Genomic DNA, 72,089 nt, shown 5'->3' on the forward strand with positions numbered 1-72,089 from the left:
GAGTGTTACTAGACTGAGAGAGTATTACTAAACTGAGAGAGTGTTACTAAACTGAGAGAGTATTACTAAACTGAGAGAGCTGAGAGAGTATTACAAGACTGAGAGAGTATTACTAAACTGAGAGAGTATTACTAAACTGAGAGAGTTTTACTAAACTGAGAGAGTATTACTAAACTGAGAGAATATTACTAAACTGAGAGAATATTACTAAACTGAGAGAATTTTACTAAACTGAGAGAATATTACTAAACTGAGAGAGTATTACTAAACTGAGAGAGTATTACTAAACTGAGAGAATATTACTAAACTGGGAGAGTATTACTAAACTGAGAGAGTGTTACTAGACTGAGAGAGTATTACTAAACTGAGAGAGTGTTACTAAACTGAGAGAGTATTACTAAACTGAGAGAGCTGAGAGAGTATTACAAGACTGAGAGAGTATTACTTTACTGAGAGAGTATTACTAAACTGAGAGAGTATTACTAAACTGAGAGAGTATTACTAAACTGAGAGAATATTACTAAACTGAGAGAGTATTACTAAACTGAGAAAGTTTTACTAAACTGAGAGAGTATTACTATCCCGAGAGAGTATTACTATACTGAGAGAATATTACTAAACTGAGAGAATATTACTAAACTGGGAGAATATTACTAAACTGAGAGAGCTGAGAGAATATTACTACACTGAGTGAATATTACTAAACTGAGAGAATATTACTAAACTGAGAGAATATTACTAAACTGAGAGAGTATTACTAAACTGAGAGAGCTGAGAGATTATTACTGAACTTAGAGAATATTACTAAACTGAGAGAGTATTACTAAACAGAGAGAGTATTTACTTAACTGAGACAGTTTTACTAAACTGAGACAATTTTACTAAACTGAGAGAGTGTTACTAGACTCCGAATGTATTACTAAACTGAGAGAATATTACTAAACTGAGAGAATACTACTAAACTGAGAGAGTATTACTAAACTGAGAGAGTTTTACTAAACTAAGGGAGTATTACTAAACCGAGAGAGTATTACTAAACTGAGAGAATATTACTAAACTGTGAGAGCATTACTAAACTGAGAGAGTATTACTAACCCGAGAGAGTATTACTAAACTGAGAGAATATTACTAAACTGAGAGAGCTGAGATAGTATTACTAGACTGAGAGAGTATTACTCAACTGAGAGAATATTACTCACCAGAGAGATTATTACTCAACTGAGAGAGTATTACTAAACTGAGAGAATATTACTAAACTGGGAGAGTATTACTAAACTGAGAGAGTGTTACTAGACTGAGAGAGTATTACTAAACTGAGAGAGTGTTACTAAACTGAGAGTATTACTAAACTGAGAGAGCTGAGAGAGTATTACAAGACTGAGAGAGTATTACTAAACTGAGAGAATATTACTAAATTGAGAGAATATTACTAAACTGAGAGAGTTTTACTAAACTGAGGGAGTATTACTAAACCGATAGAGTATTACTTAACTGAGAGAATATTACTAAACTGAGAGAGTATTACTAAACTGAGAGAGTATTACTAAACTGAGAGAATATTAATTAACTGAGAGAGTATTACTAAACTGAGAGAGTGTTACAAGACTGAGAGAGTATTACTAAACTGAGAGAGTATTACTAAACTGAGAGAGCTGAGAGAGTATTACAAGACTGAGAGAGTATTACTAAACTGAGAGAGTATTACTAAACTGAGAGAGTTTTACTAAACTGAGAGAGTATTACTAAACTGAGAGAATATTACTAAACTGAGAGAATATTACTAAACTGAGAGAATGTTACTAAACTGAGAGAATATTACTAAACTGAGAGAGTATTACTAAACTGAGAGAGTATTACTAAACTGAGAGAATATTACTAAACTGGGAGAGAATTACTAAACTGAGAGAGTGTTACTAGACTGAGAGAGTATTACTAAACTGAGAGAGTGTTACTAAACTGAGAGAGTATTACTAAACTGAGAGAGCTGAGAGAGTATTACAAGACTGAGAGAGTATTACTAAACTGAGAGAGTATTACTAAACTGAGAGAGTTTTACTAAACTGAGAGAGTATTACTAAACTGAGAGAATATTACTAAACTGAGAGAGTATTACTAAACTGAGAAAGTTTTACTAAACTGAGAGAGTATTACTATCCCGAGAGAGTATTACTATACTGAGAGAATATTACTAAACTGAGAGAATATTACTAAACTGGGAGAATATTACTAAACTGAGAGAGCTGAGAGAATATTACTACACTGAGAGAATATTACTAAACTGAGAGAATATTACTAAACTGAGAGAATATTACTAAACTGAGAGAGTATTACTAAACTGAGAGAGCTGAGAGATTATTACTAAACTTAGAGAATATTACTAAACTGAGAGAGTATTACTAAACCGAGAGAGTATTTACTTAACTGAGACAGTTTTACTAAACTGAGACAATTTTACTAAACTGAGAGAGTGTTACTAGACTCCGAATGTATTACTAAACTGAGAGAATATTACTAAACTGAGAGAATATTACTAAACTGAGAGAGTATTACTAAACTGAGAGAGTTTTACTAAACTAAGGGAGTATTACTAAACCGAGAGAGTATTACCAAACTGAGAGAATACTACTAAACTGTGAGAGCATTACTAAACTGAGAGAGTATTACTAACCCGAGAGAGTATTACTAAACTGAGAGAGTATTACTAAACTGAGAGAGCTGAGAGAGTATTACAAGACTGAGAGAGTATTACTAAACTGAGAGAGTATTACTAAACTGAGAGAATATTACTAAACTGGGAGAGTTTTACTAAACTGAGAGAGTGTTACTAGACTGAGAGAGTATTACTAAACTGAGAGAGTGTTACTAAACTGAGAGAGTATTACTAAACTGAGAGAGCTGAGAGAGTATTACAAGACTGAGAGAGTATTACTAAACTGAGAGAATATTACTAAATTGAGAGAATATTACTAAACTGAGAGAGTTTTACTAAACTGAGGGAGTATTACTAAACCGAGAGAGTATTACTTAACTGAGAGAATATTACTAAACTGAGAGAGTATTACTAAACTGAGAGAGTTTTACTAAACTGAGGGAGTATTACTAAACCGATAGAGTATTACTTAACTGAGAGAATATTACTAAACTGAGAGAGTATTACTAAACTGAGAGAGTATTACTAAACTGAGAGAATATTACTAAACTGAGAGAGTATTACTAAACTGAGAGAGTGTTACAAGACTGAGAGAGTATTACTAAACTGAGAGAGTGTTACTAAACTGAGAGAGTATTACTAAACTGAGAGAGCTGAGAGAGTATTACAAGACTGAGAGAGTATTACTAAACTGAGAGAGTATTACTAAACTGAGAGAGTTTTACTAAACTGAGAGAGTATTACTAAACTGAGAGAGTATTACTAAACTGAGAGAATATTACTAAACTGAGAGAATGTTACTAAACTGAGAGAATATTACTAAACTGAGAGAGTATTACTAAACTGAGAGAGTATTACTAAACTGAGAGAATATTACTAAACTGGGAGAGAATTACTAAACTGAGAGAGTGTTACTAGACTGAGAGAGTATTACTAAACTGAGAGAGTGTTACTAAACTGAGAGAGTATTACTAAACAGAGAGCTGAGAGAGTATTACAAGACTGAGAGAGTATTACTAAACTGAGAGAGTATTACTAAACTGAGAGAGTTTTACTAAACTGAGAGAGTATTACTAAACTGAGAGAATATTACTAAACTGAGAGAGTATTACTAAACTGAGAAAGTTTTACTAAACTGAGAGAGTATTACTATCCCGAGAGAGTATTACTATACTGAGAGAATATTACAAACCTGAGAGAATATTACTAAACAGGGAGAATATTACTAAACTGAGAGAGCTGAGAGAATATTACTACACTGAGAGAATATTACTAAACTGAGAGAATATTACTAAACTGAGAGAATATTACTAAACTGAGAGAGTATTACTAAACCGAGAGAGTATTTACTTAACTGAGACAGTTTTACTAAACTGAGACAATTTTACTAAACTGAGAGAGTGTTACTAGACTCCGAATGTATTACTAAACTGAGAGAATATTACTAAACTGAGAGAATATTACTAAACTGAGAGAGTATTACTAAACTGAGAGAGTTTTACTAAACTAAGGGAGTATTACTAAACCGAGAGAGTATTACCAAACTGAGAGAATACTACTAAACTGTGAGAGCATTACTAAACTGAGAGAGTATTACTAACCCGAGAGAGTATTACTAAACTGAGAGAGTATTACTAAACTGAGAGAGCTGAGAGAGTATTACAAGACTGAGAGAGTATTACTAAACTGAGAGAGTATTACTAAACTGAGAGAATATTACTAAACTGGGAGAGTTTTACTAAACTGAGAGAGTGTTACTAGACTGAGAGAGTATTACTAAACTGAGAGAGTGTTACTAAACTGAGAGAGTATTACTAAACTGAGAGAGCTGAGAGAGTATTACAAGACTGAGAGAGTATTACTAAACTGAGAGAATATTACTAAATTGAGAGAATATTACTAAACTGAGAGAGTATTACTAAACTGAGAGAGTGTTACTAAACTGAGAGAGTATTACTAAACTGAGAGAGCTGAGAGAGTATTACAAGACTGAGAGAGTATTACTAAACTGAGAGAGTATTACTAAACTGAGAGAGTTTTACTAAACCGAGAGAGTATTACTTAACTGAGAGAATATTACTAAACTGAGAGAGTATTACTAAACTGAGAGAGTATTACTAAACTGAGAGAATATTACTAAACTGAGAGAGTATTACTAAACTGAGAGAGTGTTACTAGACTGAGAGAGTATTACTAAACTGAGAGAGTGTTACTAAACTGAGAGAGTATTACTAAACTGAGAGAGCTGAGAGAGTATTACAAGACTGAGAGAGTATTACTAAACTGAGAGAGTATTACTAAACTGAGAGAGTTTTACTAAACTGAGAGAGTATTACTAAACTGAGAGAATATTACTAAACTGAGAGAATATTACTAAACTGAGAGAATGTTACTAAACTGAGAGAATATTACTAAACTGAGAGAGTATTACTAAACTGAGAGAGTATTACTAAACTGAGAGAATATTACTAAACTGGGAGAGTATTACTAAACTGAGAGAGTGTTACTAGACTGAGAGAGTATTACTAAACTGAGAGAGTGTTACTAAACTGAGAGAGTATTACTAAACTGAGAGAGCTGAGAGAGTATTACAAGACTGAGAGAGTATTACTAAACTGAGAGAGTATTACTAAACTGAGAGAGTTTTACTAGACTGAGAGAGTATTACTAAACTGAGAGAGTATTACTAAACTGAGAGAGTATTACTAAACTGAAAAAGTTTTACTAAACTGAGAGAGTATTACTATCCCGAGAGAGTATTACTATACTGAGAGAATATTACTAAACTGAGAGAATATTACTAAACTGGGAGAATATTACTAAACTGAGAGAGCTGAGAGAATATTACTACACTGAGAGAATATTACTAAACTGAGAGAATATTACTAAACTGAGAGAATATTACTAAACTGAGAGAGTATTACTAAACTGAGAGAGCTGAGAGATTATTACTAAACTTAGAGAATATTACTAAACTGAGAGAGTATTACTAAACCGAGAGAGTATTTACTTAACTGAGACAGTTTTACTAAACTGAGACAATTTTACTAAACTGAGAGAGTGTTACTAGACTCCGAATGTATTACTAAACTGAGAGAATATTACTAAACTGAGAGAATATTACTAAACTGAGAGAGTATTACTAAAATGAGAGAGTTTCACTAAACTGAGGGAGTATTACTAAACCGAGAGAGTATTACTAAACTGAGAGAATACTACTAAACTGTGAGAGCATTACTAAACTGAGAGAGTATTACTAACCCGAGAGAGTATTACTAAACTGAGAGAGTATTACTAAACTGAGAGAGTTTTACTAAACCGAGAGAGTATTACTTAACTGAGAGAATATTACTAAACTGAGAGAGTATTACTAAACTGAGAGAGTATTACTAAACTGAGAGAATATTACTAAACTGAGAGAGTATTACTAAACTGAGAGAGTGTTACTAGACTGAGAGAGTATTACTAAACTGAGAGAGTGTTACTAAACTGAGAGAGTATTACTAAACTGAGAGAGCTGAGAGAGTATTACAAGACTGAGAGAGTATTACTAAACTGAGAGAGTATTACTAAACTGAGAGAGTATTACTAAACTGAGAGAATGAGAGAATATTACTAAACTGAGAGAGTATTACTAAACTGAGAGAGTGTTACTAAACTGAGAGAGTATTACTAAACTGAGAGAATATTACTAAACTGAGAGGGTATTACTAAACTGAGAGAGTATTACTAAACTGAGAGAGTATTACTAAACTGAGAGAGTATTACTAAACTGAGAGAGTATTACTAAACTGAGAGAGTATTACTAAACTGAGAGAGTATTACTAAACTGAGAGAGCTGAGAGAGTATTACAAGACTGAGAGAGTATTACTAAACTGAGAGAGTATTACTAAACTGAGAGAGTTTTACTAGACTGAGAGAGTATTACTAAACTGAGAGAGTATTACTAAACTGAGAGAGTATTACTAAACTGAAAAAGTTCTACTAAACTGAGAGAGTATTACTATCCCGAGAGAGTATTACTATACTGAGAGAATATTACTAAACTGAGAGAATATTACTAAACTGGGAGAATATTACTAAACTGAGAGAGCTGAGAGAATATTACTACACTGAGAGAATATTACTAAACTGAGAGAATATTACTAAACTGAGAGAATATTACTAAACTGAGAGAGTATTACTAAACTGAGAGAGCTGAGAGATTATTACTAAACTTAGAGAATATTACTAAACTGAGAGAGTATTACTAAACCGAGAGAGTATTTACTTAACTGAGACAGTTTTACTAAACTGAGACAATTTTACTAAACTGAGAGAGTGTTACTAGACTCCGAATGTATTACTAAACTGAGAGAATATTACTAAACTGAGAGAATATTACTAAACTGAGAGAGTATTACTAAACTGAGAGAGTTTACTAAACTAAGGGAGTATTACTAAACCGAGAGAGTATTACCAAACTGAGAGAATACTACTAAACTGTGAGAGCATTACTAAACTGAGAGAGTATTACTAACCCGAGAGAGTATTACTAAACTGAGAGAATATTACTAAACTGAGAGAGCTGAGATAGTATTACTAGACTGAGAGAGTGTTACTAGACTGAGAGAGTATTACTAAACTGAGAGAGTGTTACTAAACTGAGAGAGTATTACTAAACTGAGAGAGCTGAGAGAGTATTACAAGACTGAGAGATTATTACTCAACTGAGAGAGTATTACTAAACTGAGAGAATATTACTAAACTGGGAGAGTATTACTAAACTGAGAGAGTGTTACTAGACTGAGAGAGTATTACTAAACTGAGAGAGTGTTACTAAACTGAGAGAGTATTACTAAACTGAGAGAGCTGAGAGAGTATTACAAGACTGAGAGAGTATTACTAAACTGAGAGAGTATTACTAAACTGAGAGAGTTTTACTAAACTGAGAGAATATTACTAAACTGAGAGAATATTACTAAACTGAGAGAGTATTACTAAACTGAGTATTACTAAATGGAGAGAGTATTACTAACCCGAGAGAGTATTACTATACTGAGAGAATATTACTAAACTGAGAGAATATTACTAAACTGGGAGAATATTACTAAACTGAGTATTACTAAATGGAGAGAGTATTACTAACCCGAGAGAGTATTACTATACTGAGAGAATATTACTAAACTGAGAGAATATTACTAAACTGGGAGAATATTACTAAACTGAGAGAGCTGAGAGAATATTACTAAACTGAGAGAATATTACTAAACTGAGAGAATATTACTAAACTGAGAGAGTATTACTAAACTGAGTATTACTAAATGGAGAGAGTATTACTAAACTGAGAGAGTATTACTAAACTGAGAGAATATTACTAAATTGAGAGAATATTACTAAACTGAGAGAGTATTACTAAACTGAGAGAGTATTACTTAACTGAGAGAATATTACTAAACTGAGAGAGTATTACTAAACTGAGAGAGTATTACTAAACTGAGAGAGTATTACTAAACTGAGAGAATATTACTAAACTGAGAGAGTGTTACTAGACGGAGAGAGTATTACTAAACTGAGAGAGTATTACTAAACTGAGAGAGTATTACTAAACTGAGTATTACTAAATGGAGAGAGTATTACTAAACTGAGAGAGTATTACTAAACTGAGAGAGTATTACTAAACTGAGAGAATATTACTAAACTGAGAGAGTATTACTAAACTGAGAGAGTATTACTACACTGAGAGAATATTACTAAACTGAGAGAATATTACTAAACTGAGAGAGTATTACTAAACTGAGAGAGTATTACTAAACTGAGAGAGTATTACTAAACTGAGAGAGTATTACTAAACTGAGAGAGTATTACTAAACTGAGAGAATATTACTAAACTGAGAGAATATTACTAAATTGAGAGAATATTACTAAACTGAGAGAGTATTACTAAACTGAGAGAGCTGAGAGAATATTACTACACTGAGAGAATATTACTAAACTGAGAGAATATTACTAAACTGAGAGAATATTACTAAACTGAGAGAGTATTACTAAACTGAGAGAGCTGAGAGATTATTACTAAACTTAGAGAATATTACTAAACTGAGAGAGTATTACTAAACCGAGAGAGTATTTACTTAACTGAGACAGTTTTACTAAACTGAGACAGTTTTACTAAACTGAGAGAGTGTTACTAGACTCCGAATGTATTACTAAACTGAGAGAATATTACTAAACTGAGAGAATATTACTAAACTGAGAGAGTATTACTAAACTGAGAGAGTTTACTAAACTAAGGGAGTATTACTAAACCGAGAGAGTATTACCAAACTGAGAGAATACTACTAAACTGTGAGAGCATTACTAAACTGAGAGAGTATTACTAACCCGAGAGAGTATTACTAAACTGAGAGAATATTACTAAACTGAGAGAGCTGAGATAGTATTACTAGACTGAGAGAGTGTTACTAGACTGAGAGAGTATTACTAAACTGAGAGAGTGTTACTAAACTGAGAGAGTATTACTAAACTGAGAGAGCTGAGAGAGTATTACAAGACTGAGAGATTATTACTCAACTGAGAGAGTATTACTAAACTGAGAGAATATTACTAAACTGGGAGAGTATTACTAAACTGAGAGAGTGTTACTAGACTGAGAGAGTATTACTAAACTGAGAGAGTGTTACTAAACTGAGAGAGTATTACTAAACTGAGAGAGCTGAGAGAGTATTACAAGACTGAGAGAGTATTACTAAACTGAGAGAGTATTACTAAACTGAGAGAGTTTTACTAAACTGAGAGAATATTACTAAACTGAGAGAATATTACTAAACTGAGAGAATATTACTAAACTGAGAGAGTATTACTAAACTGAGAGAATATTACTAAACTGGGAGAATATTACTAAACTGAGTATTACTAAATGGAGAGAGTATTACTAACCCGAGAGAGTATTACTATACTGAGAGAATATTACTAAACTGAGAGAATATTACTAAACTGGGAGAATATTACTAAACTGAGAGAGCTGAGAGAATATTACTACACTGAGAGAATATTACTAAACTGAGAGAATATTACTAAACTGAGAGAGTATTACTAAACTGAGTATTACTAAATGGAGAGAGTATTACTAAACTGAGAGAGTATTACTAAACTGAGAGAATATTACTAAATTGAGAGAATATTACTAAACTGAGAGAGTATTACTAAACTGAGAGAGTATTACTTAACTGAGAGAATATTACTAAACTGAGAGAGTATTACTAGACTGAGAGAGTATTACTCAACTGAGAGAATATTACTCACCAGAAAGAGTATTACTAAACTGAGTATTACTAAATGGAGAGAGTATTACTAAACTGAGAGAGTATTACTAAACTGAGAGAGTATTACTAAACTGAGTATTACTAAATGGAGAGAGTATTACTAAACTGAGAGAGTATTACTAAACTGAGAGAATATTACTAAATTGAGAGAATATTACTAAACTGAGAGAGTATTACTAAACTGAGAGAGCTGAGAGAATATTACTACACTGAGAGAATATTACTAAACTGAGAGAATATTACTAAACTGAGAGAATATTACTAAACTGAGAGAATATTACTAAACTGAGAGAGTATTACTAAACTGAGTATTACTAACCCGAGAGAGTATTACTAAACTGAGAGAATATTACTAAACTGAGAGAATATTACTAAATTGAGAGAATATTACTAAACTGAGAGAGTATTACTAAACTGAGAGAGCTGAGAGAATATTACTACACTGAGAGAATATTACTAAACTGAGAGAATATTACTAAACTGAGAGAATATTACTAAACTGAGAGAGTATTACTAAACTGAGAGAGCTGAGAGATTATTACTAAACTTAGAGAATATTACTAAACTGAGAGAGTATTACTAAACCGAGAGAGTATTTACTTAACTGAGACAGTTTTACTAAACTGAGACAATTTTACTAAACTGAGAGAGTGTTACTAGACTCCGAATGTATTACTAAACTGAGAGAATATTACTAAACTGAGAGAATATTACTAAACTGAGAGAGTATTACTAAACTGAGAGAGTTTACTAAACTAAGGGAGTATTACTAAACCGAGAGAGTATTACCAAACTGAGAGAATACTACTAAACTGTGAGAGCATTACTAAACTGAGAGAGTATTACTAACCCGAGAGAGTATTACTAAACTGAGAGAATATTACTAAACTGAGAGAGCTGAGATAGTATTACTAGACTGAGAGAGTGTTACTAGACTGAGAGAGTATTACTAAACTGAGAGAGTGTTACTAAACTGAGAGAGTATTACTAAACTGAGAGAGCTGAGAGAGTATTACAAGACTGAGAGATTATTACTCAACTGAGAGAGTATTACTAAACTGAGAGAATATTACTAAACTGGGAGAGTATTACTAAACTGAGAGAGTGTTACTAGACTGAGAGAGTATTACTAAACTGAGAGAGTGTTACTAAACTGAGAGAGTATTACTAAACTGAGAGAGCTGAGAGAGTATTACAAGACTGAGAGAGTATTACTAAACTGAGAGAGTATTACTAAACTGAGAGAGTTTTACTAAACTGAGAGAATATTACTAAACTGAGAGAATATTACTAAACTGAGAGTATTACTAAACTGAGTATTACTAAATGGAGAGAGTATTACTAACTCGAGAGAGTATTACTATACTGAGAGTATTACTAAACTGAGAGAATATTACTAAACTGGGAGAATATTACTAAACTGAGTATTACTAAACTGAGAGAGTATTACTAACCCGAGAGAGTATTACTATACTGAGAGAATATTACTAAACTGAGAGAATATTACTAAACTGGGAGAATATTACTAAACTGAGAGAGCTGAGAGAATATTACTACACTGAGAGAATATTACTAAACTGAGAGAATATTACTAAACTGAGAGAGTATTACTAAACTGAGTATTACTAAATGGAGAGAGTATTACTAAACTGAGAGAGTATTACTAAACTGAGAGAATATTACTAAATTGAGAGAATATTACTAAACTGAGAGAGTATTACTAAACTGAGAGAGTATTACTTAACTGAGAGAATATTACTAAACTGAGAGAGTATTACTAAACTGAGAGAATATTACTAAACTGAGAGAGTATTACTAAACTGAGAGAGTGTTACTAGACTGAGAGAGTATTACTAAACTGAGAGAGTGTTACTAAACTGATAGAGTATTACTAAACTGAGAGAGTGTTACTAAACTGAGAGAGTATTACTAAACTGAGAGAGCTGAGAGAGTATTACTAAACTGAAAGAGTATTACTAAACTGAGAGAGTTTTACTAAACTGAGAGAGTATTACTAAACTGAGAGAATATTACTAAACTGAGAGAATGTTACTAAACTGAGAGAATATTACTAAACTGAGAGAGTATTACTAAACTGAGAGAGTATTACTAAACTGAGAGAATATTACTAAACTGAGAGAGTATTACTAAACTGAGAGAGTGTTACTAGACTGAGAGAGTATTACTAAACTGAGAGAGTGTTACTAGACTGAGAGAGTATTACTAAACGGAGAGAGTGTTACTAAACTGAGAGAGTGTTACTAGACTGAGAGAGTATTACTAAACGGAGAGAGTGTTACTAAACTGAGAGAGTATTACTAAACTGAGAGAGCTGAGATAGTATTACAAGACTGAGAGAGTATTACTAAACTGAGAGAGTATTACTAAACTGAGAGAGTTTTACTAAACTGAGAGAGTATTACCAAACTGAGAGAATATTACTAAACTGAGAGAGTATTACTAAACTGAGAGAGTTTTACTAAACTGAGAGAGTATTACTAACCCGAGAGAGTATTACTATACTGAGAGAGTATTACTAAACTGAGAGAATATTACTAAACTGAGAGAGTATTACTAAACTGAGAGAATATTACTAAACTGAGAGAGTATTACTAAACTGAGAGAGTGTTACTAGACTGAGAGAGTGTTACTAGACTGAGAGAGTATTACTAAACTGAGAGAGTATTACTAAACTGAGAGAGTATTACTAAACTGAGAGAGCTGAGAGAGTATTACAAGACTGAGAGAGTATTACTAAACTGAGAGAGTATTACTAAACTGAGAGAGTTTTACTAAACTGAGAGAGTATTACTTAACTGAGAGAATATTACTAAACTGAGAGAGTATTACTAAACTGAGAGAGTATTACTAAACTGAGAGAATATTACTAAACTGAGAGAGTATTACTAAACTGAGAGAGTGTTACTAGACTGAGAGAGTATTACTAAACTGAGAGAGTGTTACTAAACTGAGAGAGTATTACTAAACTGAGAGAGCTGAGAGAGTATTACAAGACTGAGAGAGTATTACTAAACTGAGAGAGTATTACTAAACTGAGAGAGTTTTACTAAACTGAGAGAGTATTACTAAACTGAGAGAATATTACTAAACTGAGAGAATATTACTAAACTGAGAGAATGTTACTAAACTGAGAGAATATTACTAAACTGAGAGAGTATTACTAAACTGAGAGAGTATTACTAAACTGAGAGAATATTACTAAACTGGGAGAGTATTACTAAACTGAGAGAGTGTTACTAGACTGAGAGAGTATTACTAAACTGAGAGAGTGTTACTAAACTGAGAGAGTATTACTAAACTGAGAGAGCTGAGAGAGTATTTACAAGACTGAGAGAGTATTACTAAACTGAGAGAGTATTACTAAACTGAGAGAGTTTTACTAGACTGAGAGAGTATTACTAAACTGAGAGAATATTACTAAACTGAGAGAGTATTACTAAACTGAGAAAGTTTTACTAAACTGAGAGAGTATTACTATCCCGAGAGAGTATTACTATACTGAGAGAATATTACTAAACTGAGAGAATATGAGAGAACTGAGAGAGCTGAGAGATATTACTAAACTGAGAGAATATTACTAAACTGAGAGAATATTACTAAACTGAGAGAATATTACTACACTGAGAGAGTATTACTAAACTGAGAGAGCTGAGAGATTTTTACTAAACTTAGAGAATATTACTAAACTGAGAGAGTATTACTAAACCGAGAGAGTATTTACTTTACTGAGACAGTTTTACTAAACTGAGACAATTTTACTAAACTGAGAGAGTGTTACTAGACTCCGAATGTATTACTAAACTGAGAGAATATTACTAAACTGAGAGAATATTACTAAACTGAGAGAGTATTACTAAACTGAGAGAGTTTTACTAAACTAAGGGAGTATTACTAAACCGAGAGAGTATTACTAAACTGAGAGAATACTACTAAACTGTGAGATCATTACTAAACTGAGAGAGTATTACTAACCCGAGAGAGTATTACTAAACTGAGAGAATATTACTAAACTGAGAGAGCTGAGATAGTATTACTAGACTGAGAGAGTGTTACTAGACTGAGAGAGTATTACTAAACTGAGAGAGTGTTACTAAACTGAGAGAGTATTACTAAACTGAGAGAGCTGAGAGAGTATTACAAGACTGAGAGAGTATTACTAAACTGAGAGAGTATTACTAAACTGAGAGAGTTTTACTAAACTGAGAGAGTATTACTAAACTGAGAGAATATTACTAAACTGAGAGAGTATTACTAAACTGAGAGAGTTTTACTAAACTGAGAGAGTATTACTAACCCGAGAGAGTATTACTATACTGAGAGAATATTACTAAACTGAGAGAATATTACTAAACTGGGAGAATATTACTAAACTGAGAGAGCTGAGAGAATATTACTAAACTGAGAGAATATTACTAAACTGAGAGAGTATTACTAAACTGAGAGAATATTACTAAACTGAGAGAGTATTACTAAACTGAGAGAGTATTACTAAACTGAGAGAGTATTACTAAACTGAGAGAGTATTACTAAACTGAGAGAGTTTTACTAAACTAAGGGAGTATTACTAAACCGAGAGAGTATTACCAAACTGAGAGAATACTACTAAACTGTGAGAGCATTACTAAACTGAGAGAGTATTACTAACCCGAGAGAGTATTACTAAACTGAGAGAATATTACTAAACTGAGAGAGCTGAGATAGTATTACTAGACTGAGAGAGTATTACTCAACTGAGAGAATATTACTAAACTGAGAGAGTATTACTAAACTGAGAGAGTTTTACTAAACTGAGAGAGTATTACTAACCCGAGAGAGTATTACTATACTGAGAGAGTATTACTCAACTGAGAGAATATTACTAAACTGAGAGAGTATTACTAAACTGAGAGAATATTACTAAACTGAGAGAGTATTACTAAACTGAGAGAGTGTTACTAGACTGAGAGAGTGTTACTAGACTGAGAGAGTATTACTAAACTGAGAGAGTATTACTAAACTGAGAGAGTATTACTAAACTGAGAGAGCTGAGAGAGTATTACAAGACTGAGAGAGTATTACTAAACTGAGAGAGTTTTACTAAACTGAGAGAGTTTTACTAAACTGAGAGAGTATTACTTAACTGAGAGAATATTACTAAACTGAGAGAGTATTACTAAACTGAGAGAGTATTACTAAACTGAGAGAATATTACTAAACTGAGAGAGTATTACTAAACTGAGAGAGTGTTACTAGACTGAGAGAGTATTACTAAACTGAGAGAGTGTTACTAAACTGAGAGAGTATTACTAAACTGAGAGAGCTGAGAGAGTATTACAAGACTGAGAGAGTATTACTAAACTGAGAGAGTATTACTAAACTGAGAGAGTTTTACTAAACTGAGAGAGTATTACTAAACTGAGAGAATATTACTAAACTGAGAGAATATTACTAAACTGAGAGAATGTTACTAAACTGAGAGAATATTACTAAACTGAGAGAGTATTACTAAACTGAGAGAGTATTACTAAACTGAGAGAATATTACTAAACTGGGAGAGTATTACTAAACTGAGAGAGTGTTACTAGACTGAGAGAGTATTACTAAACTGAGAGAGTGTTACTAAACTGAGAGAGTATTACTAAACTGAGAGAGCTGAGAGAGTATTTACAAGACTGAGAGAGTATTACTAAACTGAGAGAGTATTACTAAACTGAGAGAGTTTTACTAGACTGAGAGAGTATTACTAAACTGAGAGAATATTACTAAACTGAGAGAGTATTACTAAACTGAGAAAGTTTTACTAAACTGAGAGAGTATTACTATCCCGAGAGAGTATTACTATACTGAGAGAATATTACTAAACTGAGAGAATATTACTAAACTGAGAGAGCTGAGAGAATATTACTACACTGAGAGAATATTACTAAACTGAGAGAATATTACTAAACTGAGAGAATATTACTACACTGAGAGAGTATTACTAAACTGAGAGAGCTGAGAGATTTTTACTAAACTTAGAGAATATTACTAAACTGAGAGAGTATTACTAAACCGAGAGAGTATTTACTTTACTGAGACAGTTTTACTAAACTGAGACAATTTTACTAAACTGAGAGAGTGTTACTAGACTCCGAATGTATTACTAAACTGAGAGAATATTACTAAACTGAGAGAATATTACTAAACTGAGAGAGTATTACTAAACTGAGAGAGTTTTACTAAACTAAGGGAGTATTACTAAACCGAGAGAGTATTACCAAACTGAGAGAATACTACTAAACTGTGAGATCATTACTAAACTGAGAGAGTATTACTAACCCGAGAGAGTATTACTAAACTGAGAGAATATTACTAAACTGAGAGAGCTGAGATAGTATTACTAGACTGAGAGAGTGTTACTAGACTGAGAGAGTATTACTAAACTGAGAGAGTGTTACTAAACTGAGAGAGTATTACTAAACTGAGAGAGCTGAGAGAGTATTACAAGACTGAGAGAGTATTACTAAACTGAGAGAGTATTACTAAACTGAGAGAGTTTTACTAAACTGAGAGAGTATTACTAAACTGAGAGAATATTACTAAACTGAGAGAGTATTACTAAACTGAGAAAGTTTTACTAAACTGAGAGAGTATTACTATCCCGAGAGAGTATTACTATACTGAGAGAATATTACTAAACTGAGAGAATATTACTAAACTGGGAGAATATTACTAAACTGAGAGAGCTGAGAGAATATTACTACACTGAAAGAATATTACTAAACTGAGAGAGTATTACTAAACTGAGAGAGTATTACTAAACTGAGAGAGTATTACTAAACTGAGAGAGTATTACTAAACTGAGAGAGTATTACTAAACTGAGAGAGTATTACTAAACTGAGAGAATCTTACTAAACTGAGAGAGTATTACTAAACTGAGAGAGTATTACTAAACTGAGAGAATATTACTAAACTGAGAGAGTATTACTAAACTGAGAGAGTATTACTAACCCGAGAGAGTATTACTAAACTGAGAGAATATTACTAAACTGAGAGAGATATTACTAGACTGAGAGAGTATTACTCAACTGAGAGAATATTACTCACCAGAGAGATTATTACTCAACTGAGAGAGTATTACTAAACTGAGAGAATATTACTAAACTGGGAGAGTATTACTAAACTGAGAGAGTGTTACTAGACTGAGAGAGTATTACTAAACTGAGAGAGTGTTACTAAACTGAGAGAGTATTACTAAACTGAGAGAGCTGAGAGAGTATTACAAGACTGAGAGAGTATTACTAAACTGAGAGAGTATTACTAAACTGAGAGAGTTTTACTAAACTGAGAGAGTATTACAAAACTGAGAGAATATTACTAAACTGAGAGAGTATTACTAAACTGAGAGAGTTTTACTAAACTGAGAGAGTATTACTAACCCGAGAGAGTATTACTATACTGAGAGAATATTACTAAACTGAGAGAATATTACTAAACTGGGAGAATATTACTAAACTGAGAGAGCTGAGAGAATATTACTAAACTGAGAGAATATTACTAAACTGAGAGAGTTTTACTAGACTGAGAGAGTATTACTAAACTGAGAGAATATTACTAAACTGAGAGAGTATTACTAAACTGAGAGAGTTTTACTAAACTGAGAGAGTATTACTAACCCGAGAGAGTATTACTATACTGAGAGAATATTACTAAACTGAGAGAATATTACTAAACTGGGAGAATATTACTAAACTGAGAGAGCTGAGAGAATATTACTAAACTGAGAGAATATTACTAAACTGAGAGAATATTACTAAACTGCGAGAATATTACTAAACTGAGAGAGTATTACTAAACTGAGAGAGCTGAGAGATTATTACTAAACTTAGAGAATATTACTAAACTGAGAGAGTATTACTAAACCGAGAGAGTATTACTTAACTGAGACAGTTTTACTAAACTGAGACAATTTTACTAAACTGAGAGAGTGTTACTAGACTCCGAATGTATTACTAAACTGAGAGAATATTACTAAACTGAGAGAATATTACTAAACTGAGAGAGTATTACTAAACTGAGAGAGTTTTACTAAACTAAGGGAGTATTACTAAACCGAGAGAGTATTACCAAACTGAGAGAATACTACTAAACTGTGAGAGCATTACTAAACTGAGAGAGTATTACTAACCCGAGAGAGTATTACTAAACTGAGAGAATATTACTAAACTGAGAGAGCTGAGATAGTATTACTAGACTGAGAGAGTGTTACTAGACTGAGAGAGTATTACTAAACTGAGAGAGTGTTACTAAACTGAGAGAGTATTACTAAACTGAGAGAGCTGAGAGAGTATTACAAGACTGAGAGAGTATTACTAAACTGAGAGAGTATTACTAAACTGAGAGAGTTTTACTAAACTGAGAGAGTATTACTAAACTGAGAGAATATTACTAAACTGAGAGAGTATTACTAAACTGAGAAAGTTTTACTAAACTTAGAGAGTATTACTATCCCGAGAGAGTATTACTATACTGAGAGAATATTACTAAACTGAGAGAATATTACTAAACTGGGAGAATATTACTAAACTGAGAGAGCTGAGAGAATATTACTACACTGAAAGAATATTACTAAACTGAGAGAATATTACTAAACTGAGAGAATATTACTAAACTGAGAGAGTATTACTAAACTGAGAGAGCTGAGAGATTATTACTAAACTTAGAGAATATTACTAAACTGAGAGAGTATTACTAAACTGAGAGAGTTTTACTAAACTAAGGGAGTATTACTAAACCGAGAGAGTATTACCAAACTGAGAGAATACTACTAAACTGTGAGAGCATTACTAAACTGAGAGAGTATTACTAACCCGAGAGAGTATTACTAAACTGAGAGAATATTACTAAACTGAGAGAGCTGAGATAGTATTACTAGACTGAGAGAGTATTACTCAACTGAGAGAATATTACTCACCAGAGAGATTATTACTCAACTGAGAGAGTATTACTAAACTGAGAGAATATTACTAAACTGGGAGAGTATTACTAAACTGAGAGAGTGTTACTAGACTGAGAGAGTATTACTAAACTGAGAGAGTGTTACTAAACTGAGAGAGTATTACTAAACTGAGAGAGCTGAGAGAGTATTACAAGACTGAGAGAGTATTACTAAACTGAGAGAGTATTACTAAACTGAGAGAGTTTTACTAAACTGAGAGAGTGTTACTAGACTGAGAGAGTATTACTAAACTGAGAGAGTGTTACTAAACTGAGAGAGTATTACTAAACTGAGAGAGCTGAGAGAGTATTACAAGACTGAGAGAGTATTACTAAACTGAGAGAGTATTACTAAACTGAGAGAGTTTTACTAAACTGAGAGAGTATTACTAAACTGAGAGAATATTACTAAACTGAGAGAGTATTACTAAACTGAGAAAGTTTTACTAAACTGAGAGAGTATTACTAACCCGAGAGAGTATTACTATACTGAGAGAATATTACTAAACTGAGAGAATATTACTAAACTGGGAGAATATTACTAAACTGAGAGAGCTGAGAGAATATTACTACACTGAGAGAATATTACTAAACTGAGAGAGTTTTACTAGACTGAGAGAGTATTACTAAACTGAGAGAATATTACTAAACTGAGAGAATATTACTAAACTGAGAAAGTTTTACTAAACTGAGAGAGTATTACTATCCCGAGAGAGTATTACTATACTGAGAGAATATTACTAAACTGAGAGAATATTACTAAACTGGGAGAATATTACTAAACTGAGAGAGCTGAGAGAATATTACTACACTGAGAGAATATTACTAAACTGAGAGAATATTACTAAACTGAGAGAATATTACTAAACTGAGAGAGTATTACTAAACTGAGAGAGCTGAGAGATTATTACTAAACTTAGAGAATATTACTAAACTGAGAGAGTATTACTAAACCGAGAGAGTATTTACTTAACTGAGACAGTTTTACTAAACTGAGACAATTTTACTAAACTGAGAGAGTGTTACTAGACTCCGAATGTATTACTAAACTGAGAGAATATTACTAAACTGAGAGAATATTACTAAACTGAGAGAGTATTACTAAACTGAGAGAGTTTTACTAAACTAAGGGAGTATTACTAAACCGAGAGAGTATTACCAAACTGAGAGAATAGTACTAAACTGTGAGAGCATTACTAAACTGAGAGAGTATTACTAACCCGAGAGAGTATTACTAAACTGAGAGAATATTACTAAACTGAGAGAGCTGAGATAGTATTACTAGACTGAGAGAGTGTTCCTAGACTGAGAGAGTATTACTAAACTGAGAGAGTGTTACTAAACTGAGAGAGTATTACTAAACTGAGAGAGCTGAGAGAGTATTACAAGACTGAGAGAGTATTACTAAACTGAGAGAGTATTACTAAACTGAGAGAGTTTTACTAAACTGAGAGAGTATTACTAAACTGAGAGAATATTACTAAACTGAGAGAGTATTACTAAACTGAGAAAGTTTTACTAAACTTAGAGAGTATTACTATCCCGAGAGAGTATTACTATACTGAGAGAATATTACTAAACTGAGAGAATATTACTAAACTGGGAGAATATTACTAAACTGAGAGAGCTAACCCGAGAGAATATTACTACACTGAAAGAATATTACTAAACTGAGAGAATATTACTAAACTGAGAGAATATTACTAAACTGAGAGAGTATTACTAAACTGAGAGAGCTGAGAGATTATTACTAAACTTAGAGAATATTACTAAACTGAGAGAGTATTACTAAACTGAGAGAGTTTTACTAAACTAAGGGAGTATTACTAAACCGAGAGAGTATTACTAAACTGAGAGAATATTACTAAACTGTGAGAGCATTACTAAACTGAGAGAGTATTACTAACCCGAGAGAGTATTACTAAACTGAGAGAGTATTACTAAACTGAGAGAGCTGAGAGAGTATTACAAGACTGAGAGAGTATTACTAAACTGAGAGAGTATTACTAAACTGAGAGAGTTTTACTAAACTGAGAGAGTGTTACTAGACTGAGAGAGTATTACTAAACTGAGAGAGTGTTACTAAACTGAGAGAGTATTACTAAACTGAGAGAGCTGAGAGAGTATTACAAGACTGAGAGAGTATTACTAAACTGAGAGAGTATTACTAAACTGAGAGAGTTTTACTAAACTGAGAGAGTATTACTAAACTGAGAGAATATTACTAAACTGAGAGAGTATTACTAAACTGAGAAAGTTTTACTAAACTGAGAGAGTATTACTAACCCGAGAGAGTATTACTAAACTGAGAGAATATTACTAAACTGAGAGAATATTACTAAACTGGGAGAATATTACTAAACTGAGAGAGCTGAGAGAATATTACTAAACTGAGAGAATATTACTAAACTGAGAGAGTTTTACTAAACTGAGAGAGTATTACTAAACTGAGAGAATATTACTAAACTGAGAGAATATTACTAAACTGAGAGAGTATTACTAAACTGAGAGAGTATTACTAAACTGAGAGAGTATTACTATACTGAGAGAATATTACTAAACTGAGAGAATATTACTAAACTGGGAGAATATTACTAAACTGAGAGAGCTGAGAGAATATTACTACACTGAGAGAATATTACTAAACTGAGAGAATATTACTAAACTGAGAGAATATTACTAAACTGAGAGAGTATTACTAAACTGAGAGAGCTGAGAGATTATTACTAAACTTAGAGAATATTACTAAACTGAGAGAGTATTACTAAACCGAGAGAGTATTTACTTAACTGAGACAGTTTTACTAAACTGAGACAATTTTACTAAACTGAGAGAGTGTTACTAGACTCCGAATGTATTACTAAACTGAGAGAATATTACTAAACTGAGAGAATATTACTAAACTGAGAGAGTATTACTAAACTGAGAGAGTTTTACTAAACTAAGGGAGTATTACTAAACCGAGAGAGTATTACCAAACTGAGAGAATAGTACTAAACTGTGAGAGCATTACTAAACTGAGAGAGTATTACTAACCCGAGAGAGTATTACTAAACTGAGAGAATATTACTAAACTGAGAGAGCTGAGATAGTATTACTAGACTGAGAGAGTGTTCCTAGACTGAGAGAGTATTACTAAACTGAGAGAGTGTTACTAAACTGAGAGAGTATTACTAAACTGAGAGAGCTGAGAGAGTATTACAAGACTGAGAGAGTATTACTAAACTGAGAGAGTATTACTAAACTGAGAGAGTTTTACTAAACTGAGAGAGTATTACTAAACTGAGAGAATATTACTAAACTGAGAGAGTATTACTAAACTGAGAAAGTTTTACTAAACTTAGAGAGTATTACTATCCCGAGAGAGTATTACTATACTGAGAGAATATTACTAAACTGAGAGAATATTACTAAACTGGGAGAATATTACTAAACTGAGAGAGCTGAGAGAATATTACTACACTGAAAGAATATTACTAAACTGAGAGAATATTACTAAACTGAGAGAATATTACTAAACTGAGAGAGTATTACTAAACTGAGAGAGCTGAGAGATTATTACTAAACTTAGAGAATATTACTAAACTGAGAGAGTATTACTAAACTGAGAGAGTTTTACTAAACTAAGGGAGTATTACTAAACCGAGAGAGTATTACCAAACTGAGAGAATACTACTAAACTGTGAGAGCATTACTAAACTGAGAGAGTATTACTAACCCGAGAGAGTATTACTAAACTGAGAGAATATTACTAAACTGAGAGAGCTGAGATAGTATTACTAGACTGAGAGAGTATTACTCAACTGAGAGAATATTACTCACCAGAGAGATTATTACTCAACTGAGAGAGTATTACTAAACTGAGAGAATATTACTAAACTGGGAGAGTATTACTAAACTGAGAGAGTGTTTCTAGACTGAGAGAGTATTACTAAACTGAGAGAGTGTTACTAAACTGAGAGAGTATTACTAAACTGAGAGAGCTGAGAGAGTATTACAAGACTGAGAGAGTATTACTAAACTGAGAGAGTATTACTAAACTGAGAGAGTTTTACTAAACTGAGAGAGTATTACTAAACTGAGAGAATATTACTAAACTGAGAGAGTATTACTAACCCGAGAGAGTATTACTATACTGAGAGAATATTACTAAACTGAGAGAATATTACTAAACTGGGAGAATATTACTAAACTGAGAGAGCTGAGAGAATATTACTACACTGAGAGAATATTACTAAACTGAGAGAATATTACTAAACTGAGAGAGTATTACTAAACTGAGTATTACTAAATGGAGAGAGTATTACTAAACTGAGAGAGTATTACTAAACTGAGAGAATATTACTAAATTGAGAGAATATTACTAAACTGAGAGAGTATTACTAAACTGAGAGAGTATTACTTAACTGAGAGAATATTACTAAACTGAGAGAGTATTACTAAACTGAGAGAATATTACTAAACTGAGAGAGTATTACTAAACTGAGAGAGTGATACTAGACTGAGAGAGTATTACTAAACTGAGAGAGTGTTACTAAACTGAGAGAGTATTACTAAACTGAGAGAGTGTTACTAAACTGAGAGAGTATTACTAAACTGAGAGAGCTGAGAGAGTATTACTAAACTGAAAGAGTATTACTAAACTGAGAGAGTTTTACTAAACTGAGAGAGTATTACTAAACTGAGAGAATATTACTAAACTGAGAGAATGTTACTAAACTGAGAGAATATTACTAAACTGAGAGAGTATTACTAAACTGAGAGAATATTACTAAACTGAGAGAGCTGATATAGTATTACTAGACTGAGAGAGTATTACTCAACTGAGAGAATATTACTCACCAGAGAGATTATTACTCAACTGAGAGAGTATTACTAAACTGAGAGAATATTACTAAACTGGGAGAGTATTACTAAACTGAGAGAGTGTTACTAGACTGAGAGAGTATTACTAAACTGAGAGAGTGTTACTAAACTGAGAGAGTATTACTAAACTGAGAGAGCTGAGAGAGTATTACAAGACTGAGAGAGTATTACTAAACTGAGAGAGTATTACTAAACTGAGAGAGTTTTACTAAACTGAGGGAGTATTACTAAACCGAGAGAGTATTACTTAACTGAGAGAATATTACTAAACTGAGAGAGTATTACTAAACTGAGAGAGTATTACTAAACTGAGAGAATATTACTAAACTGAGAGAGTATTACTAAACTGAGAGAGTGTTACTAAACTGAGAGAGTATTACTAAACTGAGAGAGCTGAGAGAGTATTACAAGACTGAGAGAGTATTAATAAACTGAGAGAGTATTACTAAACTGAGAGAGTTTTACTAAACCGAGAGAGTATTACTAAACTGAGAGAATATTACTAAACTGAGAGAGTATTACTAAACTGAGAGAGTATTACTAAACTGAGAGAATATTACTAAACTGAGAGAGTATTACTAAACTGAGAGAGTGTTACTAGACTGAGAGAGTATTACTAAACTGAGAGAGTGTTACTAAACTGAGAGAGTATTACTAAACTGAGAGAGCTGAGAGAGTATTACAAGACTGAGAGAGTATTACTAAACTGAGAGAGTATTACTAAACTGAGAGAGTATTACTAAACTGAGAGAGTATTACTAAAATGAGAGAGTATTACTAAACTGAGAGAATATTACTAAACTGAGAGAGTATTACTAAACTGAGAGAGTATTACTAAACTGAGAGAGTATTACTAAACTGAGAGAGTATTACTAAACTGAGAGAATATTACTAAACTGAGAGAATATTACTAAACTGAGAGAGTATTACTAAACTGAGAGAGTGATACTAGACTGAGAGAGTATTACTAAACTGAGAGAGTGTTACTAAACTGAGAGAGTATTACTAAACTGAGAGAGTGTTACTAAACTGAGAGAGTATTACTAAACTGAGAGAGCTGAGAGAGTATTACTAAACTGAAAGAGTATTACTAAACTGAGAGAGTTTTACTAAACTGAGAGAGTATTACTAAACTGAGAGAATATTACTAAACTGAGAGAATGTTACTAAACTGAGAGAATATTACTAAACTGAGAGAGTATTACTAAACTGAGAGAATATTACTAAACTGAGAGAGCTGATATAGTATTACTAGACTGAGAGAGTATTACTCAACTGAGAGAATATTACTCACCAGAGAGATTATTACTCAACTGAGAGAGTATTACTAAACTGAGAGAATATTACTAAACTGGGAGAGTATTACTAAACTGAGAGAGTGTTACTAGACTGAGAGAGTATTACTAAACTGAGAGAGTGTTACTAAACTGAGAGAGTATTACTAAACTGAGAGAGCTGAGAGAGTATTACAAGACTGAGAGAGTATTACTAAACTGAGAGAATATTACTAAATTGAGAGAATATTACTAAACTGAGAGAGTTTTACTAAACTGAGGGAGTATTACTAAACCGAGAGAGTATTACTTAACTGAGAGAATATTACTAAACTGAGAGAGTATTACTAAACTGAGAGAGTATTACTAAACTGAGAGAATATTACTAAACTGAGAGAGTATTACTAAACTGAGAGAGTGTTACTAGACTGAGAGAGTATTACTAAACTGAGAGAGCTGAGAGAGTATTACAAGACTGAGAGAGTATTACTAAACTGAGAGAGTATTACTAAACTGAGAGAGTTTTACTAAACCGAGAGAGTATTACTTAACTGAGAGAATATTACTAAACTGAGAGAGTATTACTAAACTGAGAGAGTATTACTAAACTGAGAGAATATTACTAAACTGAGAGAGTATTACTAAACTGAGAGAGTGTTACTAGACTGAGAGAGTATTACTAAACTGAGAGAGTGTTACTAAACTGAGAGAGTATTACTAAACTGAGAGAGCTGAGAGAGTATTACAAGACTGAGAGAGTATTACTAAACTGAGAGAGTATTACTAAACTGAGAGAGTTTTACTAAACTGAGAGAGTATTACTAAACTGAGAGAGTATTACTAAACTGAGAGAATATTACTAAACTGAGAGAATATTACTAAACTGAGAGAATGTTACTAAACTGAGAGAATATTACTAAACTGAGAGAGTATTACTAAACTGAGAGAGTATTACTAAACTGAGAGAATATTACTAAACTGGGAGAGAATTACTAAACTGAGAGAGTGTTACTAGACTGAGAGAGTATTACTAAACTGAGAGAGTGTTACTAAACTGAGAGAGTATTACTAAACTGAGAGAGCTGAGAGAGTATTACAAGACTGAGAGAGAATTACTAAACTGAGAGAGTGTTACTAGACTGAGAGAATATTACTAAACTGAGAGAATATTACTACACTGAGAGAATATTACTAAACTGAGAGAATATTACTAAACTGAGAGAATATTACTAAACTGAGAGAGTATTACTAAACTGAGAGAGCTGAGAGATTATTACTAAACTTAGAGAATATTACTAAACTGAGAGAGTATTACTAAACCGAGAGAGTATTTACTTAACTGAGACAGTTTTACTAAACTGAGACAATTTTACTAAACTGAGAGAGTGTTACTAGACTCCGAATGTATTACTAAACTGAGAGAATATTACTAAACTGAGAGAATATTACTAAACTGAGAGAGTATTACTAAACTGAGAGAGTTTTACTAAACTAAGGGAGTATTACTAAACCGAGAGAGTATTACCAAACTGAGAGAATACTACTAAACTGTGAGAGCATTACTAAACTGAGAGAGTATTACTAACCCGAGAGAGTATTACTAAACTGAGAGAATATTACTAAACTGAGAGAGCTGAGATAGTATTACTAGACTGAGAGAGTATTACTAAACTGAGAGAATATTACTAAACTGGGAGAGTATTATTAAACTGAGAGTGTTACTAGACTGAGAGAGTATTACTAAACTGAGAGAGTGTTACTAAACTGAGAGAGTATTACTAAACTGAGAGAGCTGAGAGAGTATTACAAGACTGAGAGAGTATTACTAAACTGAGAGAATATTACTAAATTGAGAGAATATTACTAAACTGAGAGAGTTTTACTAAACTGAGGGAGTATTACTAAACCGAGAGAGTATTACTTAACTGAGAGAATATTACTAAACTGAGAGAGTATTACTAAACTGAGAGAGTATTACTAAACTGAGAGAATATTACTAAACTGAGAGAGTATTACTAAACTGAGAGAGTATTACCAAACTGAGAGAATACTACTAAACTGTGAGAGCATTACTAAACTGAGAGAGTATTACTAACCCGAGAGAGTATTACTAAACTGAGAGAATATTACTAAACTGAGAGAGCTGAGATAGTATTACTAGACTGAGAGAGTGTTACTAGACTGAGAGAGTATTACTAAACTGAGAGAGTGTTACTAAACTGAGAGAGTATTACTAAACTGAGAGAGCTGAGAGAGTATTACAAGACTGAGAGAGTATTACTAAACTGAGAGAGTATTACTAAACTGAGAGAGTTTTACTAAACTGAGAGAGTATTACTAAACTGAGAGAATATTACTAAACTGAGAGAGTATTACTAAACTGAGAGAGTTTTACTAAACTTAGAGAGTATTACTACGAGAGAGTATTACTATACTGAGAGAGTATTACTAAACTGAGAGAATATTACTAAACTGGGAGAATATTACTAAACTGAGAGAGCTGAGAGAATATTACTAAACTGAGAATATTACTAAACTGAAAGAATATTACTAAACTGAGAGAATATTACTAAACTGAGAGAATATTACTAAACTGAGAGAGTATTACTAAACTGAGAGAGCTGAGAGATTATTACTAAACTTAGAGAATATTACTAAACTGAGAGAGTATTACTAAACTGAGAGAGTTTTACTAAACTAAGGGAGTATTACTAAACCGAGAGAGTATTACCAAACTGAGAGAATACTACTAAACTGTGAGAGCATTACTAAACTGAGAGAGTATTACTAACCCGAGAGAGTATTACTAAACTGAGAGAATATTACTAAACTGAGAGAGCTGAGATAGTATTACTAGACTGAGAGAGTATTACTCAACTGAGAGAATATTACTCACCAGAGAGATTATTACTCAACTGAGAGAGTATTACTAAACTGAGAGAATATTACTAAACTGGGAGAGTATTACTAAACTGAGAGAGTGTTACTAGACTGAGAGAGTATTACTAAACTGAGAGAGTGTTACTAAACTGAGAGAGTATTACTAAACTGAGAGAGCTGAGAGAGTATTACAAGACTGAGAGAGTATTACTAAACTGAGAGAGTATTACTAAACTGAGAGAGTTTTACTAAACTGAGAGAGTGTTACTAGACTGAGAGAGTATTACTAAACTGAGAGAGTGTTACTAAACTGAGAGAGTATTACTAAACTGAGAGAGCTGAGAGAGTATTACAAGACTGAGAGAGTATTACTAAACTGAGAGAGTATTACTAAACTGAGAGAGTTTTACTAAACTGAGAGAGTATTACTAAACTGAGAGAATATTACTAAACTGAGAGAGTATTACTAAACTGAGAAAGTTTTACTAAACTGAGAGAGTATTACTAACCCGAGAGAGTATTACTATACTGAGAGAATATTACTAAACTGAGAGAATATTACTAAACTGGGAGAATATTACTAAACTGAGAGAGCTGAGAGAATATTACTACACTGAGAGAATATTACTAAACTGAGAGAGTTTTACTAGACTGAGAGAGTATTACTAAACTGAGAGAATATTACTAAACTGAGAGAATATTACTAAACTGAGAAAGTTTTACTAAACTGAGAGAGTATTACTATCCCGAGAGAGTATTACTATACTGAGAGAATATTACTAAACTGAGAGAATATTACTAAACTGGGAGAATATTACTAAACTGAGAGAGCTGAGAGAATATTACTACACTGAGAGAATATTACTAAACTGAGAGAATATTACTAAACTGAGAGAATATTACTAAACTGAGAGAGTATTACTAAACTGAGAGAGCTGAGAGATTATTACTAAACTTAGAGAATATTACTAAACTGAGAGAGTATTACTAAACCGAGAGAGTATTTACTTAACTGAGACAGTTTTACTAAACTGAGACAATTTTACTAAACTGAGAGAGTGTTACTAGACTCCGAATGTATTACTAAACTGAGAGAATATTACTAAACTGAGAGAATATTACTAAACTGAGAGAGTATTACTAAACTGAGAGAGTTTTACTAAACTAAGGGAGTATTACTAAACCGAGAGAGTATTACCAAACTGAGAGAATAGTACTAAACTGTGAGAGCATTACTAAACTGAGAGAGTATTACTAACCTGAGAGAGTATTACTAAACTGAGAGAATATTACTAAACTGAGAGAGCTGAGATAGTATTACTAGACTGAGAGAGTGTTACTAGACTGAGAGAGTATTACTAAACTGAGAGAGTGTTACTAAACTGAGAGAGTATTACTAAACTGAGAGAGCTGAGAGAGTATTACAAGACTGAGAGAGTATTACTAAACTGAGAGAGTATTACTAAACTGAGAGAGTTTTACTAAACTGAGAGAGTATTACTAAACTGAGAGAATATTACTAAACTGAGAGAGTATTACTAAACTGAGAAAGTTTTACTAAACTTAGAGAGTATTACTATCCCGAGAGAGTATTACTATACTGAGAGAATATTACTAAACTGAGAGAATATTACTAAACTGGGAGAATATTACTAAACTGAGAGAGCTGAGAGAATATTACTACACTGAATGAATATTACTAAACTGAGAGAATATTACTAAACTGAGAGAATATTACTAAACTGAGAGAGTATTACTAAACTGAGAGAGCTGAGAGATTATTACTAAACTTAGAGAATATTACTAAACTGAGAGAGTATTACTAAACTGAGAGAGTTTTACTAAACTAAGGGAGTATTACTAAACCGAGAGAGTATTACCAAACTGAGAGAATACTACTAAACTGTGAGAGCATTACTAAACTGAGAGAGTATTACTAACCCGAGAGAGTATTACTAAACTGAGAGAATATTACTAAACTGAGAGAGCTGAGATAGTATTACTAGACTGAGAGAGTATTACTCAACTGAGAGAATATTACTCACCAGAGAGATTATTACTCAACTGAGAGAGTATTACTAAACTGAGAGAATATTACTAAACTGGGAGAGTATTACTAAACTGAGAGAGTGTTACTAGACTGAGAGAGTATTACTAAACTGAGAGAGTGTTACTAAACTGAGAGAGTATTACTAAACTGAGAGAGCTGAGAGAGTATTACAAGACTGAGAGAGTATTACTAAACTGAGAGAGTATTACTAAACTGAGAGAGTTTTACTAAACTGAGAGAGTATTACTAAACTGAGAGAATATTACTAAACTGAGAGAGTATTACTAACCCGAGAGAGTATTACTATACTGAGAGAATATTACTAAACTGAGAGAATATTACTAAACTGGGAGAATATTACTAAACTGAGAGAGCTGAGAGAATATTACTACACTGAGAGAATATTACTAAACTGAGAGAATATTACTAAACTGAGAGAGTATTACTAAACTGAGTATTACTAAATGGAGAGAGTATTACTAAACTGAGAGAGTATTACTAAACTGAGAGAATATTACTAAATTGAGAGAATATTACTAAACTGAGAGAGTATTACTAAACTGAGAGAGTATTACTTAACTGAGAGAATATTACTAAACTGAGAGAGTATTACTAAACTGAGAGAATATTACTAAACTGAGAGAGTATTACTAAACTGAGAGAGTGATACTAGACTGAGAGAGTATTACTAAACTGAGAGAGTGTTACTAAACTGAGAGAGTATTACTAAACTGAGAGAGTGTTACTAAACTGAGAGAGTATTACTAAACTGAGAGAGCTGAGAGAGTATTACTAAACTGAAAGAGTATTACTAAACTGAGAGAGTTTTACTAAACTGAGAGAGTATTACTAAACTGAGAGAATATTACTAAACTGAGAGAATGTTACTAAACTGAGAGAATATTACTAAACTGAGAGAGTATTACTAAACTGAGAGAATATTACTAAACTGAGAGAGCTGATATAGTATTACTAGACTGAGAGAGTATTACTCAACTGAGAGAATATTACTCACCAGAGAGATTATTACTCAACTGAGAGAGTATTACTAAACTGAGAGAATATTACTAAACTGGGAGAGTATTACTAAACTGAGAGAGTGTTACTAGACTGAGAGAGTATTACTAAACTGAGAGAGTGTTACTAAACTGAGAGAGTATTACTAAACTGAGAGAGCTGAGAGAGTATTACAAGACTGAGAGAGTATTACTAAACTGAGAGAATATTACTAAATTGAGAGAATATTACTAAACTGAGAGAGTTTTACTAAACTGAGGGAGTATTACTAAACCGAGAGAGTATTACTTAACTGAGAGAATATTACTAAACTGAGAGAGTATTACTAAACTGAGAGAGTATTACTAAACTGAGAGAATATTACTAAACTGAGAGAGTATTACTAAACTGAGAGAGTGTTACTAGACTGAGAGAGTATTACTAAACTGAGAGAGCTGAGAGAGTATTACAAGACTGAGAGAGTATTACTAAACTGAGAGAGTATTACTAAACTGAGAGAGTTTTACTAAACCGAGAGAGTATTACTTAACTGAGAGAATATTACTAAACTGAGAGAGTATTACTAAACTGAGAGAGTATTACTAAACTGAGAGAATATTACTAAACTGAGAGAGTATTACTAAACTGAGAGAGTGTTACTAGACTGAGAGAGTATTACTAAACTGAGAGAGTGTTACTAAACTGAGAGAGTATTACTAAACTGAGAGAGCTGAGAGAGTATTACAAGACTGAGAGAGTATTACTAAACTGAGAGAGTATTACTAAACTGAGAGAGTATTACTAAACTGAGAGAGTATTACTAAAATGAGAGAGTATTACTAAACTGAGAGAGTATTACTAAACTGAGAGAGTATTACTAAACTGAGAGAGTATTACTAAACTGAGAGAGTATTACTAAACTGAGAGAGTATTACTAAACTGAGAGAATATTACTAAACTGAGAGAATATTACTAAACTGAGAGAGTATTACTAAACTGAGAGAGTGATACTAGACTGAGAGAGTATTACTCAACTGAGAGAGTATTACTAAACTGAGAGAATATTACTAAACTGAGAGAGTATTACTAAACTGAGAGAGTATTTACTAAACTGAGAGAGTATTACTAAACTGAAAGAGTATTACTAAACTGAGAGAGTATTACTAAACTGAGAGAGTATTACTAAACTGAGAGAATATTACTAAACTGAGAGAATGTTACTAAACTGAGAGAATATTACTAAACTGAGAGAGTATTACTAAACTGAGAGAATATTACTAAACTGAGAGAGCTGATATAGTATTACTAAACTGAGAGAGTATTACTCAACTGAGAGAATATTACTAAACTGAGAGAACTGAGAGAGTATTACTAAACTGAGAGAATATTACTAAACTGGGAGAGTATTACTAAACTGAGAGAGTGTTACTAAACTGAGAGAGTATTACTAAACTGAGAGAGTATTACTAAACTGAGAGAGTATTACTAAACTGAGAGAATATTACTAAATTGAGAGAATATTACTAAACTGAGAGAGTTTTACTAAACTGAGGGAGTATTACTAAACCGAGAGAGTATTACTTAACTGAGAGAATATTACTAAACTGAGAGAGTATTACTAAACTGAGAGAGTATTACTAAACTGAGAGAATATTACTAAACTGAGAGAGTATTACTAAACTGAGAGAGTGTTACTAGACTGAGAGAGTATTACTAAACTGAGAGAGCTGAGAGAGTATTACAAGACTGAGAGAGTATTACTAAACTGAGAGAGTATTACTAAACTGAGAGAGTTTTACTAAACCGAGAGAGTATTACTTAACTGAGAGAATATTACTAAACTGAGAGAGTATTACTAAACTGAGAGAGTATTACTAAACTGAGAGAATATTACTAAACTGAGAGAGTATTACTAAACTGAGAGAGTGTTACTAGACTGAGAGAGTATTACTAAACTGAGAGAGTGTTACTAAACTGAGAGAGTATTACTAAACTGAGAGAGCTGAGAGAGTATTACAAGACTGAGAGAGTATTACTAAACTGAGAGAGTATTACTAAACTGAGAGAGTATTACTAAACTGAGAGAGTATTACTAAAATGAGAGAGTATTACTAAACTGAGAGAATATTACTAAACTGAGAGAGTATTACTAAACTGAGAGAATGTTACTAAACTGAGAGAGTATTACTAAACTGAGAGAGTATTACTAAACTGAGAGAGTATTACTAAACTGAGAGAATATTACTAAACTGGGAGAGAATTACTAAACTGAGAGAGTGTTACTAGACTGAGAGAGTATTACTAAACTGAGAGAGTGTTACTAAACTGAGAGAGTATTACTAAACTGAGAGAGCTGAGAGAGTATTACAAGACTGAGAGAGAATTACTAAACTGAGAGAGTGTTACTAGACTGAGAGAATATTACTAAACTGAGAGAATATTACTACACTGAGAGAATATTACTAAACTGAGAGAGTATTACTAAACTGAGAGAATATTACTAAACTGAGAGAGTATTACTAAACTGAGAGAGCTGAGAGATTATTACTAAACTTAGAGAATATTACTAAACTGAGAGAGTATTACTAAACCGAGAGAGTATTTACTTAACTGAGACAGTTTTACTAAACTGAGACAATTTTACTAAACTGAGAGAGTGTTACTAGACTCCGAATGTATTACTAAACTGAGAGAATATTACTAAACTGAGAGAATATTACTAAACTGAGAGAGTATTACTAAACTGAGAGAGTTTTACTAAACTAAGGGAGTATTACTAAACCGAGAGAGTATTACCAAACTGAGAGAATACTACTAAACTGTGAGAGCATTACTAAACTGAGAGAGTATTACTAACCCGAGAGAGTATTACTAAACTGAGAGAATATTACTAAACTGAGAGAGCTGAGATAGTATTACTAGACTGAGAGAGTATTACTAAACTGAGAGAATATTACTAAACTGGGAGAGTATTATTAAACTGAGAGTGTTACTAGACTGAGAGAGTATTACTAAACTGAGAGAGTGTTACTAAACTGAGAGAGTATTACTAAACTGAGAGAGCTGAGAGAGTATTACAAGACTGAGAGAGTATTACTAAACTGAGAGAATATTACTAAACTGAGAGAATATTACTAAACTGAGAGAGTTTTACTAAACTGAGGGAGTATTACTAAACCGAGAGAGTATTACTTAACTGAGAGAATATTACTAAACTGAGAGAGTATTACTAAACTGAGAGAGTATTACTAAACTGAGAGAATATTACTAAACTGAGAGAGTATTACTAAACTGAGAGAGTGTTACTAGACTGAGAGAGTATTACTAAACTGAGAGAGTGTTACTAAACTGAGAGAGTATTACTAAACTGAGAGAGCTGAGAGAGTATTACAAGACTGAGAGAGTATTACTAAACTGAGAGAGTATTACTAAACTGAGAGAGTATTACTAAACTGAGAGAGTATTACTAAACTGAGAGAATATTACTAAACTGAGAGAATGTTACTAAACTGAGAGAATATTACTAAACTGAGAGAGTATTACTAAACTGAGAGAGTATTACTAAACTGAGAGAATATTACTAAACTGAGAGAGTATTACTAAACTGAGAGAGTATTACTAAACTGAGAGAGTATTACTAAACTGAGAGAGTATTACTAAACTGAGAGAGTATTACTAAACTGAGAGAGTATTACTAAACTGAGAGAGTATTACTAAACTGAGAGAGTATTACTAAACTGAGAGAATATTACTAAACTGAGAGAATATTACTAAACTGGGAGAATATTACTAAACTGAGAGAGCTGAGAGAATATTACTACACTGAGAGAATATTACTAAACTGAGAGAATATTACTAAACTGAGAGAGTATTACTAAACTGAGAGAGTATTACTAAACTGAGAGAGTATTACTAAACTGAGAGAGGATTACTAAACTGAGAGAATATTACTAAACTGAGAGAATATTACTAAACTGAGAGAATATTACTAAACTGAGAGAATATTACTAAACTGAGAGAGTATTACTAAACTGAGAGAGTATTACTAAACTGAGAGAATATTACTAAACTGAGAGAGTATTACTAAACTGAGAGAGTGTTACTAGACTGAGAGAGTATTACTAAACTGAGAGAGTGTTACTAAACTGAGAGAGTATTACTAAACTGAGAGAGCTGAGAGAGTATTACAAGACTGAGAGAGTATGACTAAACTGAGAGAGTATTACTAAACTGAGAGAGTTTTACTAAACTGAGAGAGTATTACTAACCCGAGAGAGTATTACTATACTGAGAGAATATTACTAAACTGAGAGAATATTACTAAACTGGGAGAATATTACTAAACTGAGAGAGCTGAGAGAATATTACTACACTGAGAGAATATTACTAAACTGAGAGAATATTACTAAACTGAGAGAGTATTACTAAACTGAGAGAGCTGAGAGATTATTACTAAACTTAGAGAATATTACTAAACTGAGAGAGTATTACTAAACTGAGAGAGTTTTACTAAACTGAGGGAGTATTACTAAACCGAGAGAGTATTACTAAACTGAGAGAATATTACTAAACTGTGAGAGCATTACTAAACTGAGAGAGTATTACTAACCCGAGAGAGTATTACTAAACTGAGAGAATATTACTAAACTGAGAGAGCTGAGATAGTATTACTAGACTGAGAGAATATTACTAAACTGAGAGAGTATTACTAAACTGAGAGAGTATTACTAAACTGAGAGAGTATTACTAACCCGAGAGAGTATTACTAGACTGAGAGAGTATTACTAAACTGAGAGAGTATTACTAAAATGTGAGATTATTACTAAACTGAGAGAATATTACTAAACTGAGAGAATATTACTAAACTGAGAGAGTATTACTAAACTGAGAGAGTTTTACTAAACTGAGGGAGTATTACTAAACTGAGAGAGTATTACTAAACTGAGAGAGTATTACTAAACTGAGAGAGTATTACTAAACTGAGAGAATATTACTAAACTGAGAGAATATTACTAAACTGAGAGAATGTTACTAAACTGAGAGAATATTACTAAACTGAGAGAGTATTACTAAACTGAGAGAGTATTACTAAACTGAGAGAATATTACTAAACTGGGAGAGTATTACTAAACTGAGAGAGTATTACTAAACTGAGAGAGTATTACTAAACTGAGAGAATATTACTAAACTGAGAGAATATTACTAAACTGAGAGAATGTTACTAAACTGAGAGAATATTACTAAACTGAGAGAGTATTACTAAACTGAGAGAGTATTACTAAACTGAGAGAATATTACTAAACTGAGAGAGTATTACTAAACTGAGAGAGTATTACTAAACTGAGAGAGCTGAGAGAGTATTACAAGACTGAGAGAGTATTACTAAACTGAGAGAGTATTACTAAACTGAGAGAGTTTTACTAAACTGAGAGAGTATTACTAACCCGAGAGAGTATTACTAAACTGAGAGAATATTACTAAACTGAGAGAATATTACTAAACTGGGAGAATATTACTAAACTGAGAGAGCTGAGAGAATATTACTAAACTGAGAGAATATTACTAAACTGAGAGAATATTACTAAACTGAGAGAGTATTACTAAACTGAGAGAGAGAGATTATTACTAAACTGAGAGAATATTACTAAACTGAGAGAGTATTACTAAACTGAGAGAGTTTTACTAAACTGAGGGAGTATTACTAAACCGAGAGAGTATTACTAAACTGAGAGAATATTACTAAACTGTGAGAGCATTACTAAACTGAGAGAGTATTACTAACCCGAGAGAGTATTACTAAACTGAGAGAATATTACTAAACTGAGAGAGCTGAGATAGTATTACTAGACTGAGAGAGTATTACTCAACTGAGAGAATATTACTAAACTGTGAGAGCATTACTAAACTGAGAGAGTATTACTAACCCGAGAGAGTATTACTAGACTGAGAGAGTATTACTCAACTGAGAGAGTATTACTAAAATGTGAGAGCATTACTAAACTGAGAGAGTATTACTAACCCGAGAGAGTATTACTAAACTGAGAGAGTATTACTAAACTGAGAGAGTTTTACTAAACTGAGGGAGTATTACTAAACCGAGAGAGTATTACTAAACTGAGAGAGTATTACTAAACTGAGAGAGTATTACTAAACTGAGAGAATATTACTAAACTGAGAGAATATTACTAAACTGAGAGAATATTACTAAACTGAGAGAGTATTACTAAACTGAGAGAGTATTACTAAACTGAGAGAATATTACTAAACTGGGAGAGTATTACTAAACTGAGAGAGTATTACTAAACTGAGAGAGTATTACTAAACTGAGAGAATATTACTAAACTGAGAGAATATTACTAAACTGAGAGAATGTTACTAAACTGAGAGAATATTACTAAACTGAGAGAGTATTACTAAACTGAGAGAGTATTACTAAACTGAGAGAATATTACTAAACTGGGAGAGTATTACTAACCCGAGAGAGTATTACTAAACTGAGAGAATATTACTAAACTGAGAGAATATTACTAAACTGGGAGAATATTACTAAACTGAGAGAGCTGAGAGAATATTACTAAACTGAGAGAATATTACTAAACTGAGAGAATATTACTAAACTGAGAGAGTATTACTAAACTGAGAGAGCTGAGAGATTATTACTAAACTTAGAGAATATTACTAAACTGAGAGAGTATTACTAAACTGAGAGAGTTTTACTAAACTGAGGGAGTATTACTAAACCGAGAGAGTATTACTAAACTGAGAGAATATTACTAAACAGTGAGAGCATTACTAAACTGAGAGAGTATTACTAACCCGAGAGAGTATTACTAAACTGAGAGAATATTACTAAACTGAGAGAGCTGAGATAGTATTACTAGACTGAGAGAGTATTACTCAACTGAGAGAATATTACTCACCAGAGAGATTATTACTCAACTGAGAGAGTATGACTAAATGGAGAGAGTATTACTAAACTGAGAGAGTATTACTAAACTGAGAGAATATTACTAAATTGAGAGAGCTGAGATAGTATTACTAGACTGAGAGAGTATTACTCAACTGAGAGAATATTACTCACCAGAGAGATTATTACTCAACTGAGAGAGTATTACTAAATGGAGAGAGTATTACTAAACTGAGAGAGTATTACTAAACTGAGAGAATATTACTAAATTGAGAGAGCTGAGATAGTATTACTAGACAGAGAGTATTACTCAACTGAGAGAATATTACTAAACTGAGAGAATATTACTAAACTGAGAGAGTATTACTAAACTGAGAGAGCTGAGAGATTATTACTAAACTTAGAGAATATTACTAAACTGAGAGAGTATTACTAAACCGAGAGAGTATTACTTAACTGAGACAGTTTTACTAAACTGAGACAATTTTACTAAACTGAGAGAGTGTTACTAGACTGCGAATGTATTACTAAACTGAGAAAATATTACTAATCTGAGAGAATATTACTAAACTGAGGGAGTATTACTAAACCGAGAGAGTATTACTAAACTGAGAGAATATTACTAAACTGTGAGAGCATTACTAAACTGAGAGAGTATTACTAACCCGAGAGAGTATTACTAAACTGAGAGAATATTACTAAACTGAGAGAGTATTACTAGACTGAGAGAGTATTACTCAACTGAGAGAATATTACTCACCAGAAAGATTATTACTAAACTGAGAGAGTATTACTAAATGGAGAGAGTATTACTAAACTGAGAGAGTATTACTAAACTGAGAGAATATTACTAAATTGAGAGAATATTACTAAACTGAGAGAGTTTTACTAAACTGAGGGAGTTATTACTAAACCGAGAGAGTATTACTTAACTGAGAGAATATTACTAAACTGAGAGAGTATTACTAAACTGAGAGAGTATTACTAAACTGAGAGAATATTACTAAACTGTGAGAGCATTACTAAACTGAGAGAGTATTACTAACCCGAGAGAGTATTACTAAACTGAGAGAATATTACTAAACTGAGAGAGCTGAGATAGTATTACTAGACTGAGAGAGTATTACTCAACTGAGAGAATATTACTCACCAGAAAGATTATTACTCAACTGAGTATTACTAAATGGAGAGAGTATTACTAAACTGAGAGAGTATTACTAAACTGAGAGAATATTACTAAATTGAGAGAATATTTACTAAACTTAACGAGAGAGTATTACTTAACTGAGAGAATATTACTAAACTGAGAGAGTATTACTAAACTGAGAGAGTATTACTAAACTGAGAGAGTATTACTAAACTGAGAGAGCTGAGAGAGTATTACAAGACTGAGAGAGTATTACTAAACTGAGAGAGTATTACTAAACTGAGAGAGTTTTACTAAACTGAGAGAGTATTACTAAACTGAGAGAATATTACTAAACTGAGAGAATATTACTAAACTGAGAGAATGTTACTAAACTGAGAGAATATTACTAAACTGAGAGAGTATTACTAAACTGAGAGAATATTACTAAACTGAGAGAGTATTACTAAACTGAGAGAGTGTTACTAGACTGAGAGAGTATTACTAAACTGAGAGAGTGTTACTAAACTGAGAGAGTATTACTAAACTGAGAGAGCTGAGAGAGTATTACAAGACTGAGAGAGTATTACTAAACTGAGAGAGTATTACTAAACTGAGAGAGTATTACTAAACTGAGAGAGTATTACTAAACTGAGAGAATATTACTAAACTGAGAGAGTATTACTAAACTGAGAAAGTTTTACTAAACTGAGAGAGTATTACTAACCCGAGAGAGTATTACTATACTGAGAGAATATTACTAAACTGAGAGAATATTACTAAACTGGGAGAATATTACTAAACTGAGAGAGCTGAGAGAATATTACTACACTGAGAGAATATTACTAAACTGAGAGAATATTACTAAACTGAGAGAGTATTACTAAACTGAGTATTACTAAATGGAGAGAGTATTACTAAACTGAGAGAGTATTACTAAACTGAGAGAATATTACTAAATTGAGAGAATATTACTAAACTGAGAGAGTATTACTAAACCGAGAGAGTATTACTTAACTGAGAGAATATTACTAAACTGAGAGAGTATTACTAAACTGAGAGAATATTACTAAACTGAGAGAGTATTACTAAACTGAGAGAGTGATACTAGACTGAGAGAGTATTACTAAACTGAGAGAGTATTACTAAACTGAGAGAGTATTACTAAACTGAGAGAGTGTTACTAAACTGAGAGAGTATTACTAAACTGAGAGAGAGTATTACTAAACTGAAAGAGTATTACTAAACTGAGAGAGTTTTACTAAACTGAGAGAGTATTACTAAACTGAGAGAATATTACTAAACTGAGAGAATGTTACTAAACTGAGAGAATATTACTAAACTGAGAGAGTATTACTAAACTGAGAGAGTATTACTAAACTGAGAGAATATTACTAAACTGAGAGAGTATTACTAAACTGAGAGAGTGTTACTAAACTGAGAGAGTATTACTTACTGAGAGAACTGACTGAGAGTATTACTAAACGGAGAGAGTGTTACTAAACAGAGAGAGTGTTACTAAACTGAGAGAGTATTACTAAACTGAGAGAGCTGAGATAGTATTACAAGACTGAGAGAGTATTACTAAACTGAGAGAGTATTACTAAACTGAGAGAGTTTTACTAAACTGAGAGAGTATTACCAAACTGAGAGAATAATACTAAACTGAGAGAGTATTACTAAACTGAGAGAGTATTACTAAACTGAGAGAGTATTACTAAACTGAGAGAATATTACTAAACTGAGAGAGTATTACTAAACTGAGAGAATATTACTAAACTGAGAGAGTATTACTAAACTGAGAGAGTATTACTAAACTGAGAGAGTATTACTAAACTGAGAGAGTGTTACTAGACTGAGAGAGTATTACTAAACAGAGAGAGTGTTACTAAACTGAGAGAGTATTACTAAACTGAGAGAGCTGAGATAGTATTACAAGACTGAGAGAGTATTACTAAACTGAGAGAGTATTACTAAACTGAGAGAGTATTACTAAACTGAGAGAGTATTACTAAACTGAGAGAGTATTACTAAACTGAGAGAGTATTACTAAACTGAGAGAGTTTTACTAAACTGAGAGAGTATTACTAACCCGAGAGAGTATTACTATACTGAGAGAATATTACTAAACTGAGAGAATATTACTAAACTGGGAGAATATTACTAAACTGAGAGAGCTGAGAGAATATTACTACACTGAGAGAATATTACTAAACTGAGAGAATATTACTAAACTGAGAGAGTATTACTAAACTGAGAGAGCTGAGAGATTATTACTAAACTTAGAGAATATTACTAAACTGAGAGAGTATTACTAAACTGAGAGAGTTTTACTAAACTGAGGGAGTATTACTAAACCGAGAGAGTATTACTAAACTGAGAGAATATTACTAAACTGTGAGAGCATTACTAAACTGAGAGAGTATTACTAACCCGAGAGAGTATTACTAAACTGAGAGAATATTACTAAACTGAGAGAGCTGAGAGAGTATTACTCAACTGAGAGAATATTACTCACCAGAGAGATTATTACTCAACTGAGAGAGTATGACTAAATGGAGAGAGTATTACTAAACTGAGAGAGTATTACTAAACTGAGAGAATATTACTAAATTGAGAGAGCTGAGATAGTATTACTAGACTGAGAGAGTATTACTCAACTGAGAGAATATTACTCACCAGAGAGATTATTACTCAACTGAGAGAGTATTACTAAATGGAGAAAGTATTACTAAACTGAGAGAGTATTACTAAACTGAGAGAATATTACTAAATTGAGAGAGCTGAGATAGTATTACTAGACTGAGAGAGTATTACTCAACTGAGAGAATATTACTAAACTGAGAGAATATTACTAAACTGAGAGAGTATTACTAAACTGAGAGAGCTGAGAGATTATTACTAAACTTAGAGAATATTACTAAACTGAGAGAGTATTACTAAACCGAGAGAGTATTACTTAACTGAGACAGTTTTACTAAACTGAGACAGTTTTACTAAACTGAGAGAGTGTTACTAGACTGCGAATGTATTACTAAACTGAGAGAATATTACTAAACTGAGAGAATATTACTAAACTGAGAGAGTATTACTAAACTGAGAGAGTTTTACTAAACTGAGGGAGTATTACTAAACCGAGAGAGTATTACTAAACTGAGAGAATATTACTAAACTGTGAGAGCATTACTAAACTGAGAGAGTATTACTAACCCGAGAGAGTATTACTAAACTGAGAGAATATTACTAAACTGAGAGAGCTGAGATAGTATTACTAGACTGAGAGAGTATTACTCAACTGAGAGAATATTACTCACCAGAGAGATTATTACTCAACTGAGAGAGTATTACTAAATGGAGAGAGTATTACTAAACTGAGAGAGTATTACTAAACTGAGAGAATATTACTAAATTGAGAGAATATTACTAAACTGAGAGAGTTTTACTAAACTGAGAGAGTATTACTAAACTGAGAGAGTATTACTAAACTGAGAGAATATTACTAAACTGAGAGAGTATTACTAAACTGAGAGAGTATTACTAAACTGAGAGAGTATTACTAAACTGAGAGAGCTGAGAGAGTATTACAAGACTGAGAGAGTATTACTAAACTGAGAGAGTATTACTAAACTGAGAGAGTTTTACTAAACTGAGAGAGTATTACTAAACTGAGAGAATATTACTAAACTGAGAGAATATTACTAAACTGAGAGAATGTTACTAAACTGAGAGAATATTACTAAACTGAGAGAGTATTACTAAACTGAGAGAATATTACTAAACTGAGAGAGTATTACTAAACTGAGAGAGTGTTACTAGACTGAGAGAGTATTACTAAACTGAGAGAGTGTTACTAAACTGAGAGAGTATTACTAAACTGAGAGAGCTGAGAGAGTATTACAAGACTGAGAGAGTATTACTAAACTGAGAGAGTATTACTAAACTGAGAGAGTTTTACTAAACTGAGAGAGTATTACTAAACTGAGAGAATATTACTAAACTGAGAGAGTATTACTAAACTGAGAAAGTTTTACTAAACTGAGAGAGTATTACTAACCCGAGAGAGTATTACTATACTGAGAGAGTATTACTAAACTGAGAGAATATTACTAAACTGGGAGAATATTACTAAACTGAGAGAGCTGAGAGAATATTACTACACTGAGAGAATATTACTAAACTGAGAGAGTATTACTAAACTGAGAGAGTATTACTAAACTGAGTATTACTAAATGGAGAGAGTATTACTAAACTGAGAGAGTATTACTAAACTGAGAGAATATTACTAAATTGAGAGAATATTACTAAACTGAGAGAGTATTACTAAACTGAGAGAGTATTACTTAACTGAGAGAATATTACTAAACTGAGAGAGTGTTACTAAACTGAGAGAGTATTACTAAACTGAGAGAGTGTTACTAAACTGAGAGAGTATTACTAAACTGAGAGAGCTGAGAGAATATTACTAAACTGAGAGAATATTACTAAACTATTACTAAACTGAGAGAATATTACTAAACTGAGAGAATATTACTAAACTGAGAGAATGTTACTAAACTGAGAGAGTGTTACTAGACTGAGAGAGTATTACTAAACGGAGAGAGTGTTACTAAACTGAGAGAGTGTTACTAGACTGAGAGAGTATTACTAAACGGAGAGAGTGTTACTAAACTGAGAGAGTATTACTAAACTGAGAGAGCTGAGATAGTATTACAAGACTGAGAGAGTATTACTAAACTGAGAGAGTATTACTAAACTGAGAGAGTTTTACTAAACTGAGAGAGTATTACCAAACTGAGAGAATATTACTAAACTGAGAGAGTATTACTAAACTGAGAGAGTTTTACTAAACTGAGAGAGTATTACTAACCCGAGAGAGTATTACTATACTGAGAGAGTAATACTCAACTGAGAGAATATTACTCACCAGAGAGATTATTACTCAACTGAGAGAGTATTACTAAATGGAGAGAGTATTACTAAACTGAGAGAGTATTACTAAACTGAGAGAATATTACTAAATTGAGAGAATATTACTAAACTGAGAGAGTTTTACTAAACTGAGGGAGTATTACTAAACCGAGAGAGTATTACTTAACTGAGAGAATATTACTAAACTGAGAGAGTATTACTAAACTGAGAGAGTATTACTAAACTGAGAGAATATTACTAAACTGAGAGAGTATTACTAAACTGAGAGAGTGTTACTAGACTGAGAGAGTATTACTAAACTTAGAGAGTGTTACTAAACTGAGAGAGTATTACTAAACTGAGAGAGCTGAGAGAGTATTACAAGACTGAGAGAGTATTACTAAACTGAGAGAGTATTACTAAACTGAGAGAGTATTACTAAACTGAGAGAGTATTACTAAACTGAGAGAATATTACTAAACTGGGAGAGTATTACTAAACTGAGAGAGTGTTACTAGACTGAGAGAGTATTACTAAACTGAGAGAGTGTTACTAAACTGAGAGAGTATTACTAAACTGAGAGAGCTGAGAGAGTATTACAAGACTGAGAGAGTATTACTAAACTGAGAGAGTATTACTAAACTGAGAGAGTTTTACTAAACTGAGAGAGTATTACTAAACTGAGAGAATATTACTAAACTGAGAGAGTATTACTAAACTGAGAAAGTTTTACTAAACTGAGAGAGTATTACTATACTGAGAGAATATTACTAAACTGAGAGAATATTACTAAACTGGGAGAATATTACTAAACTGAGAGAGCTGAGAGAATATTACTACACTGAGAGAATATTACTAAACTGAGAGAATATTACTAAACTGAGAGAATATTACTAAACTGAGAGAGTATTACTAAACTGAGAGAGCTGAGAGATTATTACTAAACTTAGAGAATATTACTAAACTGAGAGAGTATTACTAAACCGAGAGAGTATTTACTTAACTGAGACAGTTTTACTAAACTGAGACAATTTTACTAAACTGAGAGAGTGTTACTAGACTCCGAATGTATTACTAAACTGAGAGAATATTACTAAACTGAGAGAATATTACTAAACTGAGAGAGTATTACTAAACTGAGAGAGTTTTACTAAACTAAGGGAGTATTACTAAACCGAGAGAGTATTACCAAACTGAGAGAATACTACTAAACTGTGAGAGCATTACTAAACTGAGAGAGTATTACTAACCCGAGAGAGTATTACTAAACTGAGAGAATATTACTAAACTGAGAGAGCTGATATAGTATTACTAGACTGAGAGAGTATTACTCAACTGAGAGAATATTACTCACCAGAGAGATTATTACTCAACTGAGAGAGTATTACTAAACTGAGAGAATATTACTAAACTGGGAGAGTATTACTAAACTGAGAGAGTGTTACTAGACTGAGAGAGTATTACTAAACTGAGAGAGTGTTACTAAACTGAGAGAGTATTACTAAACTGAGAGAGCTGAGAGAGTATTACAAGACTGAGAGAGTATTACTAAACTGAGAGAATATTACTAAATTGAGAGAATATTACTAAACTGAGAGAGTTTTACTAAACTGAGGGAGTATTACTAAACCGAGAGAGTATTACTTAACTGAGAGAATATTACTAAACTGAGAGAGTATTACTAAACTGAGAGAGTATTACTAAACTGAGAGAATATTACTAAACTGAGAGAGTATTACTAAACTGAGAGAGTGTTACTAGACTGAGAGAGTATTACTAAACTGAGAGAGCTGAGAGAGTATTACAAGACTGAGAGAGTATTACTAAACTGAGAGAGTATTACTAAACTGAGAGAGTTTTACTAAACCGAGAGAGTATTACTTAACTGAGAGAATATTACTAAACTGAGAGAGTATTACTAAACTGAGAGAGTATTACTAAACTGAGAGAATATTACTAAACTGAGAGAGTATTACTAAACTGAGAGAGTGTTACTAGACTGAGAGAGTATTACTAAACTGAGAGAGTGTTACTAAACTGAGAGAGTATTACTAAACTGAGAGAGTATTACTAAACTGAGAGAGTATTACTAAACTGAGAGAGTTTTACTAAACTGAGAGAGTATTACTAAAATGAGAGAATATTACTAAACTGAGAGAATATTACTAAACTGAGAGAATGTTACTAAACTGAGAGAATATTACTAAACTGAGAGAGTATTACTAAACTGAGAGAGTATTACTAAACTGAGAGAATATTACTAAACTGGGAGAGTATTACTAAACTGAGAGAGTATTACTAGACTGAGAGAGTATTACTAAACTGAGAGAGTATTACTAAACTGAGAGAGTATTACTAAACTGAGAGACTGAGAGAGTATTACTAAACTGAGAGAGAATTACTAAACTGAGAGAGTATTACTAGACTGAGAGAATATTACTAAACTGAGAGAATATTACTACACTGAGAGAATATTACTAAACTGAGAGAATATTACTAAACTGAGAGAATATTACTAAACTGAGAGAATATTACTAAACTGAGAGAGCTGAGAGATTATTACTAAACTTAGAGAATATTACTAAACTGAGAGAGTATTACTAAACCGAGAGAGTATTTACTTAACTGAGACAGTTTTACTAAACTGAGACAATTTTACTAAACTGAGAGAGTGTTACTAGACTCCGAATGTATTACTAAACTGAGAGAATATTACTAAACTGAGAGAATATTACTAAACTGAGAGAGTATTACTAAACTGAGAGAGTTTCACTAAACTAAGGGAGTATTACTAAACCGAGAGAGTATTACTAAACTGAGAGAATATTACTAAACTGTGAGAGCATTACTAAACTGAGAGAGTATTACTAACCTGAGAGAGTATTACTAAACTGAGAGAATATTACTAAACTGAGAGAGCTGAGATAGTATTACTAGACTGAGAGAGTATTACTCAACTGAGAGAATATTACTCACCAGAGAGATTATTACTCAACTGAGAGAGTATTACTAAACTGAGAGAATATTACTAAACTGGGAGAGTATTATTAAACTGAGAGAGTGTTACTAGACTGAGAGAGTATTACTAAACTGAGAGAGTGTTACTAAACTGAGAGAGTATTACTAAACTGAGAGAGCTGAGAGAGTATTACAAGACTGAGAGAGTATTACTAAACTGAGAGAATATTACTAAATTGAAAGAATATTACTAAACTGAGAGAGTTTTACTAAACTGAGGGAGTATTACTAAACCGAGAGAGTATTACTTAACTGAGAGAATATTACTAAACTGAGAGAGTATTACTAAACTGAGAGAGTATTACTAAACTGAGAGAGCTGAGAGAGTATTACAAGACTGAGAGAGTATTACTAAACTGAGAGAGTATTACTAAACTGAGAGAGTTTTACTAAACTGAGAGAGTATTACTAAACTGAGAGAATATTACTAAACTGAGAGAATGTTACTAAACTGAGAGAATATTACTAAACTGAGAGAGTATTACTAAACTGAGAGAGTATTACTAAACTGAGAGAATATTACTAAACTGGGAGAGAATTACTAAACTGAGAGAGTGTTACTAGACTGAGAGAGTATTACTAAACTGAGAGAGTGTTACTAAACTGAGAGAGTATTACTAAACTGAGAGAGTATTACTAAACTGAGAGAGTTTTACTAAACTGAGAGAGTATTACTAAACTGAGAGAATATTACTAAACTGAGAGAGTATTACTAAACTGAGAAAGTTTTACTAAACTGAGAGAGTATTACTAACCCGAGAGAGTATTACTATACTGAGAGAATATTACTAAACTGAGAGAATATTACTAAACTGGGAGAATATTACTAAACTGAGAGAGCTGATAGAATATTACTAAACTGAGAGAATATTACTACACTGAGAGAATATTACTAAACTGAGAGAATATTACTAAACTGAGAGAATATTACTAAACTGAGAGAGTATTACTAAACTGAGAGAGCTGAGAGATTATTACTAAACTTAGAGAATATTACTAAACTGAGAGAGTATTACTAAACCGAGAGAGTATTACTTAACTGAGAGAATATTACTAAACTGAGAGAGTATTACTAAACTGAGAGAGTATTACTAAACTGAGAGAATATTACTAAACTGAGAGAGTATTACTAAACTGAGAGAGTGTTACTAGACTGAGAGAGTATTACTAAACTGAGAGAGTGTTACTAAACTGAGAGAGTATTACTAAACTGAGAGAGCTGAGAGAGTATTACAAGACTGAGAGAGTATTACTAAACTGAGAGAGTATTACTAAACTGAGAGAGTTTTACTAAACTGAGAGAGTATTACTAAACTGAGAGAATATTACTAAACTGAGAGAATGTTACTAAACTGAGAGAATATTACTAAACTGAGAGAGTATTACTAAACTGAGAGAGTATTACTAAACTGAGAGAATATTACTAAACTGGGAGAGTATTACTAAACTGAGAGAGTATTACTAAACTGAGAGAGTATTACTAAACTGAGAGAGTATTACTAAACTGAGAGAGTATTACTAAACTGAGAGAATATTACTAAACTGAGAGAGTATTACTAAACTGAGAGAATATTACTAAACTGAGAGAGTATTACTAAACTGAGAGAGTATTACTAAACTGAGAGAGTTTTACTAAACTGAGAGAGTATTACTAACCCGAGAGAGTATTACTATACTGAGAGAATATTACTAAACTGAGAGAATATTACTAAACTGGGAGAATATTACTAAACTGAGAGAGCTGATAGAATATTACTACACTGAGAGAATATTACTACACTGAGAGAATATTACTAAACTGAGAGAATATTACTAAACTGAGAGAATATTACTAAACTGAGAGAGTATTACTAAACTGAGAGAGCTGAGAGATTATTACTAAACTTAGAGAATATTACTAAACTGAGAGAGTATTACTAAACCGAGAGAGTATTACTTAACTGAGACAGTTTTACTAAACTGAGACAATTTTACTAAACTGAGAGAGTGTTACTAGACTGCGAATGTATTACTAAACTGAGAGAATATTACTAAACTGAGAGAATATTACTAAACTGAGAGAGTATTACTAAACTGAGAGAGTTTTACTAAACTAAGGGAGTATTACTAAACCGAGAGAGTATTACCAAACTGAGAGAATACTACTAAACTGTGAGAGCATTACTAAACTGAGAGAGTATTACTAACCCGAGAGAGTATTACTAAACTGAGAGAATATTACTAAACTGAGAGAGCTGAGATAGTATTACTAGACTGAGAGAGTATTACTCAACTGAGAGAATATTACTCACCAGAGAGATTATTACTCAACTGAGAGAGTATTACTAAACTGAGAGAATATTACTAAACTGGGAGAGTATTATTAAACTGAGAGAGTGTTACTAGACTGAGAGAGTATTACTAAACTGAGAGAGTGTTACTAAACTGAGAGAGTATTACTAAACTGAGAGAGCTGAGAGAGTATTACAAGACTGAGAGAGTATTACTAAACTGAGAGAATATTACTAAATTGAGAGAATATTACTAAACTGAGAGAGTTTTACTAAACTGAGGGAGTATTACTAAACCGAGAGAGTATTACTTAACTGAGAGAATATTACTAAACTGAGAGAGTATTACTAAACTGAGAGAGTATTACTAAACTGAGAGAATATTACTAAACTGAGAGAGTATTACTAAACTGAGAGAGTGTTACTAGACTGAGAGAGTATTACTAAACTGAGAGAGTGTTACTAAACTGAGAGAGTATTACTAAACTGAGAGAGCTGAGAGAGTATTACAAGACTGAGAGAGTATTACTAAACTGAGAGAGTATTACTAAACTGAGAGAGTATTACTAAACTGAGAGAATATTACTAAACTGAGAGAATGTTACTAAACTGAGAGAATATTACTAAACTGAGAGAGTATTACTAAACTGAGAGAGTATTACTAAACTGAGAGAATATTACTAAACTGGGAGAGTATTACTAAACTGAGAGAGTGTTACTAGACTGAGAGAGTATTACTAAACTGAGAGAGTATTACTAAACTGAGAGAGTATTACTAAACTGAGAGAATATTACTAAACTGAGAGAGTATTACTAAACTGAGAGAGTATTACTAAACTGAGAGAATATTACTAAACTGAGAGAGTATTACTAAACTGAGAAAGTTTTACTAAACTGAGAGAGTATTACTAACCCGAGAGAGTATTACTATACTGAGAGAATATTACTAAACTGAGAGAATATTACTAAACTGGGAGAATATTACTAAACTGAGAGAGCTGAGAGAATATTACTACACTGAGAGAATATTACTACACTGAGAGAATATTACTAAACTGAGAGAATATTACTAAACTGAGAGAGTATTACTAAACTGAGAGAGTATTACTAAACTGAGAGAGGATTACTAAACTGAGAGAATATTACTAAACTGAGAGAATATTACTAAACTGAGAGAATGTTACTAAACTGAGAGAATATTACTAAACTGAGAGAGTATTACTAAACTGAGAGAGTATTACTAAACTGAGAGAATATTACTAAACTGAGAGAGTATTACTAAACTGAGAGAGTGTTACTAGACTGAGAGAGTATAACTAAACTGAGAGAGTGTTACTAAACTGAGAGAGTATTACTAAACTGAGAGAGCTGAGAGAGTATTACAAGACTGAGAGTATTACTAAACAGAGTATTACTAAACTGAGAGAGTATTACTAAACTGAGAGAGTATTACTACTAAACTGAGAGAGTATTACTAAACTGAGAGAATATTACTAAACTGGGAGAATATTACTAAACTGAGAGAGCTGAGAGAATATTACTACACTGAGAGAATATTACTAAACTGAGAGAATATTACTAAACTGAGAGAGTATTACTAAACTGAGAGAGCTGAGAGATTATTACTAAACTTAGAGAATATTACTAAACTGAGAGAGTATTACTAAACTGAGAGAGTTTTACTAAACTGAGGGAGTATTACTAAACCGAGAGAGTATTACTAAACTGAGAGAATATTACTAAACTGTGAGAGCATTACTAAACTGAGAGAGTATTACTAACCCGAGAGAGTATTACTAAACTGAGAGAATATTACTAAACTGAGAGAGCTGAGATAGTATTACTAGACTGAGAGAGTATTACTCAACTGAGAGAATATTACTAAACTGTGAGAGCATTACTAAACTGAGAGAGTATTACTAACCCGAGAGAGTATTACTAAACTGAGAGAATATTACTAAACTGAGAGAGCTGAGATAGTATTACTAGACTGAGAGAGTATTACTCAACTGAGAGAGTATTACTAAACTGTGAGAGCATTACTAAACTGAGAGAGTATTACTAACCCGAGAGAGTATTACTAAACTGAGAGAGTATTACTAAACTGAGAGAGTTTTACTAAACTGAGGGAGTATTACTAAACCGAGAGAGTATTACTAAACTGAGAGAGTATTACTAAACTGAGAGAGTATTACTAAACTGAGAGAATATTACTAAACTGAGAGAATATTACTAAACTGAGAGAATGTTACTAAACTGAGAGAATATTACTAAACTGAGAGAGTATTACTAAACTGAGAGAGTATTACTAAACTGAGAGAATATTACTAAACTGAGAGAGTATTACTAAACTGAGAGAGTATTACTAAACTGAGAGAGTATTACTAACCTGAGAGAGTATTACTATACTGAGAGAATATTACTAAACTGAGAGAATATTACTAAACTGAGAGAATATTACTAAACTGAGAGAGCTGAGAGAATATTACTACACTGAGAGAATATTACTAAACTGAGAGAATATTACTAAACTGAGAGAGTATTACTAAACTGAGAGAGCTGAGAGATTATTACTAAACTTAGAGAATATTACTAAACTGAGAGAGTATTACTAAACTGAGAGAGTTTTACTAAACTGAGGGAGTATTACTAAACCGAGAGAGTATTACTAAACTGAGAGAATATTACTAAACTGTGAGAGCATTACTAAACTGAGAGAGTATTACTAACCCGAGAGAGTATTACTAAACTGAGAGAATATTACTAAACTGAGAGAGCTGAGATAGTATTACTAGACTGAGAGAGTATTACTCAACTGAGAGAATATTACTCACCAGAGAGATTATTAATCAACTGAGAGAGTATGACTAAATGGAGAGAGTATTACTAAACTGAGAGAGTATTACTAAACTGAGAGAATATTACTAAATTGAGAGAGCTGAGATAGTATTACTAGACTGAGAGAGTATTACTCAACTGAGAGAATATTACTCACCAGAGAGATTATTACTCAACTGAGAGAGTATTACTAAATGGAGAGAGTATTACTAAACTGAGAGAGTATTACTAAACTGAGAGAATATTACTAAATTGAGAGAGCTGAGATAGTATTACTAGACTGAGAGAGTATTACTCAACTGAGAGAATATTACTAAACTGAGAGAATATTACTAAACTGAGAGAGTATTACTAAACTGAGAGAGCTGAGAGATTATTACTAAACTTAGAGAATATTACTAAACTGAGAGAGTATTACTAAACCGAGAGAGTATTACTTAACTGAGACAGTTTTACTAAACTGAGACAATTTTACTAAACTGAGAGAGTGTTACTAGACTGCAAATGTATTACTAAACTGAGAAAATATTACTAATCTGAGAGAATATTACTAAACTGAGATAGTATTACTAAACTGAGAGAGTGTTACTAGACTGAGAGAGTATTACTAAACTGAGAGAGTGTTACTAAACTGAGAGAGTATTACTAAACTGAGGGAGTATTACTAAACCGAGAGAGTATTACTAAACTGAGAGAATATTACTAAACTGTGAGAGCATTACTAAACTGAGAGAGTATTACTAACCCGAGAGAGTATTACTAAACTGAGAGAATATTACTAAACTGAGAGAGCTGAGATAGTATTACTAGACTGAGAGAGTATTACTCAACTGAGAGAATATTACTCACCAGAGAGATTATTACTCAACTGAGAGAGTATTACTAAATGGAGAGAGTATTACTAAACTGAGAGAGTATTACTAAACTGAGAGAATATTACTAAATTGAGAGAATATTACTAAACTGAGAGAGTTTTACCAAACTGAGGGAGTATTACTAAACCGAGAGAGTATTACTTAACTGAGAGAATATTACTAAACTGAGAGAGTATTACTAAACTGAGAGAGTATTACTAAACTGAGAGAGTATTACTAAACTGAGAGAGCTGAGAGAGTATTACAAGACTGAGAGAGTATTACTAAACTGAGAGAGTATTACTAAACTGAGAGAGTATTACTAAACTGAGAGAGTATTACTAAACTGAGAGAATATTACTAAACTGAGAGAATATTACTAAACTGAGAGAATGTTACTAACCTGAGAGAATATTACTAAACTGAGAGAGTATTACTATTACTAAACTGAGAGAGTGTTACTAAACTGAGAGAGTGTTACTAGACTGAGAGAGTATTACTAAACTGAGAGAGTGTTACTAAACTGAGAGAGTATTACTAAACTGAGAGAGCTGAGAGAGTATTACAAGACTGAGAGAGTATTACTAAACTGAGAGAGTATTACTAAACTGAGAGAGTATTACTAAACTGAGAGAGTATTACTAAACTGAGAGAATATTACTAAACTGAGAGAGTATTACTAAACAGAGAGAGTTTTACTAAACTGAGAGAGTATTACAAACCCGAGAGAGTATTACTAAACTGAGAGAATATTACTAAACTGAGAGAATATTACTAAACTGGGAGAATATTACTAAACTGAGAGAGCTGAGAGAATATTACTAAACTGAGAGAATATTACTAAACTGAGAGAATATTAATAAACTGAGAGAGTATTTTCTAAACTGAGAGAATATTACTAAACTGAGAGAATATTACTAAACTGAGAGAGTATTACTTAACTGAGACAGTTTTACTAAACTGAGACAGTTTTACTAAACTGAGAGTGTTACTAGACTGCGAATGTATTACTAAACTGAGAGAATATTACTAAACTGAGAGAGTATTACTAAACTGAGAGAGTTTTACTAAACTGAGGGAGTATTACTAAACCGCAAGAGTATTACTAAACTGTGAGAGCATTACTAAACTGAGAGAGTATTACTAACCTGAGAGAGTATTACTAAACTGAGAGAGTATTACTAAACTGAGAGAGTATTACTAAACTGAGAGAGTTTTACTAAACTGAGAGAGTATTACTAAACTGAGAGAATATTACTAAACTGAGAGAGTTTTACTAAACTGAGAGAGTTTTACTAAACTGAGAGAGTATTACTAACCCGAGAGAGTATTACTAAACTGAGAGAATATTACTAAACTGAGAGAATATTACTAAACTGGGAGAATATTACTAAACTGAGAGAGCTGAGAGAATATTACTAAACTGAGAGAATATTACTAAACTGAGAGAATATTACTAAACTGAGAGAATATTACTAAACTGAGAGAATGTTACTAAACTGAGAGAATATTACTAAACTGAGAGAATATTACTCAACTGAGAGAATATTACTAAACTGAGAGAGCATTACTAAACTGAGAGAGTATTACTAACCCGAGAGAGTATTACTAAACTGAGAGAATATTACTAAACTGAGAGAGCTGAGATAGTATTACTAGACTGAGAGAGTATTACTCAACTGAGAGAGTATTACTAAACTGTGAGAGCATTACTAAACTGAGAGAGTATTACTAACCCGAGAGAGTATTACTAAACTGAGAGAGTATTACTAAACTGAGAGAGTTTTACTAAACTGAGGGAGTATTACTAAACCGAGAGAGTATTACTAAACTGAGAGAGTATTACTAAACTGAGAGAGTATTACTAAACTGAGAGAATATTACTAAACTGAGAGAATATTACTAAACTGAGAGAATGTTACTAAACTGAGAGAATATTACTAAACTGAGAGAGTATTACTAAACTGAGAGAGTATTACTAAACTGAGAGAATATTACTAAACTGGGAGAGTATTACTAAACTGAGAGAGTTTTACTAAACTGATAGAGTATTACTAACCCGAGAGAGTATTACTAAACTGAGAGAATATTACTAAACTGAGAGAATATTACTAAACTGGGAGAATATTACTAAACTGAGAGAGCTGAGAGAATATTACTAAACTGAGAGAATATTACTAAACTGAGAGAATATTACTAAACTGAGAGAGTATTACTAAACTGAGAGAGCTGAGAGATTATTACTAAACTTAGAGAATATTACTACACTGAGAGAATATTACTACACTGAGAGAATATTACTAAACTGAGAGAATATTACTAAACTGAGAGAATATTACTAAACTGAGAGAATATTACTAAACTGAGAGAGGATTACTAAACTGAGAGAATATTACTAAACTGAGAGAATATTACTAAACTGAGAGAATGTTACTAAACTGAGAGAATATTACTAAACTGAGAGAGTATTACTAAACTGAGAGAGTATTACTAAACTGAGAGAATATTACTAAACTGAGAGAGTATTACTAAACTGAGAGAGTGTTACTAGACTGAGAGAGTATAACTAAACTGAGAGAGTGTTACTAAACTGAGAGAGTATTACTAAACTGAGAGAGCTGAGAGAGTATTACAAGACTGAGAGAGTATTACTAAACTGAGAGAGTATTACTAAACTGAGAGAGTTTTACTAAACTGAGAGAGTATTACTAACCCGAGAGAGTATTACTATACTGAGAGAATATTACTAAACTGAGAGAATATTACTAAACTGGGAGAATATTACTAAACTGAGAGAGCTGAGAGAATATTACTAAACTGAGAGAATATTACTAAACTGAGAGAATATTACTAAACTGAGAGAGCTGAGAGATTATTACTAAACTTAGAGAATATTACTAAACTGAGAGAGTATTACTAAACTGAGAGAGTTTTACTAAACTGAGGGAGTATTACTAAACCGAGAGAGTATTACTAAACTGAGAGAATATTACTAAACTGTGAGAGCATTACTAAACTGAGAGAGTATTACTAACCCGAGAGAGTATTACTAAACTGAGAGAATATTACTAAACTGAGAGAGCTGAGATAGTATTACTAGACTGAGAGAGTATTACTCAACTGAGAGAATATTACTAAACTGTGAGAGCATTACTAAACTGAGAGAGTATTACTAACCCGAGAGAGTATTACTAAACTGAGAGAATATTACTAAACTGAGACAGCTGAGAGAGTATTACAAACTGAGAGAGTATTACTAAACTGTGAGAGCATTACTAAACTGTGAGAGCATTACTAAACTGAGAGAGTATTACTAACCCGAGAGAGTATTACTAAACTGAGAGAGTATTACTTAACTGAGAGAATATTACTAAACTGAGAGAGTATTACTAAACTGAGAGAGTATTACTAAACTGAGAGAGTATTACTAAACTGAGAGAGCTGAGAGAGTATTACAAGACTGAGAGAGTATTACTAAACTGAGAGAGTATTACTAAACTGAGAGAGTTTTACTAAACTGAGAGAGTATTACTAAACTGAGAGAATATTACTAAACTGAGAGAATATTACTAAACTGAGAGAATGTTACTAAACTGAGAGAATATTACTAAACTGAGAGAGTATTACTAAACTGAGAGAATATTACTAAACTGAGAGAGTATTACTAAACTGAGAGAGTGTTACTAGACTGAGAGAGTATTACTAAACTGAGAGAGTGTTACTAAACTGAGAGAGTATTACTAAACTGAGAGAGCTGAGAGAGTATTACAAGACTGAGAGAGTATTACTAAACTGAGAGAGTATTACTAAACTGAGAGAGTTTTACTAAACTGAGAGAATATTACTACACTGAGAGAATATTACTAAACTGAGAGAATATTACTAAACTGAGAGAGTATTACTAAACTGAGAGAGCTGAGAGATTATTACTAAACTTAGAGAATATTACTAAACTGAGAGAATATTACTACACTGAGAGAATATTACTAAACTGAGAGAATATTACTAAACTGAGAGAGTATTACTAAACTGAGAGAGTATTACTAAACTGAGAGAGGATTACTAAACTGAGAGAATATTACTAAACTGAGAGAATATTACTAAACTGAGAGAATGTTACTAAACTGAGAGAATATTACTAAACTGAGAGAGTATTACTAAACTGAGAGAGTATTACTAAACTGAGAGAATATTACTAAACTGAGAGAGTATTACTAAACTGAGAGAGTGTTACTAGACTGAGAGAGTATTACTAAACTGAGAGAGTGTTACTAAACTGAGAGAGTATTACTAAACTGAGAGAGCTGAGAGAGTATTACAAGACTGAGAGAGTATTACTAAACTGAGAGAGTATTACTAAACTGAGAGAGTTTTACTAAACTGAGAGAGTATTACTAACCCGAGAGAGTATTACTATACTGAGAGAATATTACTAAACTGAGAGAATATTACTAAACTGGGAGAATATTACTAAACTGAGAGAGCTGAGAGAATATTACTAAACTGAGAGAATATTACTAAACTGAGAGAATATTACTAAACTGAGAGAGCTGAGAGATTATTACTAAACTTAGAGAATATTACTAAACTGAGAGAGTATTACTAAACTGAGAGAGTTTTACTAAACTGAGGGAGTATTACTAAACCGAGAGAGTATTACTAAACTGAGAGAATATTACTAAACTGTGAGAGCATTACTAAACTGAGAGAGTATTACTAACCCGAGAGAGTATTACTAAACTGAGAGAATATTACTAAACTGAGAGAGCTGAGATAGTATTACTAGACTGAGAGAGTATTACTCAACTGAGAGAATATTACTAAACTGTGAGAGCATTACTAAACTGAGAGAGTATTACTAACCCGAGAGAGTATTACTAAACTGAGAGAATATTACTAAACTGAGAGAGCTGAGATAGTATTACTAGACTGAGAGAGTATTACTCAACTGAGAGAGTATTACTAAACTGTGAGAGCATTACTAAACTGAGAGAGTATTACTAACCCGAGAGAGTATTACTAAACCGAGAGAGTATTACTTAACTGAGAGAATATTACTAAACTGAGAGAGTATTACTAAACTGAGAGAATATTACTAAACTGAGAGAGTATTACTAAACTGAGAGAGCTGAGAGAGTATTACAAGACTGATAGAGTATTACTAAACTGAGAGAGTATTACTAAACTGAGAGAGTTTTACTAAACTGAGAGAGTATTACTAAACTGAGAGAATATTACTAAACTGAGAGAATATTACTAAACTGAGAGAATGTTACTAAACTGAGAGAATATTACTAAACTGAGAGAGTATTACTAAACTGAGAGAATATTACTAAACTGAGAGAGTATTACTAAACTGAGAGAGTGTTACTAGACTGAGAGAGTATTACTAAACTGAGAGAGTGTTACTAAACTGAGAGAGTATTACTAAACTGAGAGAGCTGAGAGAGTATTACAAGACTGAGAGAGTATTACTAAACTGAGAGAGTATTACTAAACTGAGAGAGTATTACTAAACTGAGAGAGTATTACTAAACTGAGAGAGTGTTACTAGACTGAGAGAGTATTACTAAACAGAGAGAGTGTTACTAAACTGAGAGAGTATTACTAAACCGAGAGAGTATTACTAAACTGAGAGAATATTACTAAACTGAGAGAATATTACTAAACTGGGAGAATATTACTAAACTGAGAGAGCTGAGAGAATATTACTAAACTGAGAGAATATTACTAAACTGAGAGAATATTAATAAACTGAGAGAGTATTTTCTAAACTGAGAGAATATTACTAAACTGAGAGAATATTACTAAACTGAGAGAGTATTACTTAACTGAGACAGTTTTACTAAACTGAGACAGTTTTACTAAACTGAGAGAGTGTTACTAGACTGCGAATGTATTACTAAACTGAGAGAATATTACTAAACTGAGAGAGTATTACTAAACTGAGAGAGTTTTACTAAACTGAGGGAGTATTACTAAACCGCGAGAGTATTACTAAACTGTGAGAGCATTACTAAACTGAGAGAGTATTACTAACCTGAGAGAGTATTACTAAACTGAGAGAGTATTACTAAACTGAGAGAGTATTACTAAACTGAGAGAGTTTTACTAAACTGAGAGAGTATTACTAAACTGAGAGAATATTACTAAACTGAGAGAGTATTACTAAACTGAGAGAGTTTTACTAAACTGAGAGAGTATTACTAACCCGAGAGAGTATTACTAAACTGAGAGAATATTACTAAACTGAGAGAATATTACTAAACTGGGAGAATATTACTAAACTGAGAGAGCTGAGAGAATATTACTAAACTGAGAGAATATTACTAAACTGAGAGAATATTACTAAACTGAGAGAATATTACTAAACTGAGAGAATGTTACTAAACTGAGAGAATATTACTAAACTGAGAGAATATTACTCAACTGAGAGAATATTACTAAACTGTGAGAGCATTACTAAACTGAGAGAGTATTACTAACCCGAGAGAGTATTACTAAACTGAGAGAATATTACTAAACTGAGAGAGCTGAGATAGTATTACTAGACTGAGAGAGTATTACTCAACTGAGAGAGTATTACTAAACTGTGAGAGCATTACTAAACTGAGAGAGTATTACTAACCCGAGAGAGTATTACTAAACTGAGAGAGTATTACTAAACTGAGAGAGTTTTACTAAACTGAGGGAGTATTACTAAACCGAGAGAGTATTACTAAACTGAGAGAGTATTACTAAACTGAGAGAGTATTACTAAACTGAGAGAATATTACTAAACTGAGAGAATATTACTAAACTGAGAGAATGTTACTAAACTGAGAGAATATTACTAAACTGAGAGAGTATTACTAAACTGAGAGAGTATTACTAAACTGAGAGAATATTACTAAACTGGGAGAGTATTACTAAACTGAGAGAGTTTTACTAAACTGAGAGAGTATTACTAAACCGAGAGAGTATTACTAAACTGAGAGAATATTACTAAACTGAGAGAATATTACTAAACTGGGAGAATATTACTAAACTGAGAGAGCTGAGAGAATATTACTAAACTGAGAGAATATTACTAAACTGAGAGAATATTACTAAACTGAGAGAGTATTACTAAACTGAGAGAGCTGAGAGATTATTACTAAACTTAGAGAATATTACTAAACTGAGAGAATATTACTACACTGAGAGAGTATTACTAAACTGAGAGAATATTACTAAACTGAGAGAGTATTACTAAACTGAGAGAGTATTACTAAACTGAGAGAGGATTACTAAACTGAGAGAATATTACTAAACTGAGAGAATGTTACTAAACTGAGAGAATATTACTAAACTGAGAGAGTATTACTAAACTGAGAGAGTATTACTAAACTGAGAGAATATTACTAAACTGAGAGAGTATTACTAAACTGAGAGAGTGTTACTAGACTGAGAGAGTATTACTAAACTGAGAGAGTGTTACTAAACTGAGAGAGTATTACTAAACTGAGAGAGCTGAGAGAGTATTACAAGACTGAGAGAGTATTACTAAACTGAGAGAGTATTACTAAACTGAGAGAGTTTTACTAAACTGAGAGAGTATTACTAACCCGAGAGAGTATTACTATACTGAGAGAATATTACTAAACTGAGAGAATATTACTAAACTGGGAGAATATTACTAAACTGAGAGAGCTGAGAGAATATTACTACACTGAGAGAATATTACTAAACTGAGAGAATATTACTAAACTGAGAGAGTATTACTAAACTGAGAGAGCTGAGAGATTATTACTAAACTTAGAGAATATTACTAAACTGAGAGAGTATTACTAAACTGAGAGAGTTTTACTAAACTGAGGGAGTATTACTAAACCGAGAGAGTATTACTAAACTGAGAGAATATTACTAAACTGTGAGAGCATTACTAAACTGAGAGAGTATTACTAACCCGAGAGAGTATTACTAAACTGAGAGAATATTACTAAACTGAGAGAGCTGAGATAGTATTACTAGACTGAGAGAGTATTACTCAACTGAGAGAATATTACTAAACTGTGAGAGCATTACTAAACTGAGAGAGTATTACTAACCCGAGAGAGTATTACTAAACTGAGAGAATATTACTAAACTGAGAGAGCTGAGATAGTATTACTAGACTGAGAGAGTATTACTCAACTGAGAGAGTATTACTAAACTGTGAGAGCATTACTAAACTGAGAGAGTATTACTAACCCGAGAGAGTATTACTAAACTGAGAGAGTATTACTAAACTGAGAGAGTTTTACTAAACTGAGGGAGTATTACTAAACCGAGAGAGTATTACTAAACTGAGAGAGTATTACTAAACTGAGAGAGTATTACTAAACTGAGAGAATATTACTAAACTGAGAGAATATTACTAAACTGAGAGAATGTTACTAAACTGAGAGAATATTACTAAACTGAGAGAGTATTACTAAACTGAGAGAGTATTACTAAACTGAGAGAATATTACTAAACTGGGAGAGTATTACTAAACTGAGAGAGTTTTACTAAACTGATAGAGTATTACTAACCCGAGAGAGTATTACTATACTGAGAGAATATTACTAAACTGAGAGAATATTACTAAACTGGGAGAATATTACTAAACTGAGAGAGCTGAGAGAATATTACTACACTGAGAGAATATTACTAAACTGAGAGAATATTACTAAACTGAGAGAGTATTACTAAACTGAGAGAGCTGAGAGATTATTACTAAACTTAGAGAATATTACTAAACTGAGAGAGTATTACTAAACTGAGAGAGTTTTACTAAACTGAGGGAGTATTACTAAACCGAGAGAGTATTACTAAACTGAGAGAATATTACTAAACTGTGAGAGCATTACTAAACTGAGAGAGTATTACTAACCCGAGAGAGTATTACTAAACTGAGAGAATATTACTAAACTGAGAGAGCTGAGATAGTATTACTAGACTGAGAGAGTATTACTCAACTGAGAGAATATTACTCACCAGAGAGATTATTAATCAACTGAGAGAGTATGACTAAATGGAGAGAGTATTACTAAACTGAGAGAGTATTACTAAACTGAGAGAATATTACTAAATTGAGAGAGCTGAGATAGTATTACTAGACTGAGAGAGTATTACTCAACTGAGAGAATATTACTCACCAGAGAGATTATTACTCAACTGAGAGAGTATTACTAAATGGAGAGAGTATTACTAAACTGAGAGAGTATTACTAAACTGAGAGAATATTACTAAATTGAGAGAGCTGAGATAGTATTACTAGACTGAGAGAGTATTACTCAACTGAGAGAATATTACTAAACTGAGAGAATATTACTAAACTGAGAGAGTATTACTAAACTGAGAGAGCTGAGAGATTATTACTAAACTTAGAGAATATTACTAAACTGAGAGAGTATTACTAAACCGAGAGAGTATTACTTAACTGAGACAGTTTTACTAAACTGAGACAATTTTACTAAACTGAGAGAGTGTTACTAGACTGCAAATGTATTACTAAACTGAGAAAATATTACTAATCTGAGAGAATATTACTAAACTGAGAGAGTATTACTAAACTGAGAGAGTTTTACTAAACTGAGGGAGTATTACTAAACCGAGAGAGTATTACTAAACTGAGAGAATATTACTAAACTGTGAGAGCATTACTAAACTGAGAGAGTATTACTAACCTGAGAGAGTATTACTAACCCGAGAGAGTATTACTAAACTGAGAGATTATTACTCAACTGAGAGAGTATTACTAAATGGAGAGAGTATTACTAAACTGAGAGAGTATTACTAAACTGAGAGAATATTACTAAATTGAGAGAATATTACTAAACTGAGAGAGTTTTACTAAACTGAGGGAGTATTACTAAACCGAGAGAGTATTACTTAACTGAGAGAATATTACTAAACTGAGAGAGTATTACTAAACTGAGAGAGTATTACTAAACTGAGAGAGTATTACTAAACTGAGAGAGCTGAGAGAGTATTACAAGACTGAGAGAGTATTACTAAACTGAGAGAGTATTACTAAACTGAGAGAGTTTTACTAAACTGAGAGAGTATTACTAAACTGAGAGAATATTACTAAACTGAGAGAATATTACTAAACTGAGAGAATGTTACTAAACTGAGAGAATATTACTAAACTGAGAGAGTATTACTAAACTGAGAGAGTATTACTAAACTGAGAGAGTATTACTAAACTGAGAGAGCTGAGATAGTATTACTAGACTGAGAGAGTATTACTAAACTGAGAGAGTATTACTAAACTGTGAGAGCATTACTAAACTGAGAGAGTATTACTAAACTGAGAGAGTATTACTAAACTGAGAGAGTATTACTAAACTGAGAGAGTTTTACTAAACTGAGGGAGTATTACTAAACCGAGAGAGTATTACTAAACTGAGAGAGTATTACTAAACTGAGAGAGTATTACTAAACTGAGAGAATATTACTAAACTGAGAGAATATTACTAAACTGAGAGAATGTTACTAAACTGAGAGAATATTACTAAACTGAGAGAGTATTACTAAACTGAGAGAGTATTACTAAACTGAGAGAGTATTACTAAACTGAGAGAGTATTACTAAACTGAGAGAGTTTTACTAAACTGAGAGAGTATTACTAACCCGAGAGAGTATTACTAAACTGAGAGAATATTACTAAACTGAGAGAATATTACTAAACTGGGAGAATATTACTAAACTGAGAGAGCTGAGAGAATATTACTACACTGAGAGAATATTACTAAACTGAGAGAATATTACTAAACTGAGAGAGTATTACTAAACTGAGAGAGCTGAGAGATTATTACTAAACTTAGAGAATATTACTAAACTGAGAGAGTATTACTAAACTGAGAGAGTTTTACTAAACTGAGGGAGTATTACTAAACCGAGAGAGTATTACTAAACTGAGAGAATATTACTAAACTGTGAGAGCATTACTAAACTGAGAGAGTATTACTAACCCGAGAGAGTATTACTAAACTGAGAGAATATTACTAAACTGAGAGAGCTGAGATAGTATTACTAGACTGAGAGAGTATTACTCAACTGAGAGAATATTACTCACCAGAGAGATTATTAATCAACTGAGAGAGTATGACTAAATGGAGAGAGTATTACTAAACTGAGAGAGTATTACTAAACTGAGAGAATATTACTAAATTGAGAGAGCTGAGATAGTATTACTAGACTGAGAGAGTATTACTCAACTGAGAGAATATTACTCACCAGAGAGATTATTACTCAACTGAGAGAGTATTACTAAATGGAGAGAGTATTACTAAACTGAGAGAGTATTACTAAACTGAGAGAATATTACTAAATTGAGAGAGCTGAGATAGTATTACTAGACTGAGAGAGTATTACTCAACTGAGAGAATATTACTAAACTGAGAGAATATTACTAAACTGAGAGAGTATTACTAAACTGAGAGAGCTGAGAGATTATTACTAAACTTAGAGAATATTACTAAACTGAGAGAGTATTACTAAACCGAGAGAGTATTACTTAACTGAGACAGTTTTACTAAACTGAGACAATTTTACTAAACTGAGAGAGTGTTACTAGACTGCAAATGTATTACTAAACTGAGAGAATATTACTAAACTGAGAGAATATTACTAAACTGAGAGAGTATTACTAAACTGAGAGAGTTTTACTAAACTGAGGGAGTATTACTAAACCGAGAGAGTATTACTAAACTGAGAGAATATTACTAAACTGTGAGAGCATTACTAAACTGAGAGAGTATTACTAACCCGAGAGAGTATTACTAAACTGAGAGAATATTACTAAACTGAGAGAGCTGAGATAGTATTACTAGACTGAGAGAGTATTACTCAACTGAGAGAATATTACTCACCAGAGAGATTATTACTCAACTGAGAGAGTATTACTAAATGGAGAGAGTATTACTAAACTGAGAGAGTATTACTAAACTGAGAGAATATTACTAAATTGAGAGAATATTACTAAACTGAGAGAGTTTTACCAAACTGAGGGAGTATTACTAAACCGAGAGAGTATTACTTAACTGAGAGAATATTACTAAACTGAGAGAGTATTACTAAACTGAGAGAGTATTACTAAACTGAGAGAGTATTACTAAACTGAGAGAGCTGAGAGAGTATTACAAGACTGAGAGAGTATTACTAAACTGAGAGAGTATTACTAAACTGAGAGAGTTTTACTAAACTGAGAGAGTATTACTAAACTGAGAGAATATTACTAAACTGAGAGAATATTACTAAACTGAGAGAATGTTACTAAACTGAGAGAATATTACTAAACTGAGAGAGTATTACTAAACTGAGAGAATATTACTAAACTGAGAGAGTATTACTAAACTGAGAGAGTGTTACTAGACTGAGAGAGTATTACTAAACTGAGAGAGTGTTACTAAACTGAGAGAGTATTACTAAACTGAGAGAGCTGAGAGAGTATTACAAGACTGAGAGAGTATTACTAAACTGAGAGAGTATTACTAAACTGAGAGAGTATTACTAAACTGAGAGAGTATTACTAAACTGAGAGAGTGTTACTAGACTGAGAGAGTATTACTAAACAGAGAGAGTTTTACTAAACTGAGAGAGTATTACAAACCCGAGAGAGTATTACTAAACTGAGAGAATATTACTAAACTGAGAGAATATTACTAAACTGGGAGAATATTACTAAACTGAGAGAGCTGAGAGAATATTACTAAACTGAGAGAATATTACTAAACTGAGAGAATATTAATAAACTGAGAGAGTATTTTCTAAACTGAGAGAATATTACTAAACTGAGAGAATATTACTAAACTGAGAGAGTATTACTTAACTGAGACAGTTTTACTAAACTGAGACAGTTTTACTAAACTGAGAGAGTGTTACTAGACTGCGAATGTATTACTAAACTGAGAGAATATTACTAAACTGAGAGAGTATTACTAAACTGAGAGAGTTTTACTAAACTGAGGGAGTATTACTAAACCGCGAGAGTATTACTAAACTGTGAGAGCATTACTAAACTGAGAGAGTATTACTAACCTGAGAGAGTATTACTAAACTGAGAGAGTATTACTAAACTGAGAGAGTATTACTAAACTGAGAGAGTTTTACTAAACTGAGAGAGTATTACTAAACTGAGAGAATATTACTAAACTGAGAGAGTATTACTAAACTGAGAGAGTTTTACTAAACTGAGAGAGTATTACTAACCCGAGAGAGTATTACTAAACTGAGAGAATATTACTAAACTGAGAGAATATTACTAAACTGGGAGAATATTACTAAACTGAGAGAGCTGAGAGAATATTACTAAACTGAGAGAATATTACTAAACTGAGAGAATATTACTAAACTGAGAGAATATTACTAAACTGAGAGAATGTTACTAAACTGAGAGAATATTACTAAACTGAGAGAATATTACTCAACTGAGAGAATATTACTAAACTGTGAGAGCATTACTAAACTGAGAGAGTATTACTAACCCGAGAGAGTATTACTAAACTGAGAGAATATTACTAAACTGAGAGAGCTGAGATAGTATTACTAGACTGAGAGAGTATTACTCAACTGAGAGAGTATTACTAAACTGTGAGAGCATTACTAAACTGAGAGAGTATTACTAACCCGAGAGAGTATTACTAAACTGAGAGAGTATTACTAAACTGAGAGAGTTTTACTAAACTGAGGGAGTATTACTAAACCGAGAGAGTATTACTAAACTGAGAGAGTATTACTAAACTGAGAGAGTATTACTAAACTGAGAGAATATTACTAAACTGAGAGAATATTACTAAACTGAGAGAATGTTACTAAACTGAGAGAATATTACTAAACTGAGAGAGTATTACTAAACTGAGAGAGTATTACTAAACTGAGAGAATATTACTAAACTGAGAGAGTATTACTAAACTGAGAGAATATTACTAAACTGAGAGAATATTACTAAACTGAGAGAACTAAACTGAGAGAGCTGAGAGAATATTACTACACTGAGAAAATATTACTAAACTGAGAGAATATTACTAAACTGAGAGAGTATTACTAAACTGAGAGAGCTGAGAGATTATTACTAAACTTAGAGAATATTACTAAACTGAGAGAGTATTACTAAACTGAGAGAGTTTTACTAAACTGAGGGAGTATTACTAAACCGAGAGAGTATTACTAAACTGAGAGAATATTACTAAACTGTGAGAGCATTACTAAACTGAGAGAGTATTACTAACCCGAGAGAGTATTACTAAACTGAGAGAATATTACTAAACTGAGAGAGCTGAGATAGTATTACTAGACTGAGAGAGTATTACTCAACTGAGAGAATATTACTCACCAGAGAGATTATTAATCAACTGAGAGAGTATGACTAAATGGAGAGAGTATTACTAAACTGAGAGAGTATTACTAAACTGAGAGAATATTACTAAATTGAGAGAGCTGAGATAGTATTACTAGACTGAGAGAGTATTACTCAACTGAGAGAATATTACTCACCAGAGAGATTATTACTCAACTGAGAGAGTATTACTAAATGGAGAGAGTATTACTAAACTGAGAGAGTATTACTAAACTGAGAGAATATTACTAAATTGAGAGAGCTGAGATAGTATTACTAGACTGAGAGAGTATTACTCAACTGAGAGAATATTACTAAACTGAGAGAATATTACTAAACTGAGAGAGTATTACTAAACTGAGAGAGCTGAGAGATTATTACTAAACTTAGAGAATATTACTAAACTGAGAGAGTATTACTAAACCGAGAGAGTATTACTTAACTGAGACAGTTTTACTAAACTGAGACAATTTTACTAAACTGAGAGAGTGTTACTAGACTGCAAATGTATTACTAAACTGAGAAAATATTACTAATCTGAGAGAATATTACTAAACTGAGATAGTATTACTAAACTGAGAATGTTTTACTAAACTGAGGGAGTATTACTAAACCGAGAGAGTATTACTAAACTGAGAGAATATTACTAAACTGTGAGAGCATTACTAAACTGAGAGAGTATTACTAACCCGAGAGAGTATTACTAAACTGAGAGAATATTACTAAACTGAGAGAGCTGAGATAGTATTACTAGACTGAGAGAGTATTACTCAACTGAGAGAATATTACTCACCAGAGAGATTATTACTCAACTGAGAGAGTATTACTAAATGGAGAGAGTATTACTAAACTGAGAGAGTATTACTAAACTGAGAGAATATTACTAAATTGAGAGAATATTACTAAACTGAGAGAGTTTTACCAAACTGAGGGAGTATTACTAAACCGAGAGAGTATTACTTAACTGAGAGAATATTACTAAACTGAGAGAGTATTACTAAACTGAGAGAGTATTACTAAACTGAGAGAGTATTACTAAACTGAGAGAGCTGAGAGAGTATTACAAGACTGAGAGAGTATTACTAAACTGAGAGAGTATTACTAAACTGAGAGAGTATTACTAAACTGAGAGAGTATTACTAAACTGAGAGAGTATTACTAAACTGAGAGAATATTACTAAACTGAGAGAATGTTACTAAACTGAGAGAGTATTACTAAACTGAGAGAGTATTACTAAACTGAGAGAGTATTACTAAACTGAGAGAGTATTACTAAACTGAGAGAGTATTACTAAACTGAGAGAGTATTACTAAACTGAGAGAGTGTTACTAAACTGAGAGAGTATTACTAAACTGAGAGAGCTGAGAGAGTATTACAAGACTGAGAGAGTATTACTAAACTGAGAGAGTATTACTAAACTGAGAGAGTTTTACTAAACTGAGAGAGTATTACTAAACTGAGAGAATATTACTAAACTGAGAGAGTATTACTAAACAGAGAGTTTTACTAAACTGAGAGAGTATTACAAACCCGAGAGAGTATTACTAAACTGAGAGAGTATTACTAAACCGAGAGAGTATTACTTAACTGAGACAGTTTTACTAAACTGAGACAATTTTACTAAACTGAGAGAGTGTTACTAGACTGCAAATGTATTACTAAACTGAGAAAATATTACTAAACTGAGAGAATATTACTAAACTGAGAGAGTATTACTAAACTGAGAGAGTTTTACTAAACTGAGGGAGTATTACTAAACCGAGAGAGTATTACTAAACTGAGAGAATATTACTAAACTGTGAGAGCATTACTAAACTGAGAGAGTATTACTAACCCGAGAGAGTATTACTAAACTGAGAGAATATTACTAAACTGAGAGAGCTGAGATAGTATTACTAGACTGAGAGAGTATTACTCAACTGAGAGAATATTACTCACCAGAGAGATTATTACTCAACTGAGAGAGTATTACTAAATGGAGAGAGTATTACTAAACTGAGAGAGTATTACTAAACTGAGAGAATATTACTAAATTGAGAGAATATTACTAAACTGAGAGAGTTTTACTAAACTGAGGGAGTATTACTAAACTGAGAGAGTATTACTTAACTGAGAGAATATTACTAAACTGAGAGAGTATTACTAAACTGAGAGAATATTACTAAACTGAGAGAGTATTACTAAACTGAGAGAGCTGAGAGAGTATTACTAAACTGAGAGAGTATTACTAAACTGAGAGAATATTACTAAACTGAGAGAGTATTACTAAACTGAGAGAGTTTTACTAAACTGAGAGAGTATTACTAAACTGAGAGAATATTACTAAACTGAGAGAATGTTACTAAACTGAGAGAATATTACTAAACTGAGAGAGTATTACTAAACTGAGAGAGTATTACTAAACTGAGAGAGTATTACTAAACTGAGAGAGTATTACTAAACTGAGAGAGTATTACTAAACTGAGAGAGTATTACTAAACTGAGAGAGTATTACTAAACTGAGAGAGTATTACTAGACTGAGAGAGTATTACTAAACTGAGAGAATATTACTAAACTGAGAGAGTATTACTTAACTGAGACAGTTTTACTAAACTGAGACAGTTTTACTAAACTGAGAGAGTGTTACTAGACTGCGAATGTATTACTAAACTGAGAGAATATTACTAAACTGAGAGAGTATTACTAAACTGAGAGAGTTTTACTAAACTGAGGGAGTATTACTAAACCGAGAGAGTATTACTAAACTGTGAGAGCATTACTAAACTGAGAGAGTATTACTAAACTGAGAGAATATTACTAAACTGAGAGAGTATTACTAAACTGAGAGAGTATTACTAAACTGAGAGAGTTTTACTAAACTGAGAGAGTATTACTAAACTGAGAGAATATTACTAAACTGAGAGAGTATTACTAAACTGAGAGAGTTTTACTAAACTGAGAGAGTATTACTAACCCGAGAGAGTATTACTAAACTGAGAGAATATTACTAAACTGAGAGAATATTACTAAACTGGGAGAATATTACTAAACTGAGAGAGCTGAGAGAATATTACTAAACTGAGAGAATATTACTAAACTGAGAGAATATTACTAAACTGAGAGAATATTACTAAACTGAGAGAATGTTACTAAACTGAGAGAATATTACTAAACTGAGAGAGTATTACTAAACTGAGAGAGTATTACTAAACTGAGAGAATATTACTAAACTGAGAGAGTATTACTAAACTGAGAGAGTGTTACTAAACTGAGAGAGTATTACTAAACTGAGAGAGTAGTTCACTAGACTGAGAGAGTATTACTCAACTGAGAGAGTATTACTAAACTGTGAGAGCATTACTAAACTGAGAGAGTATTACTAACCCGAGAGAGTATTACTAAACTGAGAGAGTATTACTAAACTGAGAGAGTTTTACTAAACTGAGGGAGTATTACTAAACCGAGAGAGTATTACTAAACTGAGAGAGTATTACTAAACTGAGAGAGTATTACTAAACTGAGAGAATATTACTAAACTGAGAGAATATTACTAAACTGAGAGAATGTTACTAAACTGAGAGAATATTACTAAACTGAGAGAGTATTACTAAACTGAGAGAGTATTACTAAACTGAGAGAGTATTACTAAACTGAGAGAGTATTACTATACTGAGAGAATATTACTAAACTGAGAGAATATTACTAAACTGGGAGAATATTACTAAACTGAGAGAGCTGAGAGAATATTACTACACTGAGAAAATATTACTAAACTGAGAGAATATTACTAAACTGAGAGAGTATTACTAAACTGAGAGAGCTGAGAGATTATTACTAAACTTAGAGAATATTACTAAACTGAGAGAGTATTACTAAACTGAGAGAGTTTTACTAAACTGAGGGAGTATTACTAAACCGAGAGAGTATTACTAAACTGAGAGAATATTACTAAACTGTGAGAGCATTACTAAACTGAGAGAGTATTACTAACCCGAGAGAGTATTACTAAACTGAGAGAATATTACTAAACTGAGAGAGCTGAGATAGTATTACTAGACTGAGAGAGTATTACTCAACTGAGAGAATATTACTCACCAGAGAGATTATTAATCAACTGAGAGAGTATGACTAAATGGAGAGAGTATTACTAAACTGAGAGAGTATTACTAAACTGAGAGAATATTACTAAATTGAGAGAGCTGAGATAGTATTACTAGACTGAGAGAGTATTACTCAACTGAGAGAATATTACTCACCAGAGAGATTATTACTCAACTGAGAGAGTATTACTAAATGGAGAGAGTATTACTAAACTGAGAGAGTATTACTAAACTGAGAGAATATTACTAAATTGAGAGAGCTGAGATAGTATTACTAGACTGAGAGAGTATTACTCAACTGAGAGAATATTACTAAACTGAGAGAATATTACTAAACTGAGAGAGTATTACTAAACTGAGAGAGCTGAGAGATTATTACTAAACTTTGAGAATATTACTAAACTGAGAGAGTATTACTAAACCGAGAGAGTATTACTTAACTGAGACAGTTTTACTAAACTGAGACAATTTTACTAAACTGAGAGAGTGTTACTAGACTGCAAATGTATTACTAAACTGAGAAAATATTACTAATCTGAGAGAATATTACTAAACTGAGATAGTATTACTAAACTGAGAATGTTTTACTAAACTGAGGGAGTATTACTAAACCGAGAGAGTATTACTAAACTGAGAGAATATTACTAAACTGTGAGAGCATTACTAAACTGAGAGAGTATTACTAACCCGAGAGAGTATTACTAAACTGAGAGAATATTACTAAACTGAGAGAGCTGAGATAGTATTACTAGACTGAGAGAGT

This window comes from Salvelinus alpinus, chromosome 15, assembly GCF_045679555.1.
Source record: "Salvelinus alpinus chromosome 15, SLU_Salpinus.1, whole genome shotgun sequence".
Lineage (NCBI taxonomy): Eukaryota > Metazoa > Chordata > Actinopteri > Salmoniformes > Salmonidae > Salvelinus > Salvelinus alpinus.